This window comes from Gadus chalcogrammus, chromosome 3, assembly GCF_026213295.1.
Source record: "Gadus chalcogrammus isolate NIFS_2021 chromosome 3, NIFS_Gcha_1.0, whole genome shotgun sequence".
NCBI lineage: Eukaryota > Metazoa > Chordata > Actinopteri > Gadiformes > Gadidae > Gadus > Gadus chalcogrammus.
Window position 1 is genome coordinate 17370617 of NC_079414.1, and position 71055 is coordinate 17441671.

Sequence of the window (71055 nt, forward strand, 5' to 3'; positions counted from 1 at the left end):
TTCAGCTTATTCTCAAGACGGTGTTCACAGTGAAGCGGTGTCCATTAAGCCCTTTTGAATATCCTTACGCAAGAGTCGATTAGGACAAACTGGATCAGGGATGGCTTGCAGCACTCATGATCGATAATGGACTGAACTGAGTGAGTATTAGAAGGACCGTAGTAGCACCTTCACAGTAGTAACAAAGTTGTTTTTGAGTCTGTCAAATTGAAATGGGCATTCCATTTGGAGATCACTTATAGAATATCAAAAATGAACTCCCACTCGGGCCTTTGTGGCCGGTAAAAAATGTCAAACAATAAAGTCAATAAATGACTAAATCAGACCTCCAATGGATTTGGAGTTCAACTGACAAAACCCAAAGATAAATGATGGCATGTCTATGGGAAAGCCCAATTGGAGGACTACATAGTGCAGTTGCTATAATATGGCTCTAGGGCTATAATGGGAACTCTACGGAGACACTGCAGCTGAGGTTATAGTGCTCTGTCTTGCCTGGGACAATCGGATTAGCACGTTATTTGGGGATAACCAATCTATATTAGAGTGGGTCTCGGGAGATCGCCTGCAAGCTGTATCCAGTGTCCGAATAAACATAGCAGTAGATTAAACATGCATTCACAGTACACATAGAGTATGGGAGCTAGTCACACAGTTCTTGTAATGTTAGTTTAGTCACTCATGAGTATCAGTGTTGATTCCAAATGACATGATCGATGTGCCTTCAGGTGACCTCAGTTGTTTTCATATGGAATAGGTCGGATTGGGATTGATTGCCTTGTGAAGAAACAGATACATACTTGTTTGTAGTGTTCAACTTCAGGAACAGATCTACTGAATTGAATGCCCTTTGTGCATTTGAACAGTTCCCAAACATGCACCTGTAGAAGACCAATAAATAATAATGGGGATTAATTGCAGAGTAGCCTAATGTATTCCCCTGACAAAGGAGGGGCACTTTAGCTGATACCGTATCTCTTGTTAGTCGTCAGGTATCAGACACAGCGACTCCTCCTCTGGCATAAGCATGCTCTCTCGCTCTTTACTTAAATAAATAAATTCACCTCAATGTCTCGGGTGTCTTTGTCGTTACCTGCTAAGTAGGCGAGGGGAAAATTGCTTGACAATTGCATTAGAAATTCTGCAATAATAATGCATAATCGATTCAGATATGATAGACGTTGAGTGACAATATTTATGCAAAAAGTGTGTGTTGATTGCTGGTTCATCCCAGGAAACACAGAGCATATGGTGAGCTTCCATGCCCTTATATGGCAGAACTCTGAACTCTGCGGTGAGGTATTTCCAAGGTACCTAAGTTCCTAGCACCTTCTGAAGAGGCTTTGTTATTCATAAAATTGTTTTCTTACGATATTTAGATTTTGGCATTATTGAAATCTTTTACCATAAAAAATTCCTTTCTTAATTGTAATTAATTTACATCCATAGAGTGTGTTTATTAAATGGTGTAGAATAATTTGCACCTGTGGTTTTTAGAATACCAGTTACAAATCTAAACAAAACCAAAAACATAGCTAATTAAAATTTAGTGTGAAAGCCAGTAATGTTGTAATTTCAAAGTAACCTATTTCAGTTAAAATATACGTTTCAGTTTTGGGAGGATTTTGAATTGCTTTTTATCAAGTGCTGTCAACCTTATAACCACAGTATCCTATTTATGCTGTATTATCTAATAATGTCAAATCATAGAAATGGTCCAACAAATCCATGTTAGATTAAGTTGTTCTTACTAAACTACCAAAAAAGCAAGATGGTTATTGACTTTTAAAAATATATATATCTTTAAATTATGCCTACCTTTAATAATTTGAGGTTGATGAATAAAGAAGGCGGTTAAGTTGATATTGTCTTGAGTCTTGATCTACATCAACAATACATTTGAATACATTCCTGCAAAAATAAAGTCATGGCTGCATAGTAAGAAGCCCCTTAAAAGTTAATTAACATTGCCATCTCGTGGTGAATGGGAATAATTATGGTCAACTCGAATTCTGACCAGTCTATTTGGTCTATGGTCGAATCCAGAGCCGATACTACAGTCAAGGCGGAAAGGAATGGCACCCGTTGATTGGCTGTTATCCACCTATCACCACGGATGTAGGTGGGACTCTTGGAGGAGTCAACAGGAAGTGTGCAAATCGGTTTTAAACTTCATCTTCGCTGCTGTTGTTATGTATAGTTAGCAAATCGATACGTCTCTGGACACTTATATACATTTTCAACAACAATAACTTCTACATTTTCTCAAATTAGGGTGGAGCGTTTTGATAACTGCTATGAGGTGGTCGTTATCACGGTTTGTTTACAAGATGAATCAGCTGACGAGCTCACCCCTGCAAACTAGCTACCTCAAACCTCTAGTCATGTGAAACATAACTCAATTAACTGTAACCCTGCAGTTTGCCATTCCTGTAAACGAAACGTGAAGTGAGAGCGCCGTTGAGAGCGTCGTTGAGAGAGAGAGAGAGAGAGAGAGAGAGAGAGAGAGAGAGAGAGAGAGAGTCAGAAACCGCCAGCATATTGTCTTGTTAGCTTAATGTTTGGAAAAGGCACGTTCCAAAAGACAAATCATGATGGCCAATAAGTGGTGAAGTAATATTTCTAACCTTAAAAGGCAGATATCTTTCTTCATAAAGATGCCTTGCTCCTGTGGAAACTGGAGAAGATGGATTCGACCCTTGGTCGTGTTGTTGTATATATTGTTGTTGTTAGTCGTCCTACCACTCTGCGTCTGGGAACTACAGAAGTCTGGGGTTAGTAGTCACTAATGTTCAGTATCAAAATGAGAATGTCGGTCATTTCGTTTCACATGTTAAAACCATGCTTGGGCTTACCAGAATGTAGTCTTACTGTACTCCCAGGGTTTGCTATTATGATATCAAGTTATCTTTTTATGCCTTGTAATGTCTTCCAGATCGGGATTCATAACAAAGCATGGTTCATTGCCGGAATATTTGTCTTCATGACTATACCAATATCCTTATGGGGCATCCTGCAGCATTTAGTACACTATACTCAGCCGGAACTGCAGAAACCCATTATAAGGTAAGAGTGGCTTCTTGGCAGACATTGTGCCGCTCTTGATCAGTTATCAATTCTAAAATTGTTTGTTTAAATTGCTTATTGTAGAATACTGTGGATGGTCCCGATCTACAGCTTGGACAGTGTAAGTTACCTACTCTCTCTCTCTCTCTCACTCTCACTCTCACTCTCACTCACTCTCGTTTAATTCTCTCTCTTGTTTAATTCCACAGTGGATTGCCTTGAAGTACCCTAGTATAGCGATATACGTGGACACATGCAGGGAGTGCTACGAGGCTTTTGTAATCTACAACTTCATGATCTTCCTGCTCAACTACCTTGGCAACCAGTACCCCAACTTAGCCCTTATGCTGGAGGTCCAGGATCAGCAGAGACACCTGCCCCCTCTCTGCTGCTGCCCCCCCTGGCCAATGGGAGAGTGAGTTGGCCTTTTATTGTTCTGCCGTGTTTTATTTTCGGTGAATGAATGATCAGATGCCAGTACATAGCAGTGATGGGACGACCACATGCTCGCTGGATTCAAGAGAGCATGTTCAAGCGAGAATCCGTCTTACTAGGCTTAATGTACCGCGATTGTGGATGAAACACAGTGGTTCGGACCATTATGAGGAACCTTGTTCTCTGAGTTATACCTGATAGATAGTTACAGATGGTTCATCCAATCATCACAAGTTTTATTTGACAGTTCCTGCCATTTTCCAAAAGCAACTTTTAAGATGGTTCTGTGTGACAAACCATCTGGGGCATCAGGTTAGGAAGAAATGGCCCTACACATGAAACGTTTGAAGGGTTGGTAGTGGTACCCTCAAGTCCACAGTTTAATCGATTTGTGGGAAACCCCGGCATAACCTGCTGCTTTAATGGCAGGTCACTGGATTTCCTGTAAGTCACTTTGGATCAGGGAAAAGAGACAAAGTACAGAGGTTTCGTTCACATATATTCTAATTTCTTTGATATGTATGTGATGAATTATTAAAGATAACACATTCATATTTGCCTTTCCTATTCAGCTGTGTTTAGGGAAAGCATCAGCTGCATTCCCCATTTTGAAATGGCTCTGGGTCAGGCAACTTCAGATGCTGCGTGGCACGACTGTCTTTAGCTGATTAGCATGAGATGAGTTCACAAGAGGAACACTGTTCTCTCACATCAGAGAGGAAATGCACTTTATTCATGATCCACAAATGTTTGCATTGCAGGGTGTTGCTCCATCGATGCAAGCTGGGGGTGTTGCAGTACACCGTGGTTAGACCGGTCACAACAGTCATCGCTTTGTAAGTGTCAAATTCTCCTTACTTTTGAGTCAGCTGAGGACCTCTCTCTGTGAAATCAATGTTACACTGGCACTGCATCAGCTCCTGCTCAGGTCAATAACTGCTGTTGTGGTGTGTCTCCTCCCTGACCTTCAAGGATCTGCGAACTGTGTGGAGTGTATGACGAAGGCAATTTCAGCTCCACCAACGCATGGACCTACCTGGTCATCTTCAACAATATGTCCCAGCTGGTAATAAGGCTGACACACTTTGTAACGTGACAGTCTGATATTGTCCTGACCTAAACTAAGGAACCAGTGGAACCTCAACATCAAACTATTTCTCTCACTATCCCAATTCTAGTTCGCCATGTACTGTCTGGTGTTGTTCTATAAGGCCTTGAGGGAGGAACTCAGCCCTATCAAACCAGTCGGGAAGTTCTTGTGTGTAAAAATGGTGGTGTTTGTCTCCTTCTGGTAAGTGTGTATATATACGAAAAATGTGACCTTTTCAACGGTTTGTGTTTTTGTGCCTTATCACCATTTGCGTGGTGGTCACATGACTGCATATTCTTAGATAAGTGTGTGTATGTGTACGTCAGAGAGCTATGTTTCGCAGTTTGTCAGATTGTTTCTGTAGTTGATAGTCTGAGTAGTTGATTTCCTACTCATTGTTGGTTCCTTGTGAACTTTTTGTTTCAGGCAAGCTGCGTTTATTGCTCTCCTAGTCAAAGTAGGTGTGATCTCAGAGACAGAAACTTGGGAATGGAAAAGCGTGGAGGCTGTGGCCACTGGCTTACAGGTACTATGAACATTTAATCATATCGAAAAGCTCTTCTCATACCATGGGTTTAGGACCGGCAACGGGCCAAGGCTAATCATCAAGTCATCAGTCAATTTCTCCTACGGGGGATTAATAAAGTTATATCTTATCTTATCTTATCACCCACAATCACTGATGTATAACTGGATAGGATGGTTTCATAAACATATTCCGGCTTATTTATGTAGCGAGCTCAATCGGCCCCAGAGGCTGAGGGAAAGCTTGAGAAAGGCTGTTGGTCCGTGAATTTATCTCCATGTCATTTAGGAGCAGGTAAGGGTTAGGCTTCTTCCTTAGGGAATACTAGTTAGGAGGTTTGGAACCCTAGTGACTTCATTATTCTGCCCCCCATCACTTATTAACAGCATCAAATTCGATATATTGTCATGCGTAACTTTATCGATTTTGATGTACTCTGCACTTAAATTTGCATGTGTAAGATGCCCAACCATAAATTAACCATTTCCCCGTCAGGATTTCATCATCTGCGTGGAGATGTTCCTAGCAGCCATTGCCCATCATTTTAGCTTCACGTACAAGCCCTACATCCTGGACGGGGACGAAGGGTCCTGCTTCGACTCCTTCCTGGCCATGTGGGACATCTCCGACGTCCGGGCCGACATCTCAGAACAAGTCCGCAATGTTGGTGAGTGTTTCCACTGCGGCACTTGGGCAGTGCCTGAAGGGGCTGGGTTTGATCCCCAATGTCCGCAGACTACCCCGTAGGCATCCTTGAGCAAGATGCGCTCACAAAGCGCATAATTAATCAAGGAGCGGGTTGGGCGAACAACCCTGAACTCCTCCTTGATTAATTCATTGTTTAAGTCGATATGAAGTGTCTGCTTGATAATTAAACAGCAGAAGATACGCTTTGCATTGATCAATGGGCGTATTCCGCTGTTCTTCCCTCATCCGGTTCCTCTGACCCACAGGGAGAACCGTGATGGGCCGTCCCAGGAGGAGCTACTTTGGCGAGGGGCCGATGGACGGCGAGCGCTCCGGCCTGCTCTCGGGCGACTCCCCGGACGGCGGTAACTTTGAGTCTGTGTCCAATCCGGTGTCGCCCAAGGGCCGGTACCAGGGCCTGGGCAACACCATGACCCCTCACTCTCGGTCCGCCCCGGCCGGGTTCAACGCGGCCCCGTGGGAGGAGGACGGCCACGACGAGGCCCGGCGGAGCGAGCAGCCGGCCGAGGTCGGGGAAGAAGTGCCCGCGGGTTCGGCAGAGCCCACCGTGGCGGATCTGGTTGTTATCACGTAGCCAAATATCGGGGCTGTAGCGTCGCTCAAACCCTTTATAAGGATGTGATTTAAAAAGTTGTTGGACAGCGTCCCAGCGCTTTCGTTTTATTTTTTGATAGACTTATTTCCTCTATGACCAGATCAAAAGTACCAACGGTTTTAAGTTACTTGCCCACAAGTTCAGTCAGCAACTTCAGGAATTATCCAGGAGCCCTCAAATAGACTATAATTACTATGTAAGAATTTTCTGTATTACTACAGGTTATTCTATTAAAACACCCTAAATATTATACTTCGCTACATGAACATGCATACGGATCTACATACGTAGATTCAGTCTTTAGATTCGACCCAAGGGGTTTAAAGACCTTTTTTAGCCAAACTCTGCTTTTTTTTTAATGGACAACCCATGCTGACTATATATCTTTTCTGTCGTAGTCTGGAGACACAGCAGATTATTCCTTGGGAACAAAACACCATTGTTTCCCCCGCACAAAAGGTCCTGGTCGAATCATTCTCATATAAACTTGTTATTTGACGATGTATTAGAAGCAAATTTTTACAAGCTTTAGGCATTACCAAAAGTGTAAAGCTTGTGAAAAATATGCTGCCAATAAATGGTTGATTTGGAATGGGCTATCATTAGCACACGACATCATGAGCATTTATGAAGGCTAAAATGGTTACTGTTGGTTAATGCAGGAAGGGGGTATCGAGGAAATGTGTACGTTTGTTTTTGGTTTGTACCCAAACAGTAGCACATTTTCTATCGATTTTGAGCTCTTGCTCTCCATGCACTCGTTTTAACATGCATAGCTCCTAATCGGCTATAGAATGTAACTACTCTGCACTCATGCCTTACTGCTAATCTCTGCGCTATGGAACTACTCGGATCACAATGTCATTGTAAATACTACTGTATTATAATCACCTTACAACAGGAACTATTGTCAAGTAGCTTATTCCATCCTTGGTACCATCTATGCTGGACTTCAGAATGCATTGCATTTTATTTCATAGTTGCATTAATACGTTCTGGTACTTGTGTTTAACTGATTTGTGCTGGGCAATAAAATCAGCAAATGCACGTTCTCCCATTATTTTTCTTAATCAAATGTTTAAAGTAAGCGGAACGCAGCACTATCAGCTGTAGGTCAAGTTGATGGTGTGTCGCATTGCCTTATCTGATCTATTGAATTGTTTTAACTGTTTTGTTTAAAGTTGGATTAAATGTCTGACATTGTTTAAAAGTTCCCCGGTAGTGTTTTTGTCGTGGCATTATTGAAATTGTCAAACAGTTATGCTCAGTGTCTTTAATATGATTTTTAAAGTCAACTGAAAGAAAATCAACTGGCACTAACATTTACACATGGGTCAGTTGTGAGGCAAGAGGTCACTGCGAGAGTTGCATTAGGCTTGGCACTGGGCAAATACCCTCATAGGAAAAAAACTAAATAACAATGACATGCTTTTTCTAGTGCAAATAGAAATACATTCCACTTTTGGTGAGATGTTTGTTCAAAATGGAGGACGTCATTAATTGATCCCTCATCTTGACATGATGTATAATTTGTAAGGACTATTTATTAGGAATGTCGTTGTAAAAGGGTTGTTGAGTACAGAAGAAAAGGATCCTGTAGTTTTACACAAGCTCGGACACTTGTGGATAACATTGATGCTGAAATTAAATAACCTAACAGAAGTATCTAGTAGGGCAGAAAATACCTTGGAAAAACTATTCACTTTAATAAAAAAAGGAAAAAGAATTAACCTTCATAGAAACAATACTGACAAACTAGTCGACACAACGGAGCTCGGGCCTTGGTCGGAGCTCCTAGCTGGTTGTCATGGCGACGGCGGGGAGCCCCGCGGAGGCATCCTCGTTGTCTATCCGCGCTGACATTGAGATGCTGCTCTTGTGGAGCTGCACGGCCAGGCACACCCAGTCCCCGGCGCGGACCTCCAGGGAGGGCTGCAGCACCACGGCCGCCTGCTTCCAGTGGGAGTCCTGGCTGAGCGTGCTGACGCTCACCTCCGGGTCCAGGTGGATCTCGTACCAGAAGGGCACCGCCGTCACCCGGCCCGACGACGTGGCCCGCACCTGGGGAGACGGGACGGCCAACAGGAGCAGGGCTTGAGAAGGAGGTAGCACACTTCTCTCAGTGACGTAGATAACATTACAATGTTCTGCTCTCAAAATCAATGGGAAAATAAAGGATACATTTCAACTGCACAACGTAATAATAACGCCTGTATTATAATGTGCAATAAATACATTTTCAGAAAGTGATGTTTTAAAATATAATTAAAAGCATGCTAATTAAAATAGCAATTTCTTATGAGGACCCCCCCAGTAAGTTGGAACAACAAAAAGGCAATATGTCAGCAGGCTCTAGCGTACCTTGACCTCTCTGTTTGTGTAGTTGGCGCTGGCTTTCATGAGATCCAGGACAAACAGCTCCACAGACTCACTGAGATGCCTGCAGTCCAGGGTGGAGAAGTCTAGAAACACATGGACTGGTACCTGAAGAGAAACAAAAGCAGACATTGTTAGGAAACATTGTGGAATTCACATCTGTTGAACAAGGAAAACAGCATTGAGATTAAAACGCATAATATACATTTAGTCGATTAGGAGGACAGTCCAATCAAAATGATTATTATATCTTTATTTAATTCATTATGTTTTTGTTTGACTTTACAAACATCACATACACCCTAGAGTTTCCAGATTTAATATGAGTTGATGAATATAAGTTGAAAGTATAATGTGGATAACAACCCACTCTCACCGCTTATACAACAATGGGGGTCTTAGAAAGCTACAGGCAGCGCAGTGAACATCCCATCGCCACTGTTAGCAGCAGAGAGAACAAAGACTGTCACCTCCTCCTTGTCACGGTGGTGAGGATCTCCGAGTGGCCCTGTTTGATGTGCTTGAGTTAATGTGTGCTGATAGATTCAGGTAGACGAGTTTTAAAGCCTGGGCCGCGTGTGACAACTAGGGCTTCAAAGAAGACATCTGGTGAAGTAGACTCAGACTGTTCCGTGAGGTACATCCAGAAAATGATGCCTAAATATGACACTGATGGAAAATGGCGGACATTAATTTAGTTTGTAGCCTAAATTGATCAACCTAAATTGTACTACTGTGGTAATATAATGTATAAAATCATTAATATACATTATATATTAATGATATTACACTTTCATACCCTTTCAAAATAATCTGATCCAAATCTTTGATCACAGTAAAAAAAATATATATTTTAAGTTTTTTTTAAATTATACTACACTCCCATAGAAAACCAACACGAGTCTCCTAGGGCTCGGATGTACGTGAATGATGCAAGTGTACAAACACTAGATCTGAGGAAAGCAACAGTGTGGAGGATAACATCAGGAACATGAGACGGAATACCAGACCAAAAGGGGCCGTACCAGACGAGCTTGATGGAGATTTTTCGCAACTCTCCATCAACTCGTCTTTTTCTAATGGTGGTACCGAAAAGAACGAGTTCTGCAAAAGATTACCACACTTTCACTGAGGTTTGAAAGACTATATGCCGATGACCACAGTTATAGATTCCATGATGATTTATTTTTTTATGGGCCTCCATGATATTAGACATACATTTACAGGGCCTTAAATGATGGTCGTTGACCGGGAGTTGAGGGGAAATGAGTAGTAGTCGCTTTAACACAGATAGAAGTTGAGCCGTTGGTTTGGGTGTGTGTGGTGATACTCACAGTGAACTGGTTGATGAAGGGGGCGATGTTGAAGCCTAGCGTGGGCTCCTGTCCCTGGACGGCGCTCTCCAGCAACAGCGTGTCCGACTCCACCAGCATGCCGTACAGCACTATCCTCTCAGGAAACACACGTCCCCCTTCCTCCAGCAGACAACTGGGGGAGATCACACAAAGCACAAGGTTGCTCCGAATATGCTCCGACCACCATCAAACTCAAATCATATGACGCTTTTAACATGAACCAAGCAATCCTTAGCGGTGCCGTCTGCAGCCTCATTGGCTTCCAAGAAGATTTTATTTATTTTCTTTTAAACTTTTTTATTTATTTTTTTGGTTTAAAAATTGATATACAGCGTTTTTCAATAACACTGGTAACAGAGAATCTACAATGGTACTTTAAAAATGGTTCTTTACATCATCCCAGACGGGACATGCAGGGCCACACTCGCTCACCTGGCCAGTGAAGCCTTCTCCATCAGCCTCTGGCGTATGAGGCCGCACGTCTCCACGCAGTCCAGGACGATGGCGCTCCACAGCTTCTCCCGGGAGGGCCTCTTCAGCACCGCCGGGTCCTCCTCGTTCGCCTGGTTCAGCCAGAACTCCAGCCTCCGCTCGTGGACGCCGTTGGCCCCCGCCAGCCTCCGCAGGACGTCCTGGTGCTGGCTCTTCTCCACCGAGCTGTAGGCCTTGACGTGGCCGTGGCGCGCCGCCATCAGGGGCAGCAGCGAGAAGCCCTCCGACACGTCCAGGAAGTAGAGGAGGTCGTCGTTGGGGTCCTTGGCGGCGGCGGCGGCGGCGGCGGTGCTGCTCGGGGAGGGGGTTGTTGTGCTGGTGGCAGTGGTGGGGTTCACAGGGCCGACGGCGCTGCTGTTCTCCTTGGCGAGCGCCAGGCCAGTCAACAGCGTGTCCAGCGCCTGGTTGAAGCTCTGGTGGTAGTGTCTGTTGTTGAGCAGGGCTATCTCGGAGCACTCCAGCACGCACGTCTCCCGCGGAGGGCTCTGGTGGGTCTGGAGGCCGGCGAGAGCGCTGCAGAGCTCCGACTCCGGGGTCGGGGTTGGGGTCGGCTTTGGCGTCGGCGTGGCAGCGGGGGTCGGAGCGGGAGCGGGAGCGGGAGCGGCAGTCGCCGTTGGGTTTGGGTTGGTGCCCGGCTGCTGGGTGTCGACGCTGAGGTGCGGATCGAGGCGGATCTCGTGGCCGTCCCTCACCACGGAAATGCTGCAGAGCCTCAGGAAGGCGTCTCGACAGGAGACGTCCACCACCAGCTGGTCTCCGGGTCTCAGGGCAACGCCTGTCGATCACAACACACAGGCTGTCGTTTGGAGTTCAGGAATAAACACATAAAAAACACTTTAATACAACAGAACATGAGATCATTTATAGACCGTTGAGGTAGGCACTATTGACAAACTTGTGTGCATAAATAATTGTTTGATACTGAAACATGATTGTGAAAATAATGACGTGCATGATCATTTCACATACAGGATAGTGTGGCAAAATACTTAGACCTACCGACAATTCACTTTCAATATATTGCAGGTCATTTTGGATAGAAGCTCAACAGTAAATAGCAGAGAAAGAAGAGGGATGCGCGCCTAAAAGAGATTTGGGAGGACTGGAACTAGGGGGAGTGTGTGAGGATGAGGAGGAGCGAAGGGGGGAAGGGGGGGGGGGGCAGGATTCCTCGAGGAATAACATCTGTTCACGTCTTGATGCCGACGTGTCTCTTGTCAGGGGGTGTTCAGGGAAAATGCATATTTATTGCCTATAAGAATTTCATGAACACTAAAGAGTGTCACAGGCTATCGCGGCGCACACGTCGGCCCAGGAAACGGATGTCGCTGATCGGCGGGAAAAGGGGGTGGGGGCTCCCCAGATGCTGCCCCGGCCAATTAGTGGCGCCGTGACATGCGGCGACGCACCGCGAAGACGGAGCGCCCCGACTGGGAGCGGCGGGGCCTGCTCCTCCGTAAACACCGCAGGCTTTGGAACAACGCCGCGGCACCACCCGGTGAGATGACCTGATTGCTAAATCCCATGTCTGTCTGCCAGGTTTACCGCAGCTGAAACCCACCCAAACACCAGGACCAGGATTATGTTGGGAATGGGTGGAATGCAAATAGTTTATAGTTCATGATACAACAGAATAATAAAATCATGATATTTTGATTTTGGGTTAGATGGTGAATTATTTTATTATGTGGATTTTATTGGGGGGTAAATTATTAATTTATTAGATTACAGATTTTTTTAATGCATTTCCCTAATTTCCAGTCTGGGATTAATTTATTTTAGTTTTACATGTTTATATGTATTTTTGTATATATTATATTTATGTTTAGTATTCATGAGGGGAAATATACGTTTGAATTGCCAAAATATGATGGAGTGAGTGACTTATGACCAAGACAAGATACCAACAACAATATCTCAACAAAAACAAACATGTCCATCAGTAATTAACCGAATAAACCGGTAATTCTGTTTTAATAGCGTGACATAGATGCCGTATGGCTGACAACGAAGGCATTTCAGTACATATACTGCCATCACCTGACAGATTTTGGAAATACACAAAACTTTCAATAGAAGATAAAATATGAACATTAAAATAGATCGAGTAGAATGGTCTTCTTATGACAAGACATCATATAGTCACTGAAAATATATATAATTAAAAGATAAATAATAATAAATGAACAACCAAGGAAATGGTGAGGCAACACAGAATGTGTACCATGCGTTTTGTGCCTGTAGATATATGTACAAATGTTCAGGACAGGCTAGTGGTTGAGGTGTTTCATTCCGAGCTGAAAGGTTCAGGGTTCGAACCCCATTGTCCGCAGCCTTCTTATAGGCACCCTTGAACAAGTGGACCTACCCCTCCCTGCTATCAAATTACCTGTATCTGGATTCCTGCTCCTTAATAACCTGTATCTGGATTCCTGCTAATTAATGACCTATATAAGTCCCTTTGATTAAATCCGCAAAAGGACCATAATGATATTCATCGGCGAGTTTGCCTTACTGTTGGGGTTCTGGATGGGGTAGATGGCCTGCTCCCAGCAGGTGTCCTCCTGGGGCCCAGTGGAGAGGCTGCTCTCCTGGTCAAGGTGGAGCTGGAACCACACGGCGAGGGCATCCAGGTTCCCCTCCTGGGTGACGGGCAGGTGCAGCCGCTGCGTCTCTCTGGAGCTCAGCCCCTCCAGCTCCTGGTGGGTATATGAGGGCTAGTATTAGAGATACGAGGCCCGGCTATGTATAGCGCTGAATGTGCAGGTGTTTGATTCTCCCAAGCAACACCCAGGCCTCCGCGGATTTATATATGCATGTTTAAAAGGTGCTTGGATTGAACCAAATAGTAAACTGTGGTTGTACTTTATTTAGTGAGTCTGGGTAGTTAATCCACTTGACCTGATCCTGGCCTGTATTTTTTTAATCTTGTAGTTAAATAAAGTTAGAACATGAGAATATTGTATTGTATTGAATCATAAAATGGCCGATATGTAATCAGAAATTAAGGAAACAAGTCGAAATTTCTCAGACAACAATGCTACAACAAGTTTTCTCTCAAACAATAAATTAATTGCAAATGTATACATTAGTTGATTCATTTAAAGTATAGGACTCGCCGTCGCTTGTCATTTCAAAATATAATATATATACATATTTGTATTATCTTTAAATGTCTTTACATTTAAAAAAAGTCTGGGGAGGTGGGGATGGCATTGACAACTCTCCAATACTAGCAATTTGGACTGCAGCACCCATTCAAAACAGTTGATGTCTATGTTACATATTGTTCCTTTAAGGAGCAGGAAAGAGTTAAGGATCTTGCTCAAGGATGCCTTCAAGGTTGGCGCCATTGGCCATTGATCCTGGCCCCTTTTACCTGAGTCACTACCCTAGCCCCTCTCCATGGGCTGTAGCTCACCGTGACGTTGTTGAAGTCTATGTCCAGGGCCCTGAAGGGCTCGGTGAGGGCCGTGTATCCTCCGGGGATCCTGCTCAGCCTCTCCGTGGTGTAGGGCTCCAGGGAGTCGTCTGCGTCCGCAGTGCAGCTCACTGGGCTGTGGAGCTGGCCCGCGGCCCCCAGGGACAGACCCCCGACCTCAGACACACACAGCCTGGTGGGAACATTGAACAGATGTAATATCCAGGTAACATGTGGCGCTGCTTCAAAAGGAACGGACTGTTTTCTTCAATGGAGGGCGTCTGATATGGGGAAAGGGATGGATCGTGAAAGGCATTTCTATAATAACTAAGTTCGGGAAAACAATTGAACTGACAAAATGACCTTGAATTGACAAGGATTATTAAGAAGTTAGTACTTTTACTACTGGTCAAGTTGTACTATTTTAAATACCATTAAACTATTGATCTCCGACGATTTTTGCAGACACTTTTATCCAAAGCAACTTAAGAGTGATTTTTCCTTTTTTGATACGTAATTAAAGAAGAGGTAGGATTAGACATATTGCTCAAAGATGCCTACAGGTAGACCATGGAGAGTGGGCTTCAAATGCAGAAATTGACAACAACCTGACCACTACTTGTTGTATCTCTATGGATGAAGTAGGCCTTTATAAAAAAATAACTGAATCAGGAGGTATCATGTGACCTACCTATGGTGCCGGCGGATCTCTACACTCTCGACCGCCATGCCGAACACGGTGGCTCCGGCCGGAATGACCCGGCCTGTCTTTGAAGGTTCCAGGGACATCATGTCATCGGATATCTGCTTTTTATTGCGAAAGAATATATAGATGCACATTACTTATCACTGCCTCTATATTATTTTATCTGGCCTACTATTCATGGAAATGTGCCATTTGTTTGTGGCTGATGACTCATAAGAAATGTTTTCGGCCACACAGTTCCGTTCATGATTACATGTCGAAATGTCAAATCACCTGTGGTGGCAGAAGCAGGTGGTGCCAGGCGTGGATGAGACTCTCTATGATGCCTTCTCCAAATAACCCTGCATCCACTGTCTCCGTCACAACTAAGGAAACCCTGCCAGCAGGGCAGAAACCATATCATATTAGTAAGAATATAGAGAAACCATATCATATTAGTAAGAAAATATATATTATATTTATACATAAAATGGAGCAATGGGGATTATTTGGTTGACATTTTATTCATGACAAATATTTCTATATTTTTTCCCGGGGCTGATTGCCAACATAGAACTAAACTAAATGCTTTGAAGATATTCCATGCGCTACCGAAAATAGACAAGATGATTACCCCCCTTTTCAAAAGCACACACCTTAAAAGGAACAAAGTACAACAATATATCAATACATATAATTGAATACATACATTGAATATGCTGTTAGTACCTGTGTGGGATGTCTTTAGGCACCTCCATGTCCATAGATTTCTTATGAAGGATGTTGATTCCTCCTTTCATCCCATTCGCCGTCACCACCTCACAGGCCAGTTCATACATGGTCTTGGACAGTTCACAGGCAAACACCTCTGCAGCTCCTGCCTTCTTTGCACACATGCTGAATGTAATGTAAACAGAAAATGAAAGGGAGTGAAAGGGGAGAACAGGGCAAAGGTCATGGGCATTCCCAAATGTGCATGTAGTATGACATGATTTTGATGTGCAACACAAATATTAATTTAGAAGGGGTTAGAGCTAGCAAGGATGCAAACTGCATTCACTGGGGTTTAAATCCAGGAGCCTTCAGCTGAACACCTTAACCACTTTCCGTATCTACCAATAACAGACAAATACATGTACAGCATGACATAACCACATCTAAACTGCAATAAATACACCGTACTTCAACCTATCAAGCAGACAGCAGATTACTATGTACAAAGTAGAAGACACACCAATGCAAACATCAACAAAACAACAAACCACTGTCATAGACAAACCAGGCGACAAACAAGTTATTATGAAGATGTCTCACCCCAGGATCCCTGTGCCAGTACCTATGTCTAGTACAGTGTTACAGCCCCTCTCCACCGCCTTCTGAATGGCTTGCTGATACTTCTGGTTCCTCCCGCGGTCGTTGAGCATCAGGAAGTGCCAGCGCTCGACCAGCCAGTTAGCCACGCGGTAGAAGTTCTCCCTCGCTTCGGGATAGTCCGGCTTCAGCTTGAGGGCCTTGTGGAAATGACCGGCAGCCTCATCCCGGAAACCCATTCTAAAACACAAAAAGGGGATAGCTTCTTATTAAAAAAACAACAACCTATCAACAAACAAAAATAGAATGTTAATACAAAAACAACTTTGACTACAAAGAGTACTGACACTAATTTGATAAACATAGGAATCGTGCAATCTACAAAAAATGTGTATCATTGAGTCGTTCGACCTAACTTTTATCCAAAGTGATTTCACAGAATTTAATTTATAAATGTACTGCATTGATGTAAATTAGGAACATACCTGAAGAGGTGCTCACCCATGCTGTTCAAGATAACCTCATCGGCAGGAAAGAGCTCCAGAGCTTGTTCGAAACAGTTAAAGAGATCCTGAACGCGCCCCACAGAGTCCAGCTCGTCGGCCCATTTGAACAGAGTGAATCTGAACGACTCCTGTGAGATCAGGGCATGGTTCTCGAGTTAGAGATATGATACATGATATAGATAGAGATATAGATATATTATATTATTGGGCACAGAAAGCTTACAACTTCATATCATTACAACATTTGAAGAACAATATCACGTACGAAAAGTTTATGAGAGATAAAAGGTAGTCGAGTGTGCTTTTGAATTTACCCTTGCAAAGTCCTTAAGCATAGGGGCAAGGTTGAGGACCAGGAGGTAGTGGACAAAGGCAGTCCCATAGTCTTGGTTAAACAAGCACTGTTGGGCACTCTCTAGGGACCGAGAAACCAGCTCGTTTCTGGCGGGATCCTCTCTTGGTTGCCGTCGGGTCCTCCTACCCCGCTTTGGTCTAGTGCTGGCATTGGGCATTCCTGAAATTTGCGTTGACATCTCAACATTAACGACATGAAAGATCGAACAAGACAGTGCAACATAGTGAAAATAACATGCATTTATTGATTGATATATCACAATCAATATAACTATCACTCTAACAATATCGATGTGTCAATGCAATGGTCCCAACATGTGGTGCGTGCAGACACTACATTGTACCGGTTTATTTCCTTACCGTGTGTTAGTTAGACCATCAACGGGAAACTAAAAAATACCTGACCGAATGAGCTTTTCGAACAGTGATAAATGGAAGGTTTTCAGTTGTTAAGATAAGTAGCGCCTTCCAATTGTCAAGCCTAAAGTATTATCATCAAACCACATTAGCATCGTTGTTAGCTATAGCTAGCTGTCTTGCACATTTTCTACAAACACTGCAAGCGAGGAGAGGAAATCATCCAGATGTTGAGGTTAAATCCACCTTAAACGTGAGGCTTGAAGAGTTGACATTTGTTGATTAAAAAACAATTGTACATCTGCTTAATGCCTGATGAAAATACAAGTGTCCACACACTAAGCAGCCCTGACCGAAACATCAACCCGCACTTGTGTTCCACCATGAGTATGTTCGTCAATAAAATAAGTTGTGATTGTATTTGTACATCTTCATTGCCTTCTTTTGTAATGTTGTCATTTGTGTATACATAAAATATTGAAACATAATTAACATTGCCCTTTGTGTAATACCTGAACCGTGCAGGTCTTCTGCACCAATATGAATACTGTGGACCAATGAAAAACCAGTGCACGTGGGAGGAGCAGAAGTTTTGCTACACTCGGACGCGCCCACTCGTGTCAGAGAGTTTCATGATCTGTCACTTTGGTACTATGTGGATTTCATGTTTGCACTGGAGGACACCTCCTCGGATAGACTAGGGTACTGATTTTGACAGCGGTCTTTTACTGCTCAATGATAAGTAGTTGAAACTTTCAACCTTTTCGAAAAACTATTCATTTTTCCCACCGTTTTTTTCCTTTTACCGCGTATTAGAAAACGAAAAAACTGCACCCATGCGCCTGAGTCCAAAGTTACCGTGCTAGCCAACGCTAGCTACTTACTTCAAAAAGCTATGCTTTGCCAAACTAAACTGGGATTTAAAGGTCAACTCTCAGGTAGCATAGCTTTCCTTTCGCTTATCCTTTAAGGGAACAGTGCATATTTTCACCTGGTACCTTCGCTAGCAGCATTCTGCTAGCAATATTTCAAAGAAATGGGATTACACCCTCTGGAATTCAGTGAATGCTATCTGGACAGCCCAGGCTTCAGGGAGAAAATCAAGTCACACGAAGCAGAGTTGGAGAAGACCAACCGTTTTATCAAAGAACTCTACAAGGATGGAAAGAATCTTATCAATGCCACAAAGCGTAAGTTTGCTTATTTTCTCTTCACATATAAGGGTCTATCATCTTTAAATCCATGTTCTTTATTTGCCTTCAGTGGGGTTGGGCTTATCATTCAGGTGCACTATGAAGTCAGACATCCCTCTGTTTACTATACGTTGTGCAGGTATTTATGGGCCTGGCCGACTAGGGTGCCCCATGCAGTCCCTGCACCCCCTACAGTACACTGTGTTATTGTTTGTGTTGGGTACTTTCATCAGGAAAATAATTAAACTATGCTTTGCGGAAACCTTTTCACACAAATAACCTATTTTCTAAGTTTGATTTACTATCATATGTTCTCTCCCAAGGTAGAGCTCATTCACAGCTACACTCACTCTAATACCAGAATTTTTTCACTTGTTACGAAGACCCTGACTTGTAGCTCTCTTGTCTCAAGTTGAGATCATATATGAAATCCCTCTAAAGAAGGGAGGATCTTTTTTATTATCCGTCTTTTCTGTTGCTTGAACAAGAGGGCCTCACTTCTGTCACAAGTGATAGATTATCATACGACTATTGACTATTATTGTGCTGAATTTAGTTGTGCCTCTATAACCCATGCTAGATATAATGAGTCCGACCTCATGATTGAATGCAAGCAACCCTCAATGTTGTTTGACTAAATATTGGCTTTTCTTCCACACATTAAGATGCAATTGGAAGTCAAAGGAAGTGTGAAAAAAGCTGAATTCCCTTTTGATTGCTCTTCTATCTCTCACCTCTCTTATTGTGCCAGGAAGATGACATGTATCTTTCATGACCCGCCCCCCCCGTTCCCCTGCCAGGGATGTCCCATGGCGGAAAGCCCTTGGCCTAGGAGGAAATGTGCACACAAGGCCTCAGACCTAGTGCTGTGCCATGGAAGTGCCCACTAGAAGAGTGCAGAGGATGTGCTCCTGTTTTAGTGGGTTTCCTCTAGAGAAACCCTCCTCCTCTTTAGTCTGTCCTTCATCGGCAATCCCATAATAGTCCTCCCTGATTGAAGCTCATCAGGAGTATAACAGTTAATCTGACCTATTCAGCAAAGGACCTTTTCTTCATTGTTATAAACAAGGTCAAACCAAACAAACTAAGTTTCTATGTGTGATTCATCAACCGCATCACAATAGTAACACGTTAGATTAGTGTTGAAGAACAATTTACAGCCAGCGACTTACTTTTTGTTCAGATCCAGGTAGCTGAACTGAACATGAAGTCTATTTACATTAAGTTTCTGAAAGGGGTCATCTAGAGTTTGCTATTTTACCCATCTGGACTTCTTCTGGTTGACTTTGCTTTACGGATTCAAGTGTTCTCGTTTGCACTGTTTGTTCAATCAGATAGTTAAAACAGCCATGTGAAAGTCTGTCCCTGGCAGGTACATTTTGTGAAGGCCTGCCAGGATTAACAGTGGCTGGCTGCTTCTCCCTGTAATCACATTAGTGATTCTGCCAAGGTGCGACAATACACTCATTCATTAGAGCGGCATTAGCAGAGATAGACATGATGTCATATGGGTGGAACGCATCTTCCTCTCTGACTCAAGATAGGCTACTTTTACCTACCTTAACTTGTCATCCCATCACAGCTCCTTTATCAGCAATTTATTTAAGTCTGATCTTCCACCTTCCCTTATCCTGGCCGACTGTATAGCACATTCCATCTTGATTTCCTCCATCTTTATTGACATTGTTCTTTACTTTGAGTACAAGATTGATTAGGTTGCATAATTCGTGGCATCCTGTCACATGTACCAATTAGTGTTCTGTATGGGATGGCTGGATGGGTATTATTACTGCTTGGCAACAAGTATCCAAAGCCCAAGAGCCCATGAAATCAAGAGGAACCATAGAGAGACAGAGATTGCCAGGGCCTCTGGAGAGGAAAAACTGTGGAAGTTGTGTGAGATTCTGAATGGAAATGATGGGCGAGTGGAACAGGAAGGATTCAGGAAAGGCATGGCATGTAAATATTGACTGCTCTTTTAAGGTTCAGGTCATAGTGAGAACCTGACCCACGTGGCTAATCAGATAGAAACGTGTAGAAATCATAATAAACAGCGGGCCGAACAGGGGCCAATGAATACATTGTGAACAGGGCGGATAGTACACCCCAGAGGATCTTCAACAAACTAGGTTTGACCTACAGATGCCTTTTTTGAATTTTGTGTGCGTTCGTCTTTGTGTCTCTGCATTTTCATGTGTGTGTTATGTATGCATGACGTGCTAAAACTTCTAAAAGACAGACTAATTGTTTAAAATAACAATTCATCTAGCAAGCAAAACGTTGTGCTTCTGCACCTTTTAGGTCATTACAATAAGAAAATAACAATGTAAAAAGTGTCTTACTTATTTTGGGTTGTATTACTTATTTGCGGTCTATTACCGCCATTATTCACGTAATCTAGTTGAGCAGAGTTCCATTTTGCTAGTTTTATTTCTCTCAGACGGGACATTAAGGAAGTACTTTGCTGCTGTCAGCACTGATTATTAATGTCCTGTTTATTTTCCGAATGCAAGCTGGTCGACCCTGTCCAGTGATTAAGCTGTAGTACAACAGGAAGTGTGTCCATGCTGTAGATAGAGGTCACTTTGTTTATTGTCATAGAAGCCATCAATCCAATCACTTTCTAATTTGTAGTAATAGTTGATGTATGGGAAGACTGTAGAATCGTAGTGAACATTATTTTTTATTGTTGACATCATTCATAGTAAACCTAGCTATGAGTATTATACTTTGATCTGCTGTAGAAACTATATGCTTTATCTTGGTGATTCTCTTCTCCTTTCCCGAATAGGGACACTACAGTTTCTCTCAGTTAGGTAATTTTCCCGGTTTGCCGCTGTTTCTCAAGGCTTGGCTCATAAAAAAAGATTAGTTTGAGGAGGGGTCTCCATGAGTCATACTTGTGAGGCCAGCAGAAAGGTTTCTCTGGTTTCAGTACGGAAACTAGCCAAGTTTGACAGCTCCCAGGTTTTCACCAAAATACCTTGCTTTAAAAGGCAAAGAAATAGGGGGAAGATTTTGCTTGGCCCCCTGTGCCACTGTATTTGGTATTTATTTAATTATATTGCTGGAATAGCGCGGCAGTTATCATTTTAATCTTTAAATGCAAACCTTACATCTGACACAGTTGTTATTGTTTGAAATAATAATCTTTTATTGAGGTCAGTGCTTGGAATTCACACCCAACCTTTTGCAGTGGCTTTTGCAAACTGTTGCTCTGTCTAGTATTTTCCTCAGTGGTAGAACACCGGTTATTTATAAATTGGCATCACTAAGAGTTCTCTTAACCGTTAGTTTGGTTCGTGCTTCAAAGAGTAAGAGGGAATCTTGCAGTATCTCGAAAACTATATTCCTGTAGCCGTGTAGCATATCATATGTAGAGTGGATTTGTTGGCAGACGTACACTGTGCCAGACTCACAGATGGTGCTAATCAAGACAATGCAAAACTATTCTCTGACATCACCATCTCTGTTCCTTACCGACAGGAAGAACATGCATGAAACTGGAATCCTTTCCAGCTGAAAAGCACAATATGGTCTGTCTAAATTAAATTCAGTTGTAAAATACATTGGGCCAACATTGTTTTGTGCAGTTAAGCAAACCTCCCCCATTTAACAAGACCTCACGTACAGACAGATCAATACAACATGTACAACTACACGCACGCAAGCACCAACACAGACATATTTTGTGTAGAGGATTTATTTTTAATTGTTATATTTTCAGTTACTGGACTTAAGGACTTAACTTAACCTTAGAACATGCCCGTGTCATTTTTCTCCAGCCTTTCTGTGAAAATACCAGTGGAATATCTGTGGCACTGATTGCCTAAATACAGTATACGCCATTTGTCTGTTTGCTTCATGTGCTGTGTTGGTCTAATACAATCAACACTGACCGGGTGAACTAGTGAAGCTAAAGTTTTATGCTAAGAAAAGGGACACCAGCAGATGCCTTACTCTCCTCCCCGGTATACTGTCTATTAAAGCTTTTTCAAGGGTGAGGGCAATGTTGTCAAAACATGTTTTCACCGGCACTGCTGCTGATGCCTCTCACTCTCACTGTTTATACGTCTCTAGTTCTAGAGTAGTAGGCCAATTCCTGCAGGCAACGGGGGATTACAAGAGTTAACAATTATTCATGTTTCATTATCTATTATCAATTCTTGATTATTTGGCCATTTGTGAGTAATCAATTTATTATGTTACTATACTACATTTTCATAAATAATGGCAAATGCAAACAATGCATATTTGCCATTAATCATATTACAATTTGATTGCTTTGTTTGAATGAATGTTATTTGTACCAAAAAAAAGAATTCATATATGATTGCTGACCAATCCCCAATAGATTTTTAAAGAGAAACACAATTCTGGGTAGATTGCCATCAGTTGTAGGAATTTCCAAAAAACAAGTTGTCAGATTAAAAGTGAAACGACAAGTATAGACTGTGAGAACGTTACACAGTGCAGGATTCAGGCCTCTGGCTAACATTAGGATAGACGTGGCAGTTTGTATCGCAAATCTTCTGTACAGAAGCAAAAGTAAATTACAACCTTGGCATAAATTGGCAGTCTTGCTTTAATTTTGTCCTCCTGAAGATAATGGTAGAATGGCATATCATTTTAATAGCTGGAGGCGTTTCTCATATTTTACCAATCCCAGACGCAAAAAAAAACCTTCCCAAGTGCCTTCTCATGTAGAAAAGGTATCGTCAAAACATATGCAATATACAGCTACAATCTCTTGAGTCATCTTCAATGAACAATCAACCAACTCGCACCTATGTAAGAACCAAGGTTTCAGGCTCTGTTGACCACCATGGAGCAGGGCAGGAGCAGACCTAGACTGAGTCACTCACAATCATTACGTTTACATGCAGCTTAATCAGATTACAGCAATAGTTTGACTATGCTCCTCAATTGAACAACTGCAATTGTCTGAGTACAAATGGCGGGGAGAAAAGGTGGCGCTGTACCCATTTCAACTAGTGTTACTGTTAATAGAGCCACCGGCTGACCTGTTTACCTCACCAGCAACAACAAACTCAGGCTGCATTCGAGAAAGTTTGTGGATCACCTATGCTGCGGAGCCCACACATGACAACAATCGCTTTCTCCTCCATATTGTGGTTCAATCTGGACCTCAGAGAGTCATAGCCAAAGTTTCTTTCCCCCAATTCCTTCTCCACCATGGCCGAGATAACCCGTACTCTGTGTCTTTACTTGTTGTGGATGTACCAGAGAGTAGGAGAACCCGACGCAGTCTTTATAATTCATAATATCAGAGAATATCAGTTTGACCGCGGCGCAATGAATAAAGATTGTAAACACGTAGTAAGAAAACAACATTTAATTTGACAGATGTGCCCGAAGTCACAACTTTACAACGTCGTTGATGATGACCAACATTTAGAAAAACATGTACTTTTAATTCAGCCTTGGGTGAAATCGAAGCATAGTGTCTCTGTGCTTCCACCTGATAGATAGACAAACCTTTATTGCCCATAGGGGAATTTGTCTTGCATTTGGGAACATTTAAAAAACATATAGCACAAACAGCACATATAAGTACAAGTACATACAGACTCAGACAATGATAGACAAAATGACAAACTAATCCAAACAGACAATAGACACATAAGCATAAACATTCAAAGTGCATAGTGCATACTTTAGGATGGCTCTCTACCTGTAACTGATTGCATGCGTGCTCCCGCGGCCGGGGATACTCTTCTTATAGTGGGTAACTACATTGGCACCACACCGGCTTCCTCTATCTTCTAAGCCCCCTTTTTTAAATGAGTCGCCTACCGACTAACGTCGCCTGCTGCTTCCGGCTCACGGCCCCCGGAAAAACTCGGGCATGCACAGAACGCAAAATCCAATTCCAATTAGATTGCCCGTATACATGCACGCTTAATGCGACTTACAATCTATTAATCTACGGGTCTTAATTAGAGTATGAGAAACCTAATTCAATTTGATTTTAGTCAGACTAAGGTGTATACCTTAGTCTGACTAAAATCGAGTGTCATGTAAACGCACTAAGTGAGTCTTATAAACCATTACTCTTCACTCCATGCTACACATGCTTTGCAAGCGGGGACATGATCAAGACCACGTATGCTGTCCATTTTTACTTCTGGAATTAAGTCATTTCTAAATGTAGTGCTTTTTTCATCAGAACAGAAGCATGTTTTACTACCAAAATAAAGGCTAAATTTGCCTGTTTTTGCTATAGCTTTGTATTCACAATACAGCCCACCTACTTATTCCCACATAGTGCAATGTTTACATCACTCAGTCAATAGTTTACTGAGGGGGGAGGGGAGAATTAATTATCTATTTTTCCCCCTGTTGTGTACTGTATGTATATGTGTCGCCCAATCAATTCTGTTTGGTAAAAGGCTTTAGCATCCCATGATGTTATGCATGACATCAGCAGAATTCAGCCCTTATCAGAGGATCTGATCTGATGGAAACCCTCAGATCAGTTCTTCTTAATGCTATGCTTACACGTTGGCCTTTATTGTCTATAAGACAAGGAACCCTTGCTGTTAAATTAGTAAATGCTGTTATTGACCAATTTCTGTTTCTGTACCCAGTACCACTGCAATGCTTGAACATGTGAGGGCTAAACAATCAACCTGTAAGGAAAACAGCTCCTTTGGTGTTGCTATTTAAAGGTCAAGTCAAGGAACAAGGAGTTGTAAATACCCAAGCTGTCTGAGCATGCTGACTGAAGCCCTTAGCTTCCTGCCGTTACCAACACATCATGACAAAGGCTATCTACCACAGGTGTTGAGTCAGTGTTCCCACTGTATGGGGCCAAGTTTGCATTGTTTAGTGCAGAAAATAATGGATTTAGATGACATCTGTATGGTAAGTTTGGATTGATGGAAAACCACAGTGAGGCTACCACTTTGAAACTGTTTTGAAGTGAACTCAGTGAGGCAGAAGCTCTGCCCCTTTGTGCCCAGATCAGGCAGCCATTGTCAAACACCATTCACATGCTTTTGGTTGGAGCTTTTGGTTGGCATTTATGTATAGGCCTAATCCTTTGCATGTGCACACCACACACCAACACTGCTGATGAAAAGAAGAGCGACATTACTAACGAAAGATAAATGAATAGATTGAGTTTAAAATGAATAAATATACACACTAGCGTTAGCAATACATTTTTTTTCCAATTAATGAATAAAGCTTAAACCTAATTAGATTAATTGTGGTGTGCTGTTAAACTGCAGGCTGTCGTGGTCACTTTAAAACCCTTGTGTAAACCGTAACAAAGTATAAATCGTCTGCACCTCCCGAAGGTATAAACTGTTGGGAGTATAAATGTCCTATTAATGTGTCATAGCGTAATTTGTTTATTCAAGTTAAGGTTTTCAGCCAGCATGAAAAAAAGTTGCTCCACGGGATATGCTTATAGTCCTAGCTCTGTTCTTAAAATACTCTCCCTCTGCATGCTGTAGAGCTTCCCCCGGGAACATCCATACAGGCCAGAGATTCCCACCTCTGGGAATTTCAGCAATGCTTGGAAATAGATCATGACTGCTCCGATACACTCATTTGCCCTGGGTCCTTTCTCTGTCAACACTATCGAAAGAATGCCCTTGTATGGAAGCTGCCTCGGACAGTAATTTAGGACTAACTTTGTCTTGTGTTATTGTTTTGTATTAGAGGTAGGCTTAAGAATATCATGACTGCACTCTGCCCTTATATACAAGATCTCTATGTATAATCTATTCGGTTAGTATAGAACCGTTTCTTTCTTTTGGACAGTGGTTTTAGTAGTATCTTGGTTTTAGCACCTCAATTGACTTGAAGCGGTCATTATTTCTTTCAGCTGTGGCTTTAACTGTGTTTATACTTGCATGCAATGCAATCAAAGTTTCAGTGGCATGCAAACATACAGCTCCTGCCCTTGACAGATTAGAGGTTTGATATGCAACAGGATGCATCAGGCCGCAACACAATGTAACAGGATGTTTGCAATGCAGTCAACTTTTTGGGTGTACTGTACCTGCATGGTTGCATCAATAATGTAAAACTCCTGTCCGTGCCTAATGAGCAATTTGCTAGTATTGGATATTAATAGAATGTTGTTGTGGTTCACTGAGATCCATGTGTTGTATGACTAACGACACCTGGCCAACCCCGACAATTTTTCTACTGAATAAATGGATTGATAATAAATGACAGCAAATAATGGCAAAATACACAACAACTTACAAATGCATTGTTTATTCTTTATATTGTGCAATAGTACATTCCATTGAACTAGTTTTATGTATTGTGTCCTTCTTTTAGAGCTTGGGATGGCACAGAGGAAGTTTGCCCAGTGCCTTGGTGAATTTCAGTTTGAGTACATTGGCGATGCGAAGACGGATGATGAGAAATGTATTGGTAAGTTTTGTTTGTACTCCTTTCCACCTGCCAAACAAGATTTAGTTTGAATCCTATCAGTACAGTACAACAATACAAAATACCTTTTATCACTGTTTTTTTATGCGTATGTTTGATTCTTAGTCTGCACCATTGACAACTTGTCATGATATTACTTATATTCAGTATAAGGCGGTCAATTTTTTTTGATTCACATTATGTGATATGCAGTACACATGCATATTTGTGCATGTGTGTGTCTGTGTGTCAGTCTGTCTGTGTATGAATACTCTTGAGGTGTATTTCCAGTTATAATAATATGTATTTTTGTTTTTTAGATGATTCATTACTAGAATTCTCTTCTTTTCTCAAGAACCTGGAGGACCAAAGAGAGCTTATGGTAAGCATTGCTTTTTGGAACATGCAAGGGACAGGGATAATCTCCAAAGCAGGCATTTGAATGTACAACTTATTTTCTGTTTTTTCATTACTGGGTCTGTGAATCCCCCATGCTTGCTTGTCCTTGTTCGTGTTTGCGTGATCAGCAAACACTCATTCATCTCTATAGAAGTGTTTCAGTCACATGGCTTCGTTCCTGTTACTCAATGTTGCTCCGCCATAGTGCCAGTCACACTCGAATGATTTCTGACATATTAAAACCATGTATTACATTGAATTGTGTGAAAATACCAACACAAAGTCATAGGATATTGTCATAGGAGTTCTTTTAGTCCTTTGTTTACTGGTTAGGAGCAACGGATACATTTCAGTTAGCCGTCCACAACTTTAGTTGAAAAACCTCCATAATGCATCGTAATTGGTGCTGAAATCCCCAATCATTGTGTGAGAAACACAATAAAATTGTGTCTCTGAAACTATCAAATGTTAATTGACCTGAATAAGAAGTAGGTAGTGCCGTAAACACATATCCACTGTTGGGTGACTCATGATAAACCGCCCCTCCCTTATTCCTTGGCAGCCTGTCTAAGGTCCACTGTCCAAGCACATGAGACAAGACGTGAACTAGGCTGGGCTGAAGAGTTTAATTACCAAAGTTACCACAGTCATTTTAATAGCAGGACTTGATCAATAAGATTGACATAGCAGTACACCTGACATCATGGTGCAAGCTATGAAAACAAGGTACTACGTTAAGTACACACGCCTTTCAAAGTTTCTCAATCGAATACGAAGCTTGGCTACATACTTGGTCAGTATGATGAGGTTATACTAAAAGCAAGTCTATTTTGGAGGGCGAGCACTACAGGCTCAGGTTACCCTTGAGACTGGAGTTCAGCGCAAGTTGAGTCACATTGTGCAGAGATGATAGAAACCAGCAGACGTCTTAAGGAAAGCACCCCAAGGCACCTTCACGCCATGCAGTTCGCTCATTTTCCCCTCCTTCCCTCAGCTAGCTAGTTAGCTAGCTCCTCTCCTGTAATGAGCACTGTCTGGCTGTGTGCTGAGGTTGTCTAAACCCACATACTTGTTGGTACTTGATAGGGTGAGAGCAGGATTGCCCCTGCTGTATCATTACTATGTAATGTCCCAGAGGCCTGCGTTGTTGGCTGTCGGTGGGCAACGAAGCTGTTGATCCGTGGGTTTAGGGCCAGCTGAAGAAACCGTCATGCGACATATGCAGCTTAGATATGTGCTCAGTCTAGAGTGACATCACGGTGCAAAGGAAAGAGGGGAGGGGCAGACCCTGACATGTTTAGAGGAACACCAAATTTTCTAGAGGTGCTTGTGCCTCATTGCTGTTTATGTAACACCAAGTATCAACAAGCCTGTGGGTTTTAGATGTTTGCGCCTGCTGATTTGGAAGTTTATGTTGCTTCACTTTACCTCTCTTGTGAGGGGTATGCTACAGGGTGAAAACATTTCAGCCAATCCCAGAAATGGATCATGTGTTTCAAAACGACTAATGTTACCAGTCTTTACTCATCAAGTCCGGATGGGATGGGCTTTGCGGTTGAGGACAAAGCGTGGAAATATTTAAATCTCCATGTCATCAGATCTTTTAGTGATGCACAAATGAAAGAATCTCAATCCTTATCCATTACCTTAACATAACCTATATTCATTAGGAAAATAAGAAAAGGACACTATGAACTATTTTGAAAGTAAGATCTAATTTATTTATATAAAAGTCATACTTCTATGCCCAAAGGCTCACTCCACAGAACCACTGTAGGCCTATATTAAACAGGTTTACTGAGTAGAGGCGCTCACGATTACTGGTTGCTCTGGAAAGCTGATCTCCCTTTATCTAAGTATAACTGAATAACTATTATTATTCCACTAAGAAGTACTGTTAATACCACCCAAGGGTTGTATTATAATCATAGACTCCTACCCCTTTTCTTTTTCAACTGGCATGCACAAGTGTCTGTTTGAAAATATTACATGTAAAAGCTCTGTGCAAACTATGAGGAAGACATAAACATGGTGTTGTTTTTTCTAGATGAGGAACATTACAGAAACATTGATGAAACCCCTTGAGAAGTTCCGTAAAGAGCAACTGGGCGCGGCAAGGGTACTGTATGACTTCAGACACTTTTTGCATGCAAAATTACATAAAAAAATCGTATCATTTCATTTCTTTAAAGCAAACCCCACTCTTTGTTTTCTTGCACTCCTTCAACTTATCACACTGCGTTTTTGTTTCTTTCTTCAAGGCGGAAAGGAAGAAGTATGAGAAGGAAACGGAGAAGTACTACAGCTCCTTGGAGAAGCTTTTGAACATGTCAGCAAAGAAGAAGGAGCCTCAGCTCCAAGAGGTACCGTCACGTCTCCAAAGCACACAAATAGGGAAATGGAGTAAAGTCAAAAGAGAAGGAAAGAGAAAAAAAGAGGGAACAAACTCTCTCTTTAAGAAGTTAGGAAAAATACAGCACGGGGGAGGGGGATTTGTCTCCAGTGTCATGGTGATGGGCAGCTAGGGTTTTTCTTTTTCAACAGTGACTTTCCGCTGGCCCGGCTAACAGTAACAAGCCGTTTTCCTGGCAAAGTGTGGAGGGGAAAGGCATGCTCAGTGTTAGAGTACTACCAAGGTCAAGCCCCAGCAGCTGTGGGCGTTGGAACAACCCATGACATAATCGTGGCCCCGGCTACACACACGCTGGGCTGGAAGGGCTTTACGTTGCCGGAGGGAAAGCTTTGACGTTGTGCATTGTAAAGAAGGGAAATACAATCCTATAAACAATGTATTTTACTGTCTTTCCCCTTTGGCCTTTGAGATCCTGATGTATGGAGGAGATATGGGTGGTCATGCCATGCCATATGACTTATGGCTTGATTTGACGAGGAGAGGAAGCAACCTTGAACTGTTAACTGTTAAAAAAATAAAATAAAATAAATTCAGAAGTCAGGGACAATACAACTTTTACTTAAGAAGTTAATCATCACCATTCTTCATACATAATACTATTGTTCCTGTACCATTAATAACAATATTAGATAATATACACACACACTTATATTAATTTATTTGTGTACAATTTATTATTATTAAATGTTTTTGACAAACAGGGTACATAAACGCCAAAGAGTAAATTCACAGGACAACAGCACTTGCCACACTGAGCAGTATTATTATCTCTGAAGTTTAATCGTATCGCGAATGTAAATACTTCAATCGTCTAAGAAAAGTCAGGGACTTCATGTTAACTTAGCTGACAGCTAGTGGAGGCGTGTCACAAGAGAGAACGCAGCGCTGGCCCCATTGCATCGGCCCATGGCTGAGCAGCACTTAGTAATGTGCTGGTCTTCTCGTCTTCAGGCAGACAGCCAGGTAGAGGTCATGAGGCTGCACTTCCAGGAGGAGTCCCTTGACTACGTATGCAAACTGCAGGAGATCCAGGAGAGGAAGAAGTTTGAATGCGTTGAACCGGTAAGTCAACCGGTGGTAGTATTCTGACAGGTATATTATATACATATGCATGATAAACCATATATACCAAAAAAGTATCCATTCATTCATTCATCAGTTTAAATGATCATGACTAAATCCAAACAGTGTTTAAAGATTGAATGCCGATTTCCCTTGAGTTTATCATTTACTTTGCTTAATCTTAAGCCTATTTTCCTCTCCCTTTGTCTCTCCAGATGCTGGCCTTTTTCCAGACAGTCTTCACCTTTTATCACCAGGGATTTGAGCTTGCCAATGACTTTGACCATTACAAGCAGGACTTGCAGATAAATATCCAGAATGTAAGAGGCACCTATAAAATCACTCATTCCATTTGATGATGTTTCCGCTTTTACCTTATAATAACATTACATTACAAGTCCCATTCGAAATATCAGGGATGGGGCGGCCTCGTTGCTCAACCCCCTAGTGCGCTAACCATTTAGGCAATACCCCTTGTAGCGACCCAGGTTTGATTCCCACCTGTGGTCCTTTGCTGCCTGTCATTCCTTCTCTCCTCTGACCTGTTGTCCCATCCATCTCCACCTTCCTGTCCACCAAGGCACAAAAAGGCACCCATCAAATATTTAAAAAATCGAATGGATATACTACTCTTGCTACGACCAAATAAAAACACCCCAATGTGTGTGTTATAGCAGTATCCACAATCTTTCTGACCCTGCCTGAATACGTCCACCTCTCGAACCTCCCTAAGGGAACTCAAGGACGTTTCCTGGGGAAGCATTCAGAGTTTTTGTTTCCAGCGGTTGTGCATCATGACTGCTGTCTGTGTGACCCCAGAGCACCTGGAAGTGACGGCCGTCCAGTGTCTCTCTGACCCGCTAGCTCTCCCCCCACAGACGAGGAGTCGGTTCGAGGGGGCACGGCTGGAAGTGAACGAGCTGATGAAGCGGATCAGGGAGGCGCCACAGGAATACAGACAGACCAGTCCGATAAGCAGCGAGGGCTACCTTTATGTACAAGAGAAACGTAAGACTGCTCCCCGGTGCTGAGTGTGTTTTAAATCAAGGGATTTAATTGTGCATTTAACCTGCACTAACCCCTCTTGTGCACTTAACTATGGCTAATAAACGTTTTTTGTTGGCCATAGCTGCACTGCATTCTTATCAGTTGATTTTTGGTGGAACCCGGGAAAGCACTTTGTATGACAATATCGAGCGAATGCTTTGATCATTCTCAGTTCTGCCTGTAAGTGGCTTTAGATAAAATAATCTACTAAATCAAGTGCTGTCAGTTTATTTATTGAACAAGTTGAAAAAAACAACAAGGGTTATCATAAGTGCGGTACAGCTTAGGTTAATGAAAACCGCAATATACAGCATCAAATAGAATGGTAGATGAAAGTCATTGCATGCTCCGAATAATCTAGTTTGATTCAGACACTAAATAATGTAATGCTACAGTGAACTCCAGTGGTCATCTGTGTGCGCATATTCCAGGACCACCTCCCTTTGGTTCGAGTTGGGTGAAGCGCTATTGCACGTTCGTCAAGGAGCAGAAGATCTTGCACATGGTGACCTTTGACCACAGATCTGGTGGAAAGATGGTGAGTACCAATCCAAACACATAATGTTACACTACTTACACTAGACTACAGTCTGCAAGGCATGTTAACATGACTGACTTCTAGGGCTGTCCCAGACTCTGAGTTTTCTGAGTCTAATCAGATCTGCCTTTTCAGTCCAGAGATTCGATTATTCGGCGGCCGTGCGGGGCAGGTCTTTTGGAGGTTTAAAAAATTAGTTTCTTTCTATTAACACTCTGTTTTGGTAGGCTGTAGGCCTTTTATATATGCTTGCGCGTTGCACGCATTGCACTTGTAGTTTGTAAAAATAAAGGAATCATCGACTTTCAGGGGACAGCCCTACTGACTTCAGTCAGTTATGTCTCTCTTTATAACAATGATTACTGTATCCCCGCAAAGAAATGTAAGCCGGTTAAAACAGCAAAATTCAGGAAACAAGTTTGAAATGCTGAACCTATTTATTTGACCTTTCTTATTCCAAAGAAAATTAATAACTTTATTATAGTTTGACTGGCTCATAGATGTAGGGCCATTGAGGGCAGGGCCTAGACTCGGCTTTCAGATGGGTGGTCAACTCCCCGCTGAATGGTTCGAGTAAGAACTATGTCCACTATGTCCACATTGCAGGCATCCTAGCCGTATTGGATAAAAACATATTTAACTTGGTTTGGATAAAATCATTAGATCATGGATCGAAGTCATTCAATGTGATCATTCATCCAGCAATGTATTCTGATTGGGCCATTTTCCTCTCTTCAGGGGGAAACCGAGTCGGTCACCCTAAAGTCCTGTGTCCGCAAAACTACAGACGTGCTGGATCGGAGGTTCTGCCTGGACCTTGACATCACAGATCGGTATACACCATTCATCTTTGTTCTCACATTATCTCTTTGTTTTATGTGGTTATACTGTGAATGGATCCTCACATAGGCAATGACCTCATAAAGATAAAGCAAAAACAGACACAACCTTCAGACATACAAACGCAGATCCAAGGGTACGTACTCATTTGGCTTGCGCTGTGCGTGGAAGGGCATCAAGTGTCGCTAAATTATCATCATCATACAAACTATTTAAATGTACGAGGAACCACAGATCCAAGAGGTATCATCAGACCATTAAAGGTTATACAAGATAAACATATATTTTATTGTATTATTGAAATAATACAATTAATTCTAGTGCACCCCTCCATCTCCCTGGGGTTTGTGCCAGCCCTGGCCATGAGTCGGCATTGCCCAATGTATTTCCGATGGTAGAGGCAAAAGGTAGACCAGAGGATCGCAGTGATCTTCGTGTGCTTGTGAAGACAGTGAATATCATGAATGACCTGTCACTTTTGGTTTATTCTTAGAGGTTCCCATCGAGGAACACTCCTGAAATAACTATGAAGAGTGGTTATCAATCGCTAGGGCATAACCAATATACTTGTATTGTGTGTGCGTGTTTTTCTTTTGTTTATTGTATGTACTGTTGGGTATGGACACACCCTGCTGCTCCTCCACATCTGAAGTTCCTAACGGAAAAATAAAGTAATTTGAATTGAATTGATTGAATTGTATATACCACAAAGCAATTATACCCAGGCCACCGAAATGGAAACAGCAGCTGCACTGTAGAACTGTGCAGGGAGGGCAAACCTTAACCTGCATAGATAGAGAACTCACAAATGCTGCCTAAACAAATCAAAGAGGCATTCGCAAGGACAGCTACGTGTCTGGTCCCGATTTCCAACAGCTGGCGTAGCCACGACAACAAGCGACGCATTCGGCTGATGGTCATCAGTTAACACGGTCACGAGTAGAACTGAAACACCGAATACACTAAGTGCCACCGCGATGTCGCAACATGCTTTCTTCTTGCTGTCCCTGTTGCTATACCCCTTACTGCCAACGTCGTGAAGGACAGGTTGCTCCTCCAGCAAGCAAATTAAATTCTCCTCCCTGTCCTCGGACCAGAAGTCTGCCATCTTCGTATATTTGTATGCTGGAGTGGACAGTGCGGTACCGGGACGGAGTAAGGCTGTGACGTTCTGTGCTGTGATTGGCTGAAGAGAAATAGCTAAATCGCCGCGTTCTAAAACTGGACCTTGCGATTTGACATGTTCAATCTCTGGCGACTCCTTGCATCTCCTTGCGACTCCTTGCAACGACCAGTTCACACCGCCCCTGCGACGTTCTAAAACCGTCTCGTTGCAAGTCGTTGCAAGGCGAATCTTTGGTCTGAAATGGGCTTAACAACACGGAAGCCTAACGATACGAAACAGACTACATTCAGTATCCGTACATCTCCACATTGTGTTTGGCAATGTTTTCCATCAACCTGTCTTCTACCACAGTCATGTGCGCTGTCGTAAGTAAGCCTACCAACGTTTGTGTTTGCTCAATGTTTACCTCTCGGCCTGTGGGTTTTCTGCTCGAGAGGAAACTTGTGGGCACTGAGGGTTAAGTCGTGACACGCTAATGTGGTCTCTTGTCAGGCTCTGTGCCTGTACTGCCCTACATCTTAAGCCACTATCCTGTGACGTCACAGCTGTAACACCAACCTGAGATTTTTAATTTGAAGCTTATCCGTCTCTTTGAGGGCTAATAAAAATAAAAGTTATTCTTAGTATTGCAGAACTCTTCTACAATCCCAGGTTCCTGGGTGCTCACAAGTGTTGTTCCTACTGCAACATATACTTTATTTTTGCTAGGAAGGCACTTGCAAACTAAAGGGTTGTTTACCATCCCTGTCTTGCTATCGCTAAAAGATGGAAGTGCATGATTTGGGTGTAATAAGAAATGTCATTGCCATCCGTTCTGGTTACGGGCCTGCCTCTGTATTTGAATAATTTGATTTTAGACTGCGGCAGGCACATTTCTGACCAATCAAGGCATTTTTTCAATGATTTATTTGGGTAATCCAACTCGCCTGTGTCAATCACAGGTGTGTGAATGCGACACCTCATAATGGTCGACCAATGTAGGGAGTGAGGGGAGTTTATTTGGTTGGTGTTTTCAAAATCTTGCTCCCCTGTCCTTCTTCTCTATTTTGAACTCTGAAATCGCCCAACAGCATCTTTAACACAGATGTTTTAAGAAAAATTGAATATGAAGCCTGAATAAACGACACGGGTGATTTCTGCTGACCTAAGCAACAGGATTCACCCGGGACTTGTTTAGTGTGGTTTTGGAAAACAAAAGCTGTCTAGGCCGCAGAAAGGTAAGCTGTCTATTTGTGGCTCACAGGACAGACTTGTGAGCTGGACATGGTTTCATGGGGGATGTCGACAATAAGAAAACCGTGGTTTTACTCCGCCCCATGTTTTCATACAGTCTGGTTGTTGTTGTGTTATTACTAGATCATATCATGTATTATTTTGTTTCTCTCTCCCTCTCAGTCCCGGGACGGTCCTGACAGTACAGAGCATGTCCGAAGATGACCACAAATTCTGGATGCAGGCCATGGGAGGGAAGGAGCCTGTGAGTCAGCTAACCCTACCCTCTCTACCCTCTCATCATCTCTCACACTCCCTCTTGGCTCGTCCAGGCAAAACAAGGCTATATGCTGTTTATGTCTTTATGTAAAATAACAGGCTGGCTTATCATGTTGTCACCCAGCGTCACTGTCGCTTACATTCCTCATCAATATAAATGGGTTGAAAGACAGTAAATGTAATAAAAGTGTTTTAGGCTTTTTCCATTTATTTTTGCTTCTCCAGCTCGGACATTATCTTGGAAGGACCTGCTCCAAAGAAAGAGGAAGTATGTGTCTAGTTGAGATGGATCAAGTTTCAACTAAGTTTTTGTCTAACTTATTGGGGATGGTTCAAGCTTTTCTTCTCAAACTTATTTCTTCCACTGTAGTTGATGCCCAGTTGGATGACTTGGGCATGGGCTTTGTGCAGAACTCGATCAACGCCATAGAGAAAAGAGGTATGTTTCTTTTAGACTAGGAATTTCAGAGAATACAGGGAGCCGTCGGTAGAATGATGTAATGTGCTTTTTAAAACAGAAGTAGCTACATTATTATAACACAAGAGGGCAGACTTGCTCCATTATTAAAACCATTCAACTATAATGCAACTGCCTCGGTTGAATTGTTAAAATAAATATTTTTCATATTTTGAACATGTGTAAAATATGCGCAAGTGCCGCGCATAGTTCCACCTTTGTATTCGATTGACAACTTTTTTCTAGCTATTTCAAACAGGCTTAAAACGTATTCTAGTACAACTATGCTTTCTATTCTAGTGAGATATTGATGTTGAATGTATTAATATTGATGTCTCTTGTAGGCATCAATGACCAGGGCTTGTACAGAGTGGTGGGGGTCAGTTCCAAGGTCCAGAAGCTCCTCGCACTAATGATTGGTGAGACACGCGCTTGTGCTTTATTCCTCCATTGTTCATTCTATGTGTGAGCAATAGGGATATGTACTTTATGGTTTCTCGACCTCCGCCTACACTTTCGTTCTTACTTTGGTTCGTTGGTTCTTTCTTTCTTGTTTGGCCGATATTAACAACACACAGACCTCAGTCTACCATGCAGGGGACCAGGTCTTGATAGTGGCATGTCCAGTCAGCGAGACCCCGAGTTCACCCATCCACACCCTCAGGAAGGTGGCCACTTAGCATTTTGTTCAGTCACACTAAGCCACACTTCTATAAACCTTGCATCCGGTTTCTCTCTAACCATAGCTTGCACAACAACAACAAACAAATCCCAAACCCTCCTTCACACCCATCTCTTCTCCCCTTGCATCTCTTTAGACTCTGAACCTGTTCTCCAGGATCTTGTCCCTCACCTCCAGCCCCCACCCCCCCCCCCCCCCCCCCCCCTCGTCTGCCCTCCTGGTTCCTGCCGTCTCCCTCAGACATCAGCTTTACTCTTACTCTGTGCGCTGAATGACAACAGAGCCAGACCGATGCCAGCCCCTGGCTGGGCTCGCCCTGGCTTTTCTCCCCCCGTCCCCTACCCCCACCAAGCTCCTCTAGCCTCCAAACTGCCAGCTCAGTGTTAAGACCCCATTAACACTCTGCTATAGAGCACAGGGTTCGCCTAATATGGTGGAAGACAGGGCTGTTGGTTGTCTGGAAATCAACACCCTTTAGCAGCTGAAAACACGCCACATTTGGGTGTTTTGAGGTATACCTCTCGTCGCGACGGAGAATTAGGTTGAGTTGAATTTCAGGTGATGAGGGATAGGTTTTATAGATGCCACATGTTGGAACTTGCATAGTAGGCGTCTTTACACACGTTATCCTCTAATGTGTGTGATTCAAGTTATACTGATGTTATGTTCTCTACAGAAATATTATCTGTACTCGTATTATCATACGAGTACAGTTTTAGGGCATCCAGTTGGGCAGCCACAAAATGGCGCCCAAATGCAATTTATTATTAGCACCCCATTAAAGTTAACGTATATGTGCCATTTGGCAGTGAAATAATAGATGTGGAAATCCAGAAAGGGAAATGAGATACTCTTTACTTCTTGCTAAAGAGAATGTTTGCTTTTCTTGGTTCTTGCCAAGTCAATAGTCATACCCCCCCCCAAAACGCAGTCCTATCCATCCCGCATGCGGCCCCTTAGAGATTTTAATGTTGTGCAACCTCTGAAACCACTGCTGAGTGGACAGGCTTATTTAATCTCAGTGTAGGGCGCAGCAATAACCTAATAGCAATAACATAAACTGCCGGAGAAAAAATGTGTAATGTAATCACATCTTCCCCATAATGCAGGAAAATGCTTTTTTTCTAAGCTTTGTAGTTAATAGTAATCTATACTTTGTGTAAACAATTTTGTTTCCACACAGTTCAATTCGAAACACCTGCTGTGCTTCTCTCTTGGTTTTATACTACTTATAATATGTTAGGTTGGGAAGGAAAAATAGTGAGAAATAATTCATTACCTAGAAGTCAATAAAATATGGATTAGACTGGGCAGAGGCAGTGCCCCATATCTCACTTCCGTTGGTCTATATTTTAACAGGTTTGCGTATCCAAGCCTACGAGGGATTAAAGCATACTTTCTGGTGTTCGAACACTAGGGGGAGCCAGCGATGCCAGTAACTGGCCTGTATCATAACGATGAATACCTAATAAGAAACATATCACCCCATTAGCACTTCCTTTTTACGACCATTTCGGGATAAATGGCCCATGATGAGACTTATTTAATTAAGTTTATTTTGTGTTGCATCATTCGCCATGTATAAATTATGTATACCTAATTACATCTAGTCGCAAAAAGAAATACATCTACACAATATTTATACGATTATAACCCATACCCTGAACAACATTCCATTACTACATGCATTTTGAACCGCTGTTTATCATGTTAAAGCGTAAGTGAAGCCCCTGTTGCAGCTCAAATCCGTACACGTTAAATATAAACTAAATGTTAAACAGTTGGTAAAGTAAAAGTGTTTTGGGCTGAGAGTACCAGGAAGGAGGGGGCGACGTGTTATCCCCGTGGTTACTACCCATTTGGGTTACTTTTATAGTACTGTCGTTGTGTAGGAGCGTTATAATGAGATATGTTTTATGTGAAATGAGGCACACACTGTGGCGCTATAACATAAGCATCAAGCATCAAGATGCATAACTGTCTCTCGAAACCAGACGTCAAAATAGACCGCACCAGACGGAGCTCCATGCTTCCACCGTGGCGTTGTATCATAGGTGTCCAAGAAGTTTATCCCCCTCTCGGACACGGCCGTCAACGTACACTCGCTGGCCAGGCGGAGCTCAACACATCCACACACACTTCCCCACAGTGTCACGAAAAAGGACGGCACCGGAGTTTGAAGCAGGATAGAACTTTCCCAAACTGGTTGGCGAACAGTTGCACAAACATAGGATTTTTATCCTGGTTTCCCTAATGTTTTAGTAACAGGGACCAAATGGCTTAGATTTATATCTTGACAAAGAAGACATCATGTTAAAAAAACGGTTTCGGGTTCAATGCCACATTTTGTTGATGAACAAACATATTTGATCCCAGTCCAGGTCCACAGTACAGTTCTGTTAACTTGGCTGATCTAAAGAAAGTCTGACCTCCTAATCTTTGATTTCACTAAAGTAACAAAGCATACTGTACAGCCATAGAAGCGCACACAATTAGTTGCGTACTCCACATATAAACTGTAGCTCTCAGAGGGTGATGTTGGGCAGATGATGTTGTGTACCAAAACGGCAGGGGAAAAGCAGAACATCAAGGGGATTTAGCTCATTTATTTATTTATTTTGTATGGCTTTATAGACAGAGTAATGAGAGACTGGAAAGTAGGTTGAGACCGAATGGGGATGCCCTGTAGCATAGGACCGCAGATCGGATTCGAAACTGGTTTGCTATGATGCACACCTACTAGGTGGTTAACGAGTTAGTGGGTTCAGCCACTGAGCCACTGTATTCAAAGTCACATGAATGGACCGAAAATCGTCCCGGTAACAGGTTTCCTCTGTGACCTGGGCTACACGGACAACTTATGTAGATTCTGCTTCCACGTTACCCTACTCACTAGGGGCATAACTTAAGGTGCAACTGTAACCCCAACCTCCTTGATTCACTGTCGCTACCCAGCCCTCCCTGGTTCCACCCCTTGCGGGACCCGGTGCAGCAGTCAGGGATTAATTAGACTCCATAACGTGTAAAGAACCAGTGGACCCTCTCCAGCAGCTGTGATTTCCTGCCCAGGAAGTGAGGCTGGAGGAGAGGGCTCTATCCTCCCACATGGCCAATTACCGAGAGTTATTTTCATTGTACAATATTCAAACTTTTGTTAATCAAGACCCCACACATAGAAAGTTGAGTTACTGCTGCTGTAATTCTAGAAGAAGAAGTAAGAAGAAGGGGGCTCATTAGAGTGTGTTTAATCGCGTCCCATGACTTTTGTGTTTGATTGTTTCGATGCAGAAGAGAAGAGCCACGAGGTGGATCTGTCCACCAGTGAAGAATGGGACGTTAAAACGATAACCAGTGCCCTGAAGCTTTACCTGAGGTGAGACGCACGCCGCAGCCACGTTTGAACACCAACGCAAACACAAGCCTCTTTCACACATGCACTGCAACCTTGAACTGGCCCGGATGTTACCCAGAGCTGTATGTGAGGACGCAAATGTCCGAATCGGTTGAACCAGACAATAAACACATATTTCCCTGCCAGCTCCTTGGTACATAATCTGTGTAATGTCCGATTGATCCCCAATGTTAATGGAACAGGCCTTAGGAGGAGTCAAAGTGACTAGATACTGGTCTACATACGTGTGGCGAATGCAAAGAAGAAGAAATATTCAAGTGCTGCATCTTTGAAGGGGCAACTCCAGACAATGATCCAAACTCTCTGGACTTAGTCCAGGGGTTCATATGTGGAAACGGCTTCACACTTCCCTCCTCCTCCCCAACAAGCTCACAGAGCCGGGAAGGCGTCTGTTATTATATTGTGGGTTAGACATTGCATTCTAGTCATTTCTAGCAGTAATTACATTTCCTCAGCATATGATATGGTACATACAGGGCATATGGCTGTATTCATTCAACAGTTTTCACAACCTTATTCCAATAATATGCCTTACGAGACATGTTATTCTTCCACGTTTCATTCTAGTTTGGGATTTGACTTTCCACAGGTCCACTGTGTGAGTACTCCCTGGTCCCGCCTCATAAATGTGACAGTTTCATTATTCAGAAAAAAGATCGGTGCTGACTCAAGACATCCCCTGAAATATTAGTTTATTTGATATCTTACTCTCCTACCTGTTCTGTCACCTCATTCTGCCACCTCCTTTTTTTTCTAAATCACATATGACGGATAAATGATGGACATTGCAAAAGTATTACTAAACGTGTTAATTGGCTTTAGTGGATCGCCCAGAAGCGTTTGTGGAGGAACATGGACTTCTTTCTTCTGGCTCGCACTCTTTCTCTTCTGTTTCTTTCTTTCTATCTTTCTCTTCTCTTTCTTTCTTTCTTTCTTTCTTTCTTTCTTTCTTTCTTTCTTTCTTTCTTTCTTTCTTTCTTTCTTTCTTTCTCTCCTGTCTTTCTCTTTCCCTCTCCCTTTTCTGTCATCATCTCGTTCTTTCTTTCTTTTGTTCTCATCCTTTCTTTCTTTCTCTCGTTCTGTTCCTTGCTCTCTTTTTCTTTCCTTCTTTCTCTTTATTTCTTTCTCTCCTTCTGTTTTTCAATCTCCCTCCCTTCCTTTCTTTATTTCTCTCCTATCATTCTTTCTTTAATTCTTTATGCTTCTTGTGCCATTTCTTTCTCTCTGTCTTCCTCTTTATCTCCCTCTCGTCCCTTCTACCTCTCCCTCTATTTCCTCTCCCATTTCCTTTTCTCTCGTTCCTCCTGACAGTCAGTCTCTGTTTCCCACCCTCTTTCCCTCATCATCTTTCTCGCTCTCTGCTCCCTTCATTCTGAAAGACATGGGGGGAGGACATGTTGGGGCCGGCTGTTCCGAGCTCAGAGGTCTTTCACCCCGCGCCAGAGCACCTCACTGCCGTAGGCCGCCATAGGTCATGGGAATTTTCCACGCTCATTGTCTCTTCGCTCGAGTGTGAACTCGCCGATCGCTTTCTACCCCCACTTCATAAACACCGGTGGAGTTGTGCAAACTTGATCTGCCGTTATGTTATTATGACACATTACACCCCATTGTATCCTACTTGGTGTGTGTGTGTGTGTGTGTGTGTGTGTGTGTGTGTGTGTGTGTGTGTGTGTGTGTGTGTGTGTGTGTGTGTGTGTGTGTGTGTGTGTGTGTGTGTGTGTGTGTGTGTGTGTGTGTGTTGGCCGGTCCAACGCTGGAGCAGAACTGGGGGTCGGCCCGCCGTTCGCTCTCCTCTGGGTCTAAGTAGCCTTGGCCGGGCTCCAGCCGCAGTGTGAAAGTACCTTCAGATGAACTTGGTTATCTCAACGGGCGCGCCATCTAATTCCATCCCCTGGCACAGCCACATTAATCATTGCTGTGTGCAGACCCTATAAAACAGTGCACCGTCTATTTATGTCCCTCTGTGCTCACTTTAACTCGCTTACTCTCTTTTCCTTTTTCTCCTTCTCTCTCTTTCTTTTTTTCTTTTCTTTCTGGTTCTCTTTCTGTCTTTCTTTGCCTCTTTCTTCCCTTGTCTCTCTCTCTTTCTTTGTTCCTCTCTTTCTTTGGCCCTCTCTCTTTCTTTCTTTCTCTCTCTCTCTCTCCTTCTTTCTTTCTTTCTTTCCTTCTTTGACTCTCTCACTCTCTCTCTTTGTCTCTCTATCACTCTCTCACTCTTTGTCTCACTCTCTCTCTTTCTTTATCTCTCTCTCTCTCTCTTTGCCTCTCTCTCTCATACTCAAGGAGCCTTCCTGAGCCATTGATGACCTATGGACTTTATAAAGACTTCATCAATCCTGCAAGTAAGTTTTCACATAACCACATTTGTATGGATATACACTAGCACTACCACTGCTTGCATTACATTTGAGGACCACCCATTCAACCTGAATGCATTTTGTCCAAATTGTTTTATTGAATTTACCAAGTTGTCATTTCTGGTTGCCTTTTGTCCTCGCTTTCTATTAACCGCCATTCATGTTTAGAATATGGGGAAATCACCTCAAAAAGAGACGTGCGAATTGCTAATCAGAGTTTTGGCTGGTTCTCATTGGATATACTTTCTATTCAATGTCCAATCAGATCAAGGCTCAGATGTCTAAGCAAATAGAATACTGATAAACCTGTTGGTGATATTGTGATCATACATTTTAGGTATGCATTCGGTGTCCTCCTATCTAGAATTTACACAGATATCTAGTTGAATCTTGCTGTTATCAGGTTTATTCAGCACCAAATATATTTTTTAATCAATATACTTTTCATCAGTTAACCAAGATTAACACAATGTATTAAAGCTACAGGGAGACCTTTACTAAATACTTGTTATTTAGTTTGACTATAAAACAGAGCAAATAAATAAGTATTAATCCACATAAAAATCACTTTAAAATCAAACTTTTGTGAGTCAAACATGAGTCCCATTACAAAATGTGTTATAATTGGATTAGGTTGACATTTTTATCTGTCATTCGCAATGCCCACATAAGGATGGAAGAGAGAGTGTGTGTGTGTGTGTGTGTGTGTGTGTGTGTGTGTGTGTGTGTGTGTGTGTGTGTGTGTGTGTGTGTGTGTGTGTGTGTGTGTGTGTGTGTGTGTGTGTGTGTGTGTGTGTGTGTGTGTGTGTGCTGGAGGGAGGGGGGGGGGGGGGGGGGGGGGGTTGGATTACCACTTAAATATTTTGATGGTTGACAGCATCCATAAGAAGCTTCTTCTATGATCAAATCCTTGTTGTTTCTATTGCAACAGTGTTGTGTGTGTGTGTGTGTGTGTGTGCGCACATGTGTGTTTGTGTACTATTTGTGTATGTGAGTCTGGTTTGTGTGTGTGTGTGTGTGTGTGTGTGTGTGTGTGTGTGTGTGTGTGTGTGTGTGTGTGTGTGTGTGTGTGTGTGTGTGTGTGTGTGTGTGTGTGTGTGTGTGTGTGTGTGTGTCTGGTTTGTGTGTGTGTGTGTGTGTGTGTGTGTGTGTGGGCGGCCAGATGCCCATGTGTGAGTGCATGTTTAAGAAATGATCTTTGAGGTTTCCACACAACCCTTTTACACGGTAGCAGCAGCAGCAACACAAAACTATCTTTCCCACCCAGCATAGCTACCCCTGTTGCCAATTTCCACCATGCTCCACACCATACAGTATATCACCATAACACCTCTGCCTTACTTAGATTTACCCATATTTCACACGGTACGCTTCTTCTCCATGTATGGATGAGCATAAACTGAATCTGTTAGGATGTTGTGGCTGAATAAATTCAAAAGAACACTAACACTTAATGCAGTAATAAGCATTATTTAATAGCACTAGTGTAGGGGTCAGGGTAAATGGGTTGAACCCTATTAAATAATGTATCAATTTATACCTCAGTTATAACGAAAACAATACGGTTAACATTAGTACAAAAGAACACCACAGGTTAATGATTACAACCCCATTAGTTTACTGTTAAAGAACTGTTAGTCAATGCTTATTACTGCATTAGCTAATGCTGATTGATGGTCAAATATTGTACACTTATTTTAAAGTATTACCATGTATAGAGTAGCCTATATTAATCTGCAGTATTTCTCACTGTAAATACCAACTAGGCAGACACGACATAGCTGTCAAAATGGGCTATATATCTGCAGCTCTGCACACTGAAAGCATATCAATAACCAGCCAACACTCAAGTGCCCTTCAGTAGACTGTGCTATAACACTGTTCCAGTGGCCAACCTGGGCAGCAATGGCACCCTACGACTGCAGGGAAACGCTATGCTAGTAACCTGTGGGTGCGTGTGTGTGTGTGTGTGTGTGTGTGTGTGTGTGTGTGTGTGTGTGTGTGTGTGTGTGTGTGTGTGTGTGTGTGTGTGTGTGTGTGTGTGTGTGTGTGTGTGTGTGTGTGTGTGTGTGTGTGTGTTTATGTGTTTATCGCTGCTCCTGCTCTGAAACAGAGAGTGGTAGTCCAGAGTCTCGTTTCCAAGCCATCCACTGCCTGGTCCACAAACTGCCCGACAAGAACCAACACACCCTGGGGCTCGTTCTCAAGCATCTGGCCAAGTGAGTGATCTCAGTTCCTTGGTTACAGTTCAGCTACTCTTCTTCTCCATCCTCCCCACCCCTCTCCTCCTGCTGCCCCCCTCTTCCTCCTCTACCTCCTCCTCCTCCTGCTCCTGTTTCGCTCTTTCTCATCTTTCAGTCTATCTCCTCTTTCTCACTCCACATGCTCTCCCTTTCTCTCTCTCGCTCACTCCCACACTTTTTCACTCCCCCTTCCCTGCTGTCACTCTCATCTCTTTCGGTCTTCCTCTTTTTCTCTCTCTGTGTCTGTCTCTCTCCCTCTCTCTCTCTCCCTCTCCCTCTCCCTCTCTCTCCGTTAAAGTTGGAGGCAGCCGGCAAGCTGAACTTTCCTGCTCTTTCATTAGATCACAGGCGGTTGTAATATTTACAGGTGTTAGAACTGTCCCTAACCGATGCTTTACCTGTTCAACGTGCCGCATCCCAAACCCCCGGCAGCCAAATGAAATGCAGTCGAATGAAAGTAAAAAAGAAAAAGGGAGCACTCAAATTAAAGCCCCCCCTGAGCTTACCCCATTCACCATGAATGGACAACCGTTCTGCCCAGCTCCATTTAGGAGATTAGACAGGATGGGAGGTTTTTAAAAATACTGCTGGCTATCATTACATGGTTTAAACCTCTGTGAGCTTTTAATAAACAAAATGAAAGTAAATTAAAGATAAGTAAATAATCTCCCCTCCCCTGTAGGCTGTCAAAGTCTGCCGAATCTTATTTCATAGAAACCTGCCACAGAATTGCGCTTTGGTAAAATACAAAAAATAAAAAAGGCAGTGCTATTGACATTGAATTTGGATTATCCAGCATGAAATTCTCCAGACTGCAGAGAGAGAGAGAGAGAGAGAGGGATTGAGTGAGAGAGACATTTTTTCTGAAGTTGGCGTGTGTGCCCATCCTGGAGGGGAAAAGGAGCAAAGCCAAGAATTCACAGTTGTATCTGTAATGGCTTCCGAGATGTTATAAATGCAACATGTCATTGGTGTTTTATGGCATCAAAGGTACCCTTTGATGCTATTTAAACCTCTCACTCTCACTCTCTTTCTCTCGGCAGATGGGTCGTGCAATGTCACATTTTCAGAATAACAATTTGCTCTACCTATCTGAATATTTATTTTATTTTCACATGTTAAGTGCGTTCTGAAACATATATTTTGCTATTTATTTTTCTTTATTTTCCCCAAATAAGTTAAATTGAATAAAAATCAGATCAGACAGATCAGATGAAAATATTAATTTGTCCTTTGTGTATTTATTATATACGTATTCAGTAGAAGGAATATGGGTCAGCCAGTGACACAATCATAACTTTTTAAATATACATTTATATATGCATATAAATGTAGTGTAAAGTAGGCCTTTGTATTGGTGCTGCATTGAAATAAACAGCAGACATCCAAGAGTTTACACGGCAGCACTCAATATTATGTTATGTTTGCATTGGTCAAGGGCAAGGCAAGCCATTGAAAGATTCAAAATGCTTCACATTTTGATTAGAATTGGATTAGAAGCATCTCTTTGTTTTAAGATTGCAACAGCGCTGCCTTTGCTGTGTCGTGATGTATTTCCAAAGTAAACAGACTGTTAGCACAGAATGGATCTGAATGGGATCTGATAATTCCGGGATTTGATTGGCTGTGCTGTGCAGGACCAACTGCCTATTGATTACTGAATGAGATCATGCATCAACGATGTTGGTATTGGTCGGATATTTTCCACACAAAGAAAAAAAAAGTTTAGTTCGTTTTTTGGGAACGCTTTGCACAACAGAATGATGATATGGATGGGCCTGAAAAGTAGGAGTTGGGGCAGGAATAGTCCTCATGGGCTTTAAATTATGAGCTAACAAGGATCAAGGTGAATAATAACGTTCAACAATTATACAAAAAAAGAGATGTAGACATGAGATTTTCAACGTGTCTAACGCATTCTAAATGTTCCCCAGTGTTGCAGACCACAGTAAGCAGAACCTGATGACCGTAGCCAACCTGGGCGTGGTGTTTGGCCCCACACTGATGAGACCCCAGGAGGAAACCGTGGCGGCCATCATGGATCTGAAGTTCCAGAACATTGTGGTGGAGATCCTCATCAAGCAGCACCAGAAGGTAAGCCACTCACTCTTTATCCCTCCCAGCATGCCCCATCGGAATTATTAATGGAGGGTGAAAACGCCAATTTGCGACGGTTGAATTCATGTGGGGAGATTTGCAGACAAAGACCTCCTATTGTCATAGGTTTTATCTTTCAACCAGCGAACTGACTAAAAATTGCACCGAAGCGCCATCAATGAACATTGTGCAATTTGTGTCATTAACACACTATGATAGATTCAACAAAGTTTGGACCTTGTTTCAAGCATCGCTGCTCAACAGTGGATTATTGGCTTCCCATCAAGGCCTTTCTACAGCGAGATAAATGTAATGTAATCTGTTGCTTTTCTCCTGCAGCTCTTGTTCAGAACGCCCCACCTTCCCGGGCAGCCGACAGGGGGAGCCCATAGTGTCTCCATATCTATTTTTCAAATGAACAGCAAAAGGCAGTTTTATTCCATTGATATAAATATAGATATATAAGTTAAATATGGAAACACACACAATACGACTTCCTATGTTCTTAGCACATTTTTGCATTAAGCTAAAATATGAGGTGGGATAGCACGGCGTTCTTAACAATAGTCGGCGGGCCGTGCTAATGTGCTAACGGAAAGCAGGGGGAAACTAACACACTGCAAGCCAACTAGCCAACCCCTCCCTACCCGGTGGCACCTCACCCAGGCCAGGGTGATGGGAGTCTGTGTTATCATGCAGCAGGGGCACTGGAAGAAAAAGTTCACTGTGCTAGTGGAAAAAAGTTTTGCAGACAGACATGAGCCTTTACCTCGCAGTCGAGTTTCACCCTAGACTGTTGATACCCCCGGATGCTGAGAGAGAGAGAGAGAGAGAGAGAGAGAGAGAGAGAGAGAGAGAGAGAGAGAGAGAGAGAGAGAGAGAGAGAGAGAGAGAGAGAGAGAGAGAGAGAGAGAGAGAGAGAGAGAGAGAGAGAGAGAGAGAGAGAGAGAGAGAGAGAGAGAGAGGAAAACCCTCAGCAATATTGAATCTCTCTTTCTCACTCTCTCTCTCTCTCGTTCTCATTCTCTCTCTTCCCCAACACACTTTCTCTCTCACTCACACGGCTCCCCTCCCCCCCTCTTTTCTATGTCTGGCTCTCACTTCCTCCACTCCAACTTTATCTTCCCTTTTTTTCTCTCTTCTTCCCTTCCTCCTTTGTGATCCCTTTTTTTCCTTCGTCTTCTTCTTCTGAGGCTCAGAAGAGGCGTTCTCTCCAATGCAGCCTCTCGTCTCTTTTCAAGTCTGCGGTGTAGATGTAAACACGATGTTGGTGTACACAGAACCGCTACCCCCGCCATCGCCGCCACCACCACCACCCACGAACCACCACCTTCCCGACCAAACCCTCTCCCCTCCGCCTGGAAGCCGGCGACCTGGTTTACTTGGCTCGGATCTCTCTCAGAGAACGGAGGGGTCATAGGCTCTGAGACCTAACGCCCCGGGGCCAACACTGTCGTCCGGGGGCGGCGCTTTCTTTGTTTGTTTTTGATTTCATGTATAATTCTAGAGCAAACCAAGCCCAATTAGTCATGCCGTCGTGCAACGCATCTAATGTTCCTGCGTCATCAGGGGGCCGCACGTCCTCCTGAATGCTGCCTGCTCTGGAGGTGATCAGTTTCACTGACGCCTCGGAGACAGCAGAGCATTTTAAACGGAAGCTGTTGACTCAGTCCGGTCGGTTCAGTATGCACACTGCGGCGCTATTCTTTCCTCCGCTCTCTCATATAAGAGTGTGTGCCGCAGTGGCTTTTGGCTTGGTGGCCCTGTGAACCCCCCCCCCCCCCGAAACACACACACACACAGACTTCTCTCACAGAAAACATTTTGTGCATCCAGATCTTTGCAGGAGCCCCAGAATCGTGCCCTGCGTCGGGCGGCCCGGTACTGCTGGCCCCGACCAGGCAGTCCAAGAAGGTGGCTCGCCAGAACAGACCTCTGGCCGTGTACAACCCCCAGGCCCTGGACATCAAGAGTGGTGAGAGACACACACACACATACATTAAACACATCCTGGACGTCCAGAGTGGTGAGACACACACACAAACACACACACAAACACACAGACTGATTGACTGACTGACTGACTGACTGACTGACTGACTGACTGACTGACTGACTGACTGACTGACTGACTGACTGACTGACTAAACTGACTAAACACATCCCGGATTTCCAGAGTGGGGAAAGACACGCCCACATGTGCACAGACAAATATTCTCACACGCAGACGCATACACACAAACACACTCATACACATTCAACAGGCATTCAACTTAATATGACACCCTGGAAATAAGGGTGTGTGTGTGATACATTAAACACACAACGGATAATGGGGAATGGTGAGGGACACTCACGTAAATGCACATTCCCCAAAACTTTTTTGTCAGCTTTTCCATCGCTGAATAAAATAGGTAAACAAACTAGTAGTAATAGTAAAAAAAAACTATAGCGAAGCAAACGATGATGGGTGATGGTACCGTAGGAAAAACAGTAAATAGTATGTGTAGTATGTGCATTGGTTACTGCTTCAGAATGAGTGCAGATGTGACAGTGCTGTGTCAAACACACCAACCACTACAGCTAATGGTGAGCTAAGTATTCTGACCAGCTGTGTGCCTGTGTGGAACAGAGGCCACACATACACTTTAACAGACTACATGTGCTTTTGTTGTATTGTTAATGAGGTTTGGAACTGGGGACTGGGTACCGGTACATAGATTGGAAGTCTCTCTCTTGCTCTCGCTCTCGCTCTCGCTCTCTCTCTCTCGCTCTCTCTCGCTCTCTCTCTCGCTCTCCCGCTCTCTCTCTCTCTCTCTCCCGCACTCTCGCCCACTCACGCTCTGACTCTCAGCTCTCTCTCTCTCTCTTTTGCTCTCTCTCACTCTCGGCTCTGTCTCTGTCTGTCTCTCCCTGTCTCTCTCTCTTTTATATATATATATATATATATATATATACTCATTGATATTAGGAGTGTTGGCCTGCTGAGCTCCATGCTGGATCTCCTGCAGTCTCTACCCCCAGGCTGTGCAAATCCCTTCCTCACCACAAATAACAAAGAAGGGAAAATCTCCTAACCAGATTGCCTTGCCTTTATATTGCGACAGCTTTTACCGAGGGGGTATTTTTAATAACTAGGATGAAATGCGTAATCCTTTTTTATAAAAACCAGTGTATCTTGTATATAGGTCTCGGGTAATGGATTTAAACTTGTCTCAGCTCTCAGGGCGAGGGTGATTCAGAGAGGGGAATGAAAGGTGTGTGTGTGTGTGTGTGTGTGTGTGTGTGTGTGTGTGTGTGTGTGTGTGTGTGTGTGTGTGTGTGTGTGTGTGTGTGTGTGTGTGTGTGTGTGTGTGTGTGTGTGTGTGTGTGTGTGTTATGCACGTGTTTGCAATTAAGTGTGAGTTTTTTTCGGTCTTGTATGGGCCGGGAATGAATGTAATTTATATTTCTAATCACTGAACCACAGTGTTTAAGTTTCTTAATTACATGTGTAATGAATTGTCACTGGGGTGTCAAGCGATTCCACCAGTTCTACCTGTATTGTTTACTTTGGCAAACACAATTCAATATAATAACTACCTAGGGATTTTCTTAGAAAGGGATTGCTGCCATGGAAATATTGACATCACAAAACAGTTTGTAGAGACTTGAAAGTATTTAATTTGAATTCTAGATATTTGAAACTAATTATAAACATAAATTCTACGAATGTTTCCCTCTCAAGGGTGCAGACATGGACCTCTACCCTGAATCTCACAGCTAAGGCAAACCCAAAGTACATTTTTTGAAGATTTATATGTCTGCTTTTTTTTGTGGTTTCTTTTGCAACTTCCAATGACTACAAAACAGCTGAACTTTATTCTGTAGCACGATATCCTCTACATAGATTTAGAAAGGATGGCGGCTGTCTAGTTCTTGAATATTTACCTCTCCATACAGATCTGGGAAGAAGAGGTGGAATATTCTCGTTGGTTCGGATGCTATTTGTTTCCATGCTCGTCAAAGTAGTTATTAATGCCATTTTGTCACTGTTACTGAACTAAGATCGTAATTGACAAAATTGCCGCTTTTGACTTCGCTGTGTCTTTTAGTATACACACGGTAGGCCAAGTTTGCGCGGATGTGTTGAACTCTGGCCGCATCCGAGAGAGGGTTAAGCTTCTTAACACTCATAACATTATTGTATATACAATATTGCTTATTATACCGCTCATGAACAACATCGGTACTATCATAAAAAAAATATCACAAAGTTGGGGTGGGTTGTAACCAGGCTTTATCATCGTGTCCTGATCGGGCCTGCGGCCAGTCTGAGCCCTACCAATTCCTGGAATCTATACCGATCTGAACGTGATCCTGTAGTATAGGCTCGATATTGATAGCGGTCTTAAGCTCTTTGTCTCTTCATCGACTTTGGTACTCCTTAACAAACTCAGTCCTTACAATGGTTGATGACCAGTCATTTTACAATCGGTCCGGATTGAAAAATATATTTCTTCTAGTGCGTTCCTGGCTTTAAGTAGATGTGCACATTTACTATATATTGCCATTTTCCAAGCAGTCTCACCGGATGGAAGCAGTCCCACCCCAGCAGCAGATGACGGCTCAACGGGTAGCAGTGATTCGGTGGAGTCGCAGCCCTCCTCACACAGCCCCCCCCTGGCCACGCCCTCAGACACCCCTCCAGAGAAGAGTGGCCACACCCCGCTCTCGTCCCCCCTCAGCAACACAAGCACTGGGTGAGCAATCTTCCTGTGTGTGGACCACCGTGACACTTTATTATTTTAATTCAATTGTTTTCCGCAACTTTTAGCAAATAATATGGGTCTGCAATACATTTAATCCTTACCGTCTTATACATTGATGAACATTTCTCCTTAAATTTTTATCTTTGAATGATTTCCTTCTTTATAAAGCAATATGAATACCCTTGTGTTTAAATTGGGCTATATCAAGGAACTTGCCTTGACTTGCCTTGAGTTGAAGAGTGTGCCCCCCTCCCCCACCCTAATCTGGAGCCTACTGATGTGATGAGTGTAGATGTTGCGGTCTCTGGTGGGTTTTGTTGCGTGCGCCAACTGTAGTTGGCTTGGGAGCACCTACTGAAGCAGTGGTTGTTAAAGGAATGGGTTCTGATGTCTGCGATGGGTCGTTTGACATAATGCATGGGAGATATGTGCTGTATTTAGGCCAAAGATAACAAACGATGTGGTGGCTCGTTGTAATGTACCCCATTGTTTCCATTGGGATGGTTTCACTGGACCACACTGTTCACTGCAGCATCCACCCATTCACTGGTGTTTGCATGCTGACGATGTCGGCTCATATCAGGTCATGTGTACAGAATGTGTACTCTGGTTTTTTGTTATTCAATCCCTCTGACCGTTGGTGAGCCTGCTTGAGCTGTTAACATGTCTTAATTTAGACCTGTTTACTATTACGGGTGACTTGCATCATTGCTGAACTCCTGCAGAATCCGATGGTCAATATACACACACACACACACACACACACACACACACACACACACACACACACACACACACACACACACACACACACACACACACACACACACACACACACACACACACACACTATTATAATATACAGTATATTCTGGTGGCTTCAAAAGGGAACCAATGTTGGAGGAAGGCACCTCTGAAGCCCCTAAACATCTAGTGAGCCAGGTTGCTGCCCGCCGCCCCATTTAAAACCGTGCTGACGCTGAGGAGACGGTCACACTCTCGTGCACTCCAGCCCAGGCCTTTTGTCTCCGTACGCAGACTCAAACACCATATGTGTCAGGGGAGTAAGCCCGGTGGGGGGGTCTGGACCTGTCCACACAGGACCAAGAGATTTTGTAAGGGTGGATCCCTTACAAAATCAAGGGAAGATCCTGCCAATAACACTGAAAGGGGGCAGGCAGTCGCCCCATGCTCTGGGCCTCCATTGAACTGCATTCCCCTTCTCTGCTGTGGACTACTAGTGGTGTTTTTACTCTGTGCACACTATACTCTAGAATCTAGATTAAAGTACATCATTTTGCGGATTAAAGGAGAAAATCATGCGTTAAATGCATTGGGAAGGCCAATTAGACCTTGAGATCTAATTAGCAGAGTGATCCACTATATTCAACAGGCTTCGGTGTCTCACATTTCTATTTCGGAGCTCTCGAAATTGCACGACTTTGTGTGTGTGTTTGTGTGCGTGCGTGTGCGTGCAGTCACAGCTACTCCCCGCGGTGCGGTTGTCGCTCCACACGATGCTCAACACCTCTTCATCCTCAGACCTCGACAAACACAAACCCCATACCAGCTGATGGTTCATCTGCTAGCTCCCTGTACCGCCGTGGTGCATTCTGGGCCTTTTTAGTTTTATTACCTTCTTTGTTCGGTTTTTTCCACAATACATCCTGTTTAGTGCAGTATTAATACCGTGAATGAATATACCAGCTTGAGTCTAAACCCCCAAAAAAGGACTGGAATATATTAGATGGTTAGTGTTCCTCCTACTATATCACTACATTTTCATGGCTCGACACAACGGCCTCAAACGTTGCCATGTGACCTTCTGACGAGGCAGGGCTCCCAGTCTTCCTGGGTTCAACCGGGCTGTCCTGCACTGCGCCTGGTTCAATACAGCCGGGTTAAACCCAGGAAGGGACTCGGTGGTAAGGCTGAATCTAGCAGGCGGTCAACCAAGGCCAGCAGAGGGCATGTGAAGGCAGGCGCTGCCGAGGGGAGAAGACAACCCTTTACCTTCGGTCCCGGTAGCCTGTGGCTACGCAGAGGAAATCAAACGTAATGGAGAGTAATGCTGGCCGTGTACAGCAGCAGTGTGGGCCCACACGGCTTCAATAAGACAGGAAGGAAAATAGGATAGAAATGGATCGGTGTCCGCATACACTCTTCTATAGGGGAGATAATGGTGTTGATGAGTGTTTGGTTTGAAACAGAGGAAGGACTGTTTTGTAGGTCCTCTAATAAGGTTTGAATCTCCTTTTGGAAACTCGATTTGAGTCCTTCTAAATTGGATTGTTTGTTTGATTTGAACACGTTTGGTTTGGAAGGGCGCCTTACCAGTGGAAGAATTGTCCATGTGTATACATACAACGTTATGCATATACATTTCCCTCCATACAGTTCATGATAAACATGAACAAACAAAGATAGCTGTCTGTATCTAAATAGCGTGTTAACAGCCAGGCCCAGCGCTCTGTAGCGTTTCCACAGAAGTTAGTGTTTACTGTATTTAATCAAGATTAAAGCTTCTAAGCCAGGCCAGTGACGGAAAAACACCAGATGAGCAATTGAAAGCTTGCTGCTATTTTAGGGAGAAAAAAAACACAAATGACTTTTCCTCGCTTTGGCTTAGCTGTAATTGTGAAAGCAATTTTTGGATAAATCAATTTTCCCCTGGTGCATTTAACAAGTTTCTAGGGCAACCACATAGCATGCAATTACTCCAGTGATTTCTCCCTCCTAGCCGCTTACAGTATAAACATTAAGATGTCTATTCAGTCAATGGAGCCTCGCAGATCTTTATAATCCACCTCACAACCATAAAATACAAGAAATTTGTATTTATTTTTATGTGTGTGTGTGTGTGTGTGTGTGTGTGTGTGTGTGTGTGTGTGTGTGTGTGTGTGTGTGTGTGTGTGTGTGTGTGTGTGTGTGTGTGTTCCCTCTGCACCAGTGAGCCCCTCACGTTATACCCAGTGTTGTGTGAGTCCCTGGGGGGGGGGGGGCTCGGTCCTCCTGGGTGGTGGGGTGTCTAGTGGTGCTGCTCCCCCTCTCCTGGTCTCTCTGTGGTTCTGGCCGGGGCCCATGCAGGCCACTGGCCCAGGTTAATGAGTGGATTTGCTGCACTGCAGCGTACTGTCCTCCCCCGATCACCCCCCCCACCCCACCCCACACCACCCCAAAACCCGCCTCCCCTGCCTCACGCTGATCCGCAGCAGCTGAGCACCACCACCTCCACCTCCACCTCCACCACCACAGCAGCAGCACCACCTCACGCTACTGCGCAGCAATAAATCACCCGCGCCCCTGGCCAAGCCCTCGCTGAATAACCACTGGCTGGGATTGATAGGCACACCGAAGGCAGAGGGGAGGCAAAGGAGGAGGAGGACGAGGAGGAGGACGAGGAGGAGGACGAGGAGGAGCGACGCAGGGGGAAACGGGGATGTTTTTGGGGGCCGGGAGGGGACGGGTTTCCCCGGACCCCCGAGTGTAGAGTTGCGTCCCGGTTGTTCCAGCGGGTGTTGTCCAGCAACGTCCGAGTCCGTGTCCGAAGAAACCCGCCACCTCCCTCCACTCCCCACCGTCCCCTCCGCCGGGCCCTCCCTCTCCACGCGTCCCCCCGTCCCCCCCATTGGCCACCGTGCTCAGACTAAGCACTCTGCACAGCGCCCTCCCAACCTCCAGCCCCTTCCCAGCTGCCTCCACTAATTGCCTTTATTAGCGTCTCTATGGGAGCAGCAGCTAGGAGCAATTTGCTCATTATGTGCTATATAAGCACACAGGGCCTGGGGCGCGGAGCGGTGGAAGGAAGCCTGTCGCTGGGTGGATCCCCGCTGTCTCCCTGGCCTCCGCGGGTCCCCACTTTGCACCTTTTAGCTTGACGCCACCGAGGAGGTGACTCACGGCCTGTGTGTTGGGGCAGGATTTGGTGCACATTAGGCACATCGCTGTCCGACAGCTCTCCATGCGCGTCACTCAGTTCTCTGGATGGTGAGATATAAATGGTACAATTTTTTATTTAATGTTTTTATGCCCCAGGTGTGGGTTTGTGTTGTTTTGTGTGTGTGTGTGTGTGTGTGTGTGTGTGTGTTTCGGGGCTGAAATAGGTGTTGTGTGTGTATAAATGTAGTGTGTGTTGTTGTCCATGTTGTAAAAGAAGGTGTGTGCTATTAATAGCAGCAGAAAGGCGGTTACATCTGAATTGTTGAGGGGGAAAGGGTTTTCCAGCTGCTTTATTAGCACTAGGTTGTTCTCATTTCCTTCACTATGCTTCACTGTGTCTGGCGTTACTTTGGTTTAACATTAGCCTTACACTGGTGCGGACGGCGGCACAATGCATATAGTTACCATAATTAACCACCGATTTAATCGCGCTCATAGAAAAATGGAGTGCTTATTTTCATTTTGCAAATCAACTGGTAAGAGAGTTGGCAAGTTTTTGCTGAAGCAGTGCGCTTCTGCAGCACCACGATGTAAACAGTCTTCATCTGTCACACGACGCAACGATTTAGTCTATTAATATCATAGAAAATGCACCTCAGCATATTTTATTAATGCAGGCCGTCATAACACAAATGACGCAAAACAATGCGACCGGACTCCAAACCAGCGAGGAGTTAGCTCAAGGGCTTAATGCGCAAGGGTTACCTGGTCATGGTTACCCCACTGTGTTCCCTACTTCCCTTTCAGCCCATGAAGAAACGATGCATACATGGTTTAGTTCATTGTATCTTCGTGGGGCTGTGGTTAACTGGAGCCACCGCCTCCTGTCCTACTCTGACCCAGCCATCGTCTCCCTCTCTGACCCCGCCCTCCTTCTCTGACCCCATCTCCTCTCCTTCTCTGACCCCGCCCTCCTTCTCTGACCCCATCTCCTCTCCTTCTCTGACCCCACCTCCTCTTCTTCTCTGAACCCGCCCTCCTTCTATGATTTCACCTCCTCTTCTCCTCTGACCCCGCCCTCCTTCTCTGACCCCACCTCCTCTTCTTCTCTGACCCCACCCTCCTTCTATGATTTCACCTCCTCTCCTTCTCTGACCCCACCTCCTCTCTTTCTACGACCCCACCTCCTCTTCTTCTCAGACCCCGCCCTCCTTCTCTGACCCCGCCCTCCTTCTCTGACCTCGCTCTCCTTCTCTGACGCTTCTGTCCCTGTCTGACCCCGCCCTCCTTCTCTGACCCCGCCCTCCTTCTCTGACCCCGCCCTCCTTCTCTGACCCCGCCCTCCTTCTCTGACCTCGCTCTCCTTCTCTGACCTCGCTCTCCTTCTCTGACGCTTCTGTCCCTGTCTGACCCCGCCCTCCTTCTCTGACCCCGCCCTCCTTCTCTGACCCCGCCCTCCTTCTCTGACCCCGCCCTCCTTCTCTGACCCCGCCCTCCTTCTCTGACCTCGCTCTCCTTCTCTGACCTCGCTCTCCTTCTCTGATGCTTCTGTCCCTGTCTGACCCAGCCTTCCTCCTCTGACCCAATAGGGGCGGAGCCTCCCACGCCGGCTCTGCAGGCTCCCGGGAGACCAACCTAACCGGCGCTGTATCTTCTGATGAAGCCCAAGCAGAGGAGAGGTAAGGTTTGTCTGCCCCTGCCCCTGCCTCTGCCTCTGGCACTGGCTCTGGCTCTGCCCGCCGTTAAGAGCGCCTGCATCCACCCCGGTGTATTCTGGGATTGAATTTAATTACTCTGAACCCTTCCTTCTGATATGAGTTAGGAGTCACACAGACATACAGTCAATCTCACGCTTTCACTTCAACTAATGTTTTTCCTGTCAGATCGCTGGCAGTTGTTTTCACATGCTCAACCATCCTCCAAACAAATTAGAGACGTCGCCAGCCATCTATTAGGTTGACTAATTGCGACTCGAAAAAGGGCTTAGCTTTTAATGAATCATTCAATTCGGTCATGTAATGTTTATCTTCGGTAAAGCCTTGTATACGCCATGTCCAACGTCAATATGCGGTGAAAGAATGCAAAAGAAAAAACATAATTAACACCCAATTCATCAATTTGGTTGATAAGGAACTCACAGCGGTCAGCTCCATCACCCATCCATCTACTCCGTTAGTCTCGGCCCTGCTGGAAATACCCAAGCCGGGCCCTTCCTGTCGCTGCGTTGGGAGCCACAGGTCAGAGAGAGCCTTGCAGGGGGAGCGCTTGGCACGGGTGGAAGACGGCCATTACGGTGATTCATTGCCACAGCTTCCTCCAGACTAAATAATGAATTAACTTTCCATGCAGAGGAAATTACGGCCCAGCCGGGTCACTCAATGGGCAGTTCATTAATGTAATTTTCATATAAATACAGATTCGCCCATCATTCATGGCGCCCATTCATTCGCCCTCCGAATGCCTACCGTCCCCCAATCCCAGAGGCCAGTCCTGTTTGTATTGACAACTGTGGCTGCAGACAATCTTTTGGGTTAATTTCTTACTCTTTTTTTCCCCGTGCCCCCTCGGAGGGCCCTCATCCTAGGTTTTTTGAGTGTTACTCGTCAGAATGAATCTAAAATATTCATGGGGTTGTTGTGTATTCACAGCAGGATTCCTGCATGGTAATGTCTCTGCTGTTTGAGATAACCGCCCGCGACGGCAGCGAAAACAACCATTCTGGAGGAGGACTGTTTCTCTCCCGGCTGAGCTTATTCTTTTGTGGCAACAGCAAAATGTGCTCCTTTCACCTTTTCGACAAAAAACTTCCCGCGTCTCGGGGACCTTCGGCGCTGTTTAAAACGCCCGCCTCACAATGCTCACGGCACGGAGGGAAAAAAAAATCATGGCTGCTCGGTCCATTCAAAAGCTACCGTCCAATCCCGCTCCAGCTTTCTAATTACCCCCTCCGCGGAGGGCAGGGCAGGGCTGCACTGGGCCCAGCCGGGGTACAGCAGAGCGTCCGGCTCTGGGGGCTGCGTGCGTCTCCCTCCAATCCTAGACACGAGGAAGACGGACCAGACCCAAACCAGACAGCTCCGCTCCCCTCCATCGAAACTTTCTTTCCCTTTCTAGCACTTTCAGGCCGGCGCAGAAACGAGTCCGGATTGAACCCGTGTAAATTATCAACCGCACACCCCCTCCCCGTCTCTCCTCTCCCTGAGTCCCAGCAGTTCAATGATTGCCTTCATATTTATTTATTATTTCTTAATATTTCTGCCCAGCGTCCCGGTGGCCAGGAAGGCCGAGGCGGTGTACCCTTGCGAGGCGGAGCACGACTCGGAGCTCTCCTTCCTGATCGGCGCCATATTCACCGGCGGTAAGTGTTATCGGCTACAGCAGTTGCTCACTCAGAACCAGCCCTGACATATTGGATTTGGAGGAAAAACCAGACACCCCCCCAATCTGATCTTCAATCGGAGGAGCAAGGAGGAGGAGGAGAGAGCGAAGGGAGGAGAAAGGCAAGCCAGGGAGAGGACTGAACGGGGAAGGGGGGAGGTGGGGGAGGTGGGGGAGGGGAGACAGGATGGAAGACGGTGGGTGGAGGAAGGGGAGGGGATGGATAGGAGAGAGGGAGAGGGAGGAAAGAGTACGGGGGAGGAGTGAAAAAAGACAGGATAGAAGCGGAGGGGAGGGGGAGAGAGGATGCAGTGGGAATGGAGGAGAGGAGAGGGAGGGAGCGAGGGGAGGACAGATTTGCTCCCTAGTCTGTCTGGAAAGAGGCTCGACTGAGCTTTAATCACATAGAGGAAATTGTTTTCTGGACCTTACCGTTGCCAGCACCGCGTCTGTGACAAGCCTCCACTGTAGATATAGTCTTTACAGGGGATCATGTAATGTTATCCTCTATAACACAAAGCCACGGAACACTGCTGCTTCTTTAAACTTGCCAATCACCATGCACTGACAGCATGGGGAGCGCTGCATTCGCACGAAAACGGAGGAGAATGAGGAGTTCAGATGTCCTCAGATGAATATTCAGGGGACTCTCATCCGATTTCTTAACACAATTCTCCTCCACTAAATAAACGAGTTGTTATTAGATCATTATGATTATTAAAGTGACGGAGGTATTAAAGAAGAATCAAACAGGAACGAGCTGATCTACAAGTGATGTGTTTAACAAGTTTGGTCTCTCCTCCAAAGTACACATGATCATCTCTATGAAGCCACGCTGGAGTCCTATGTGTTGATCTGTGACCTTGTGATCATGTCCACCAGTGACCCCATCGAGGGAGCCCGGCTGGCTGGAGGGGGTGCTGGACGGGAAGAGGGGCCTCATCCCGGAGAACTATGTCAAGTTCCTGTAGCCGCTTGCTCCAATACAAAGCAAGACGGAGCGGATGGAGATCCAGGGGAGCTAAAAATCAAGAACGAACGGGGGGGGGGGGGGGGGGGGGGGGGGGGTGCCTTTGCTTTTCACCCAAACCTACTATCGTTATACCATTGTATGAACTCTATGAACAAAAATATGGTGCCGCAAATTACCGTTGTTTGTTGAAACCGTACTATTCCTTCAAGGCACCCGTCTGATTAGCCGTTACACCTGACAGCGTGCATGAAGTCACTGGGTACACTACAAGGGGACCAGAACATAGCCGAGTGCATTTACCACACATTTACGTGGCAAATGCCAAGCTCTCACTCCGTACCAACACAGTCACCAGCAGTATCCCACCCAACCCCAACGACCTGCCAACATATACATGGTATCCATGAGTTGTAAGTCCCAGTTGAACCCCCCCCCCTACCCAACCCATTGTCAGAAGAGTTACCTCTCTGTGAAATGTGGTTGACGACGGCCTCCCACTGCTAGTCCATAGAAGCTACAACAGTCTGTCCACTCCACCAGTGTACAGACCTCAGGACAGACGGGCTGTTTCCGATGTGCCTTAACACAAACGTGAATGTAAGAGATCCACTTGCTGGGGAGTTGATACAGAGGTCTTTTCATTCAAATTTTTTTTTGCTTTTAGCTGTGGAAGGTTGCATGTGCTGATTTAACAAAGTATACATCGATACATCACAAAGCATATTGATATTTTATTTGAAATTATTTAATTGGCACACTGATTGCATGTCGCTGAACCGTGTACCGTGCATTTGTCATATATATTGTTATTTTTGTTTCAATGGCATACTTTGCCACCGTTGACGTATACACTCCGCTGCAGAGGGGGACATTTCTTCATAAGGGCTTCACCACCCTCGCCGGTAGTTTGCTGTGATGCAAGGCTGGTTTTTAGATATGCTGAAAGGCCTCTCGTATTACTAGGTATTTAATGAGTTTGAGGAAAGTGTTAAGATAGTTATGACTGTTGCCGGGGTTCAGCATAGTTTGCGAAATAGTTTTTACTGAAATTCTTATCTAGAAATCCTCGTTGGACGTTGTTCTCTAATGTTTGAACATAAAAATCAAAACACACGATGTTTGCACAGTTACTTTTTTTCCAATTGACTTCTTTAAAAATCCAAATTTGTTGTTTTTATTAATAAACATATGTTGTTTGGTTGTTTGTAAAGAGCTTAAAATGCCAACTATATTACAAATTACAAATGTAACTTTTATGAAAGTTTAAGGGTTATACACGTCGTCTTCAATCTATTGTCAAACGCTTTGTCTGAAAGTGTCAGTTCATTGTTTTGTTTAACCATTTCAATAAAAATGATTTAAGGCTGATTCGTGCGTACATGACATTGGTATCGAAGCAACATTTGAACATTGGACTTGTTATTGATCAATGTCAAATAAATAAAGGAAAAAAAACAAATGATGTAACTCCTTTTAGATAACATCATTTTATGATCATGTTATTTCTTTAGGAATGCATCCTTCCTTTGGCCTCGCATTCAGTCAAAAATAATTCTCCTGACCCCAGAAATATGTGACATGCATCCCAAACCATTTCTTCTGCAGTACAGTTGAAATCTTGCATTAGGTAATCAAGCAATTCCCAGTAAATATGCTGCAGGATAAATAAATAACAATTAACTCCATCCATCACACTGCCGAACTCCAGCAAGTAGGCTCATAATCTCATGTTAATTCTTGGACTACATCTGTGTATAATTAAGGCTTTAATTCTCTCCATGTAACTTAACCTTAGTTGCATAATTACTGTTAGTCCACCATCGGCGGACCTCTGATAATTACTAAAGTAGGCCACTACCCTATTGGAGAGAAGCACACACACACACACACGCACACACACACACACACACACACACACACGGAAGTCTGAGTGGCAGTATTGGTGCGTTGTATGTGTGTGTGTGCGCTCTCGACAGCAGCAGTGATGGTTACATAATAAAACGAGGCAGAGATAATGAGACAGACAAATGATTCTTCCCTACGACTCTCCCTCTTCCCCCCCAGCCCCGGGGGGCCCTCCTCTTCTTCATCATCATCATCATCATCATCCTCCAGAATACTGCTGAATCATACAGTCATCTTATCATCCTCATCCTCTTCCGCCTATTCGTCTGCTGCACTCTGGGCTGGACTCGTATCGCCGTGCCAACCGTCTGGAGATATATTTTTCTTAACTCTAACTCCTTGCACCAGTTTTTTTATTTTTTTAGGTGTGAATATTTTGGTTCTCTGTAACCGTAGTAACTAAATATTGTAATGAGTTCAGCATCTCTGCGCTGTCCGGGGCCTGGCTCGGGTGCAGGGGGAGATGGAGAGAGAAGAGCGATGGACGGATCACACACACAGTCTCACTCTTTCTTTCAGTCGTTCTGCGTCTCCCTTTGCTGTCACACGTCTTCCTGTGCTGTTAATCACACTTTGTCACTCACTCATTTTCTCCCATGCTGTTCACTTCTGACTTGCTCCGGGACTTTTGTTTTGTTAATTTGCCGATGCTCTGACAGCTACTAGGGCCTGTGTTATTTCGGACTTCGCAAGATGGTGTCTCGTTTTTCACGCAGTTGTTCTAACGGGAAATGTTTTGAATTGATCATTAATTTGTTTATTCAGTCGTTGCCTCAGCCAATCAAAAGCTCAGGCTCACCTTTGTTGCCGGTGGCAGATTGCTACATCTCCTGTATCTCATGTGTTAAACACCATCGGTGCACTCTTGCCTCACTGGGGTCATGCTGGTGTGCGGGGGGGGTTCTCTCTGCCGGCCTACATCTGCAGTGATGTGGTCCCCAGCCCTCATCACCACCACATCGCAGGCGGTAGGGACTCGTACTAATCCCTGTGTGTTGCGGCTAAACCCAGCATGATGTTTTCATTTTGTATATTCCCCCCCCAACCCCGAGCCCCTTGGCTCCGCGCCAGCCGTCCTCGGCCTCCCCATGGCGCAGTGTCCTTTAGTTACAGAAAATGGTCCCAGACAGTGACTCAGATCAGCTCCCCCCCCCCCCCCCACACACACACACACTCCTCCACCACCACACACACACACACACACACCGTAGAAAATTCACCCAGTGGGTCGACATTAGATTTATTAGACTGTGACATAACCGCGTTACGCACAGAATCGGGGGGCTTTAGAAACAACTTAATAATTGCAGCCTGAAATGCTTTGTTACAGTGGAGCAACCATTGTTGTGTGTCTGTGTGTGTGTGTGTGTGTGTGTGTGTGTGTGTGTGTGTGTGTGTGTGTGTGTGTGTGTGTGATTGTGGATGAGGGGGTCTTTCCACAGTACCAACCAACCCTGAATCTGAAAGCAGGCCCCGGCCTCGCAGCGGCAGCGGCGGCGTTGTAGAAAGCGAACGAGTAGAAGAAAAAAAGTTAAAGTGCATAACAAATGTACAACAGAGGGAATGCAGAGACAGCAGGATAGCAACACAGAAAAAAAAGAGAAAAAGACGAAGAGAAAATATGGGAGCTCAGAAAGTGGGCCACAGAAGCTGCCATGTGCACGGGCACAGCCGTGAAATCAGCCTGATCCAATAGATTCTGTTTATCTGGCACAACTACACAGTGAACACTATTGGAAATCTGGGGGGAGATTTGGAGAGGGCTGTGGATTTGGAGAGGGAAAATAAGAGCAAAAAGTAATACTGTCTGCTCGGCAGTCTGGCGTGGCAGGCGCCCGCGCACGTCGTCTCTTAACGAGGTTAATGGCCATTCAGCTCCGGAGACGACGAGGAAGGAGAGCGATTCGGAGTCGTCGCCTTCGCCGGTTTCAGGTTTTAATTTTTTTTTCTTGGTTTCTTCATTCACCTTAAGATTCAAGATGAATGCTCCTCTCTTTGTCTTCTCCTTGGTACTGAGTCATTTGTCCCCCCCCCCCCAACACACACACACACACACACACACACACACGCACACACTGCGGCCCCTCTACCTTGCTGCTGCATTACTTTGTACTTGGTTGGATTCCCTGTGAAGCCTCGGTAATGGAAACCTAACCCCTCTTTTACTCTAGTTCCGTCCACATCAAACCAGATGGATTGGCTCGGCGCTCCCACTCTCTCTCCCGCTATGGTCCTTAAATATTTGATCCTAACAACACACAAAAACACCACCCCCGACAACATGTCTATTAACCGTGTCAATACAATTATTAGAATTGTCATAATCAATGTTTTGCAAACACAGATATGGCAAAAATCACCTTATGTCACCTTGCTTGTCATAGCTGGGGTGTTATTATGGCATATTAGCTTCTTGTTCTTTGTCTTGGGAAATCATTTTTAATTGACAGTTTTGTGTGACCCTAAGATAAGGAACGGGAGGTTTTGTCATGCCGGGCGCCATCTTGTGAGACAGAACCAACAGACTAGAACAGGCGCAGCGACCTCTAAACATGGCGTGTTCACCATACCGTTCAGCAATCAAAGATATTGTGGATTTAATGTCTATTCAAAGTTATACTATTAATGTACAACTTTTGGATGTAACTGTTTTGATGTACATAAATGGTATTTTTTCTAACTAAAATATTGTCCAATATTTTTTGGAGACCAAAGCATTACAATGATAACCCTAACCTTTTTGTGTAAGCAAACATAATAATCAAGTCATAGATGATACTTTTCGGCATTTAATCTTTAATAGTGAGTGATTTCTTGTTTTTACTGTGGTATCCACCATACAATTAAGTCTTTACTTGAAGTAAATCAAAATGACAGCAACAACTCTCAGATCAATTACTTGATACATCTTCTGTTACAAAAACAAACAAAGAAAAATGTCTGACGTTTCGTCTGGGTCACATGAAAATAATGCAACAAAAAGAGAAAAATTATGCAAAAACAAATAATTTAAAAAGAAAAGAGTTAGTGACGTCTCTCTAACATTCAGGTAGTAAGCTCATAATTGATTGATACATTCATAACTCCTCCATATATATAAATATATACATATATATGTATATATATATATATATATACATTTCTCCGAGCTCACAACACATTACAACGAGGGGTAAAACACATACGTTTTGCAGGATGGTTAAAGTATAAATTTCATATACTAAACTCAACATAGAGCCTTGCTGTGTTATTTACAATATACACTTTGAAAATTGTAAATTGGGTGAGATAAAAAAGGCACACGTTTTCCCTTCTTTAAATACAATGTAAACATCTCGTCAAAAAGCATGCATTAATTTCATCTTACAAAAAAGGGATATTTTAGACAAAGTACTTAAATATTGTATTCCAGCAAAATATAATTCTTTCAAAAATACTTTTCCATTCACTCTAAACCGGTTGACAGTTGTTGTTGTTTTTTTAAAGGGGGGCAAAGAACGACAAAGTCAGAGATTATTGTACATAGCGATGCACAATAAACAAACAAATAAAAACAAAACAGGAACAATAAAGTGAAACAAAATAGTGGGCTTTCGCTTGTTTATACATATACATACATCGATATATATACATATATTTATATATACTGATATATATGCTGTATTCACCCTTATTCACCGCATACAATCACCACCATCACCTCGTCGCCATGACCACGGTCGCTATGGACCCTAACACTAGTAACAGTGTACCAACCCATCCCAGTGTTGCTAACAATCCGTTCCTCGCTCTGGTCCAACTGTTTGCTGGGCTGATCATGGCAAAATTAATTTTGTTCTGCAACCTTGCAGCTAAAGTCTCATTTCACATTGTATTATCTCCTCTGTGCAAAATCATTGTTTTGTCCAAGTGTAGAAATCGGATACGGTTAATCCTATATAATATGAATGCATAATACTCACGATTGCAAAAGGGAACATAGACACAAACTTAATAGTATACACCACACGTAGATGAGCATGCACAAGTACATACACACCCGCGCGCACACACACACGCACACGCACGCATCGGCAAATAGAAACTCACAAAGAATAATCACGCGCACACAACTATTCTCGTCCTTCTCAGCGCGTCTATCTGTCTTCTGTTCTGTTCTTTCTCTTCTGTTTCAGTAGCTTCACGGTCGTATTTTCCGAAATACTTTGCCATCACTGAGGTGCGAGAGACGCGGTACTGGTCCAGATCACCGGGTCTTACAAGACCCGGTATCTCTTGAAGTTTTGGCCCACAAAATGAGAATAAAATGAGAGAAATCAAACAAAACAACACTGACAGAAAGTCAAAATGTCACCTTAACCAACCACCGAAGTGTCGGGTTGTTTTTCGCAACAGGTACCTAAAAAAACAACAAAAGTATTTGTACAGGAGCTGAGGAGAAGGTGAGTGCAGCGTTTTTATACCTGTAAATGTTACGCCAGGTATTTATGTCATGAAGCCGTTTGCTTAAAGCACTATCGCGACCGTAGGTGTTTTATTTTTTTTTTGTGTTATTTTTTGTTAAATTTTTTTTTTTTTTCGGATTACATTAAGATAATAGAGCGTAGGGATTGAGCCCGCGTCCAAAGTGAGTATTCGGGATGGAGCGCCTGTGAAGTTTACTGTACATATTTACGTTATAGTTTGCATGGCTTTAGTAGAAAAAAGAAGCACCGTAAATGTAAAACGTCTGGGCTCGTCGTTTAAAAACGACAAACCTGGCGTCACACCTTGTATGAAAACGCTATGTTGTTATTCATATTATTATTTGTTATTATTTCTGGGAAGAGACGATACGTAGTGAGTTCACTAAGGGCTGGTTTCGCTTCATGGAGAGTAGAACGGAACAATAGGGACGGACAAGTATGGAGATCACATAAATAACTGTCCTTACTAGTATATAGATGCACCTTCGGTCTAACCGCCATCACTACTGAAGTCTGGAACTTTTCATTTCTAGCGTTTGAACGAAGAAAATAATTTTTTCCCCCCCAATGAGAAAAAAAAGTAGTACTCATCCTGAAATGGGTGTCTTACGTGCATTTTGCTCAAGCTTACCGCCAAACGATAGAAATGTTATATTTTTTTAAAACAGCATTAGCTCTGAGGTTTTGCATATTAGTTCTGATTGTATTGTGTTTTGCATTTTTTCTTATTTATAAAAAGGGTTTTCTGAATAAAGAGTTGAGAGTTGTGTTCTCCCAGGTGGAGAATGTCACGGTTGGGATTATCAAGGTTAGAATTGAAGTCACTATTCAGCTAGTATAGCCCTTTAAATATAGTCAAATAGACATTTTGCCTTAGGTTTGTTTTCTCGTAAAAAACAAACAAATTAATTATTTAGCCGTGTGTTGTTACGTTACTGTAAGTCAATACGTTGCAAAGCTAAAACTAGATATTGGCTCTTTTTCTTTTGTACATATTTGAGAAGTACTGTGTTCATTTCTTTAAAGACTGCATAAGCAACTGCTAATGAGTGAGTTTTTTGTCTTTTTTTTTGTTAAATGTGAGAAAAGGTGTGTGTGGTAGTTTATGTGGAGTGTGTTTGTGCATTTCTTTCTACATACGTGGAGAAGAGTGTGTGAACTTTGTGATAATCCCCTACTACTCACACACTACTTGTATAAATGTGTGTGTGTGTATATGTTTGCGCATGGTGCAAGGGGCGAAATGCTTCATTTTGGAAATGTATGGCTTGGTCTCCATAGAAAACACTTTGAAGTCATTGTCTTTTGGGCACGGGGGTCTGGCAAGGGGGGACAGGGGGACGGGGGAGGGGCTGGGGGTGGGGTCAGGGATGATCAGTCCTATCTCACTCCCCAAGACCTTCTTCTGGGTCCGTGTGTGTGCTCGTGTGTGAGTGTTTGTGTTTGTGTGCGATGTCCTCGACTCCCAAGAACCGTTTTTTCGTTTTTTTAATTCCCGCCCACAGAAGACGGAGAGTCTTAGGGGAATACAAGGGGGGTCATCTCTCCTCCCCACGGACGACCCCCATCCTCACTCATCTCCACCCCTGGGTGAGGGGGTGGGGTGGGCAGGGCATCGGGGGGGGGGGGGGGTGGGAAGGAGGGACACCACAGCAATGCACCCCTCTCTCCTTCTCGGTGTCCTCCGTCCTGGAGAGAGAGCTTCGATGGCGGGCGGTGGCGGCGGTGGGGGTGGAGGCGGTGGGGGTGGCGGCGGCGGCACGGTACGGCCAACGGGTTCCACGGGTTTCCAGAGAGGAGGCGATCCTTCCTCACCCTCCTCCCCCTCTTTCTCCTCCTCCTCCCCCCCCCCTCCGCCTTCCCCCCGCGGGCCCCTCGGCGTCTCCTCCCGGTGTCAGTGTGTGGCGTGTTGCGGTGCGTCTCTCTGGTGTCCTCCCGGTGCTCTGCGTTCCCCGTCCCGCGTGGGGGCAGGGGGGGGGGGGAGTGGCCGGGCGCGGTCATTTCTTGTGGAAGTACAGTGTGTGCGTGAGGCCCGACTCCACCTTTGGTATCTGGTCGCTGATGATCTCCACCAGCATGTCGGGGAACTCCACCTTCAGGGCCTCCGACTCGCGGAAGGTGTAGAAGCAGAAGTCCAGCAGGTTGCTCACCAGCTAACGAAACCGATACACACACAGAGAGACGCACACACACACACACACACACACACGCACGCACACAAAAACACACACACACACACACACACACACACAGACAGACACACACAAGCACACATAGGACCAGATACACATAGACACACACACACACACCACACACAAACAGATACAGACACACACACAAACAGACACATGATCAGGTTTGAAAGTCGATATATATTCCACTGAGTTTGCCACTTGGGGGCACCACTGATACTTCTAAGACTTTGAATCCTATAAAGGAGATCACCGCCATTAGCATCAATACAAAACACAGACACATGTTCGGAATCAACACTACGTCTCTTGATCTGATTATCCAGCCTTTTCATTGGCTCGGCCTTTCCACCGGGCCCAGGCCCCCTGTTGTCATTCTGTCACACACTGGCAGACCGTTGCATAAGAAGAAAAAGGCAATTTAGCCCAATTGTTGCGATGACCCCTGTATGCTGATTCAATAAAGTGGAGCTGGTATTGATTCCCTTCTGTTCCATTCACTACCAGAGCTGCTGGGCCCGGCCTGCCTGCTGCACATCAGACCCCCCCCCACCCCCCACCCCCTAGGGACAGACTGGAAATGCAATAAGCCCTATTCTGAAGCCCCAGTGCAATTAACCTGCCTAACTGAATGCATTAAGCTGAAGCCACTATATCGCCTCACTGCCAGGGACTTTTTCCACTGGAAGTGACAAGTCTTAAAACGCTGTGGACCTTGTTATCTGCATGCAGGCATCGTACATTCACCGGCCCTCACATTTATATTTACCTTAAACTGATGCTTGTTTGCTGTGTGGTCTTTTATCAGATGCTTTAGTCCAATGCGCCTTACTGTGAATTCAGTGAGGTGCCCTTAAGGAGCAGTTAGGGGTTACCGTAATGCCTACAGGTACACCTCAGCTATTGGGGATGGAAACCTGGGCCTTTCAGAGCTCCCTCGAGTCCCAAACACCCCAACCACTAAGCTCCTATGTCCAACGCGAATATCGGGTCAAACTATGTGCAATCAATCGTACATGCGCCTGCAAACATTTAAGTAAGGTCTAGAGTCACGGCGAGAGATGGACAGACAGAGAGTCAAACTCACAGAGAGGCTGGAAGACAGACAAACAGATTTGAAGACAGAGAGACGGACAGTAAAAGAGAAAGACAGACAGACAGACCGACAGACTGAGGGACAGACTGAGAGTAGACAAATGGACAGACAGAGACAGATGGCAGACAGAGAGGCAGACCAGCAAAGAAAGAGAGTGGCACGCAGACCGACAGAGAGATAAACACAAAGACAGAACAACAGAGACAGGAATACAGACAGGCAGAGAGACGGACGGGCCGAGGCAGACAGACAGACACACGGACAGAGCGGCCGACAGGCGGGCGGAGGGACTCACGTCGTGCATGGCGTCCAGCAGCTTGGTGAGCTGGAAGAAGCGCTGCCAGGTCTGACCAGAGTTGTTGGTGGCCTTGCCCACCGAGCGCCTCAGCTCCTTGATGTAGTTCACCCTCATCTCCTCGAACGCCGCCTGGCTCTTCAGACCCTCCTTGGGCACTGGAGAACAAACACAGGCCTGCTCGTAAAAAAACCCGGACCGCACCTCCTCTCACCTCCTCTCACCTCACCGGACCAGACCGGACCAGACCGGATGGGACGGACTGGGGCGGTGCACGGCAGGGCCATGGGTCTCAACGTGACTCTGTAAACCCTGCCTACCGCTCCCAGGCTCCAGTGCAGTGCGTTTCTGTTACTTTTTTGACCCCCATTTTGAGGTGAAATCTTTCTTTCCCCTCCGAAACCTTTTGACGGTCTGTTTGTTTGCAGGCTAGTTAGTCAAAGGTCTCTGGGTCGATAGAGAGACAGTCTCATGATAAGAGTTTCTATCCAAAGGGAGTCGAAGTCGTGGCACGTTCGTGGTATGGTTCAGTTACAAGATACCGTTTTATATACATACATAAATAGGCTATTAAACTATCTATCTGGGCCTATCAGTGTTTATACTTTGCATGTTCAGTGATTTTCTGAATAAAAAGGACCAAATGAGCCTGGCTGTGCACATTGGTCATAGCTCTACAACATAGAACGATTCCCAGAGCTGCGCCGCGATCGAATCCCCCACCAAGTCCGACGGGGCACTCGACAGCTTGTAGATCAGAGAGCTACAACACATAGCCGCAAGAAACATGACACACTTCCTCACGTCTCCGCATCCCACAAACAAAAGTTGTTTGTCGTCGTATTCCATATCCAAACCGACGCACAGCGCGCAGCCAGAAGGAAAGCTCTTTGAGGCCAGAGACAAATCTTGACTTTCCCTTTCTGTTTTTCTCCATCTATGCCATGGTTCAAAACGTTTCCGGCTTTGGGGGACCGGCGCTTTGAAAATATGTGATTAAGAGAAGTCAAAGGGGCCACACATCGGGGGCCCCTGCGAATCCGAGTGAGACTGAGGAGGCGGGGGGCC

The 71055-nt window shown here is 44.2% G+C and overlaps 4 protein-coding genes across 8 annotated transcripts in view; 2 read left to right on the forward strand and 2 right to left on the reverse strand.

The window, feature by feature from the left end:
* Positions 1-2116: 2116 nt before the first annotated feature.
* On the forward strand, positions 2117-7820 carry tmem184c (transmembrane protein 184C). Its single transcript, XM_056586354.1, has 10 exons — positions 2117-2774; positions 2936-3066; positions 3151-3187; positions 3276-3481; positions 4263-4337; positions 4474-4567; positions 4680-4792; positions 5018-5117; positions 5613-5784; positions 6071-7820. The coding sequence occupies exons 1-10, from the start codon at positions 2658-2660 to the stop codon at positions 6397-6399; spliced, it is 1374 nt and encodes a 457-aa protein (XP_056442329.1). The 5' UTR covers positions 2117-2657; the 3' UTR covers positions 6400-7820.
* Positions 6383-17715, reverse strand: prmt9 (protein arginine methyltransferase 9). Of its 3 annotated transcripts, none has more exons than XM_056586352.1 (13): positions 17524-17715; positions 16881-17080; positions 16546-16694; positions 16064-16300; positions 15479-15646; positions 15044-15146; positions 14756-14871; positions 14065-14257; positions 13159-13342; positions 10584-11418; positions 10131-10284; positions 8782-8904; positions 6383-8481 (listed from the first exon to the last, which is right to left on the reverse strand). In XM_056586352.1, exons 2-13 carry the CDS (start codon positions 17076-17078, stop codon positions 8215-8217), a joined length of 2727 nt encoding a protein of 908 aa, XP_056442327.1. In that variant the 5' UTR covers positions 17079-17080; positions 17524-17715; the 3' UTR covers positions 6383-8214. The 3 variants fall into 3 exon arrangements, with proteins under 3 accessions (XP_056442327.1, XP_056442328.1, XP_056442326.1); XM_056586353.1 differs by having other exon boundaries at positions 14756-14868; positions 17281-17711; XM_056586351.1 differs by having other exon boundaries at positions 17281-17711.
* A 170-nt stretch (positions 17716-17885) lies between these two features.
* arhgap10 (Rho GTPase activating protein 10) lies at positions 17886-60109 on the forward strand. 3 transcript variants are annotated; one of them, XM_056586357.1, is made up of 23 exons: positions 17886-18467; positions 26793-26888; positions 27206-27267; positions 29332-29403; positions 29546-29647; positions 30649-30759; positions 30975-31079; positions 31638-31767; positions 32238-32344; positions 33083-33177; positions 35706-35787; positions 36027-36069; positions 36172-36240; positions 36603-36677; positions 40229-40313; positions 42639-42697; positions 44826-44931; positions 46890-47049; positions 48889-49027; positions 51614-51794; positions 57272-57361; positions 58946-59040; positions 59943-60107. In XM_056586357.1, exons 1-23 carry the CDS (start codon positions 18314-18316, stop codon positions 60029-60031), a joined length of 2307 nt encoding a protein of 768 aa, XP_056442332.1. In that variant the 5' UTR covers positions 17886-18313; the 3' UTR covers positions 60032-60107. The 3 variants fall into 3 exon arrangements, with proteins under 3 accessions (XP_056442332.1, XP_056442330.1, XP_056442331.1); XM_056586355.1 differs by having other exon boundaries at positions 36027-36240; positions 59943-60109; XM_056586356.1 differs by having other exon boundaries at positions 36027-36240; positions 51617-51794; positions 59943-60108.
* Positions 60110-68256: 8147 nt separating this feature from the next.
* nr3c2 (nuclear receptor subfamily 3, group C, member 2) overlaps positions 68257-71055 on the reverse strand; it is a 63760-nt gene continuing 60961 nt past the window's right edge. Inside the window, exons 9-10 of the mRNA XM_056586359.1 lie at positions 69988-70145; positions 68257-68557 (exon numbers count right to left, since the gene is read on the reverse strand). Of these exons, the coding sequence (XP_056442334.1) occupies positions 68402-68557; positions 69988-70145 (314 nt within the window). The 3' untranslated portion in view covers positions 68257-68401. The remainder of the gene's footprint in view (positions 68558-69987; positions 70146-71055) is intronic.

What these genes read in the sequence shown, in the direction of transcription:
- tmem184c (XM_056586354.1), top strand. Translation starts at nt 2,658, where the DNA reads ATGCCTTGCTCCTGTGGAAACTGGAGAAGATGGATTCGACCCTTGGTC. An exon ending in CGATCTACAGCTTGGACAGT is followed by an intron (nt 3,188 to 3,275) that starts GTAAGTTACCTA and finishes TTAATTCCACAG; the next exon opens with TGGATTGCCTTGAAGTACCC. An exon ending in TCAACAATATGTCCCAGCTG is followed by an intron (nt 4,568 to 4,679) that starts GTAATAAGGCTG and finishes TCCCAATTCTAG; the next exon opens with TTCGCCATGTACTGTCTGGT.
- prmt9 (XM_056586352.1), bottom strand. Translation starts at nt 17,078, where the DNA reads ATGCCCAATGCCAGCACTAGACCAAAGCGGGGTAGGAGGACCCGACGG. An exon ending in ACCTGCTTCTGCCACCACAG is followed by an intron (nt 14,872 to 15,043) that starts GTGATTTGACAT and finishes CGCAATAAAAAG; the next exon opens with CAGATATCCGATGACATGAT. An exon ending in TAGACTTCAACAACGTCACG is followed by an intron (nt 13,343 to 14,064) that starts GTGAGCTACAGC and finishes TATACCCACCAG; the next exon opens with GAGCTGGAGGGGCTGAGCTC.
- arhgap10 (XM_056586355.1), top strand. Translation starts at nt 18,314, where the DNA reads ATGGGATTACACCCTCTGGAATTCAGTGAATGCTATCTGGACAGCCCA. An exon ending in AGGACCAAAGAGAGCTTATG is followed by an intron (nt 27,268 to 29,331) that starts GTAAGCATTGCT and finishes TGTTTTTTCTAG; the next exon opens with ATGAGGAACATTACAGAAAC. An exon ending in CAACGCCATAGAGAAAAGAG is followed by an intron (nt 36,241 to 36,602) that starts GTATGTTTCTTT and finishes TGTCTCTTGTAG; the next exon opens with GCATCAATGACCAGGGCTTG.